This window comes from Ruditapes philippinarum, unplaced genomic scaffold (assembly GCF_026571515.1).
Source record: "Ruditapes philippinarum isolate M1 unplaced genomic scaffold, ASM2657151v2 ctg430_1_1_1_1, whole genome shotgun sequence".
Taxonomy (NCBI): domain Eukaryota; kingdom Metazoa; phylum Mollusca; class Bivalvia; order Venerida; family Veneridae; genus Ruditapes; species Ruditapes philippinarum.
In genome coordinates, this window is record NW_026856399.1 from 166,040 (window position 1) to 235,503 (window position 69,464).

Below are 69,464 nucleotides of genomic sequence, written 5' to 3' on the forward strand. Positions count from 1 at the left end.
ATAACGGTTCCCAATCAAATTGACAATCGTAACGCCACTATATTTATAGTGGTCAATGACCTATGAACATTTAGTTGTACTACACATAATATGTAAGGGAGTCGTCTCCCTTGTTTTTAGCTCTCCATTTGTATTTCATAAGAAAGACATTTTGTGCTCGTGTTAATAAACAGTTATATCAAGTCTATCCCGTATTCTTGTTTACTGGCGTGGTGGCAGCGGTGGGATAAAAACCCAGACTTCCAGTATACGTGATTAGTATCGTCATTAACGAACTGGTAACAAAAATATAGCCAAAAGCGGCCGGGACGTGACAAGTAACTGAAACACGACTTAATTCAAAATGGCTACGCATCGTGCTCCAAAACAAATCGAGAGCTAAAAACAAGGGAGACGACTCCCTTACATATTATGTGTAGTACAACTAAATGTTCATAGGTCATTGACCACTATAAATATAGTGGTCCGTATATTGTTCAATCTAAGCATAGGTCATGTATGTTGACGGATAGCAAGCCATGTGTTCAAGCTATTGAGAAACTTTACAGGGGAGAGTTTTCTGCTAGTCCCAGATTGACATCGTTTTTGTCATTAGTCAGCCGGTATAATCTTAACATACGGCATTTAGCTGGATCTGCAAACATACCATCAGACTTCGCTAGTCGCAATGCCCCAGACTGCACAGAACCGCACTGTCAGATCTGCTCTTTTATAATAGAAACTGAAGATTCTGTTGTCCGATCAGTCCAGGTGAATGACATTCTGAATAATTTGACTAATTTACCTTTCACAACCCGCTCCGCATGGTTAGATATACAATCTGACTGCCCTGACCTTCGCAGAACTCATGCTCATCTTAAACAAGGCACTCGCCCTTCAAAAAAACTTACTAATATTAAAGATGTTAAACGTTATCTTAATGTGGTCTCTATCGCTAAGGATAACCTATTAGTTGTACCGAAAAAATGATCCGCTTACACCTTACAATGAACTCATAGTTGTACCTCGCTCAGTCATAGACGGACTTGTGACAGCACTTCATCTGAAATTAAACCATCCGACAAAGCATCAAATGCAACTTGTAATGAAAAGACACTTTTATGCTTTAGACTTAAATAATGCTATTGACAGCGTCTGTGAATTATGTCATACTTGTACTTCTTTGCAGAAGTATCCAGATACTTTAAATGAACAAACAACGTGCCCTCCACCAGAGGTTGTGGGAATTTATTTTGCAACTGATGTTTTAAAACGAAATAAACAATTGATACTTGTGCTTCGTGAAACTGTAAGCTCATATACCTCAGCTTGTATAATTGAAAATGAAAAACATGATACACTACGTGTCGCTTTGTTGAAACTTATTCTCGGATTACACCCACTTGAGGGTCCAAGTGCTATCATCAGATGTGATGCAGCTCCAGGATTTGTAGCCTTGCGAGAAGACGAAAAAACTCAAGTCACTTGGGATTGTACTTGAAATTGGTTGCGCGAAAAATGTAAATAAGAACCCTGTTGCAGAAAAAGCAATTCTTGAGTTTTGAAAACGAACTACTTCGCCATGATCCCTCTGGCGGTCCAGTTTCAGAATTAGGACTGTCAGTTGTTATTGCAAGACTGAATTCACGTATTCGTAATTGTGGCTTATCATCACGAGAACTTTGGACCCAACGAAACCAGTTTACAAAATGAACAGTTACCTTTATCGGATAGAGCTCTCATTTTAAGTCAGCATGAAAACCGCCTACGTAATCACCCATACAGTGAAAAATCTAAAATCAAGGGACATAAGCCCTTGTCGTGTCAAGTTATCAGTTGGCGATATTGTTTATCTTGTTAATGAGAAAAGTAAGCTCAAGGCTCGTGACAGATATCTAATTATATCTATTGAAAGTCCATGGTGTTACATTAAGAAATTTTCTGGTTCACAGTTAAGAGCTACATCATACAAAATAAAACTTAGTGAGTGCTACAGAGTTCCAAGTCAATTTACTGAGTGTTTGCCAAATCAAGTGAAATATTATAGTGATAATGATCATGTTAGTGAGGACGAAGACGCGATACCAGAAGTTATTAACATTCCGGACACTTTGTCTCGTCCAGCATATGAACTGCCAAATCAACCAATTGAAAATAACTTATCTTTGGACCTTTCTCCAGAAGTAGTTGATGAGCATGATATAAACTCTAGTCATTCTAATGTTGAACCCCACACCATTAATACAAGTGAGCGACCACAAAGGGTTCGAAAGCCTCCAACTTACCTCAATGACTATGATTTGTCTTAATACTTGATTTCACATTATAACACCAGAACAGTTTTCTTAAGTCAATGTTATTCTAGTTCGTTTTATTCAACATTATTTTTAAATGTTTTAAATGATAAATTTGCTTAATACTAAGATGCTGTATGTTGCTTAAATTAACCATTAGTCAAACATGCTGCATAATTGTATCCGTACTTCCTAGGGAAAGGAAAAAGAAGTCACGCCACTATATTTATAGTGGTCAATGACCTATGAACATTTAGTTGTACTACACATAATATGTAAGGGAGTCGTCTCCCTTGTTTTTAGCTCTCCATTTGTATTTCATAAGAAAGACATTTTGTGCTCGTGTTAATAAACAGTTATATCAAGTCTATCCCGTATTCTTGTTTACTGGCGTAATGCTTTCTCGAAATGGAATTATTAATTCCGAAATTCAATTTTAAGTGAGTTAATGTTATCTTACGGGTGGAATAAATTTAATTTCTTTCAAATAACTCACTTTGAGGCTTTGCTTATTCATATTAATAATTCTAGGATATAGTTTAGCTTTTATTGACATTTTCTTCAAACAAACGCCTCTTCTTGCAATACTTATATCACAGAAAACTAATTGCTTTATATTTGTTTAGGGAGCATTTGGACAGGCCGCAGCTTTAGCCATTGGGATGTGTTTCCCGGACACGTGTAATTCTTCTGATGCAACGGCTTTGGCAAAAACACGTATGCACGTTTAATTGTTTTGTATAAAGCATGAATCGATTGACATATTGTATAAAGAATCACTTAAACGATTTCTTTCGAGGTCAGTTTCTTATGCCATAACAACGTCGATATGACGTAAAGCCAATAATCCCAAAAGATACCATATGCATTCAACCTTGATTTACTCATTCATAAAATTCGATTAATCTTTTTTTTTTACATCGCATTTTAGATATTTGTTGACACTAGCTATTCTTATCGATTTTCAGTGGTGACCTTGATAGATGTGAATGCAACGTCACGTGTACAGGTCACGTGTCAAGAAAAGTCTCAGGGGTGCGTTTCATAAAGAATCGTAAGTCTAAAACATAAGACTAAAGTTAGGACTGGAATAAGATTGCACTTAGGAGCGTTTCAAGAAACTGTCTTAACTCTTGTACTTAGGAATAGTCCTAAGTTTTTACTTAAGACAAAATCTTCCTAATGGAGATAAAAATATTCACTTGTTCCATATCCTGTAATATGTCATTGTCATGTGAAAAAGTGTAGAATGGCGGATGATTAAATATAAAAATGCTGTAAAATTGACATTGTGTAAAAATATACATTAATATTTCTTATGTATTAACTTACTTCTAATCTCCTTCATATCATTAATGTTATAATTGTAACCTTGAGCACGAACAATTTTTTACTTTCCTTTAAAATCATTCTTAAATTGCATACTTTCTTGAAAAAATATTCCATATTTTACTCAAATGTAAAATATCCTCTTAATATTTATGAGACATTTGAGTGAAGTATTGTAGAATAATGCTTCTAGTATAAATGTACTAACAAACGCCGATAACGGAGTTATTTATTACAAAGCATTTGAACGATTAACCGTATATTATTTTACTGTAACGTAAGAAAAGATAATATCTATTTCCATTCTAACATGGTAATAAAAAAGATAATCAATAAAAACATGTTGAACATTATTATGCATTGAAGTAATTTATCTTACGTCATTTGGTTTATATGACGTCATTTCTGACTTTATATTATGTGTTATCTTTCCTTTTCCATGCCATGCATAATTATTTATGACTAATGCACTTGACTGCTTTATCTGTTTATATAGGGGAATAATGTGAAGCGTGTTTGAATTTTATATATAATATGTAAGTATTAAAAATTACTGAATCTTGAAAATAAAACATACGCCAAACTAAGTCCGGCAAAGCCATATCAGTCACAATGTCAGTCATAGGCCTATATACTATGAGTAGTATAGATTTACTAATTAATAAAACATATCAACACACTGGTTAGCAAAAATGAACATGTTTATTTTAACAAAAGTTTTATTTACCTTAAAAATATTTAATTAAGTCATATACACGTAACCAATACTTATTATAATTCATATTGAATCAGTGTAAAATTTTTATAACAAAAAATTTTTTTAATATTACAGGTATTAAAATCCTTTTCTTCACTTATAAATGCCCTTATTTTAACATATTGAGAATAAAACAGGAGCTGCAATGTTTTTTTCAGCACTTGTTTTTGTTTTTATGACTTAAGATAAAAGTTAGGAGTGCCCTGAGGCACCTATAGGAATAGTCCTAAGTTTAGTCCTAAGATTGTACTTAGGACTTTTCTTGAAACGCAGTTTTATCACAGTTTTGCACTTACGACTAAAATCGGTCCTAAGATTCTTTATGAAACGCACCCCTGCAGGGGTATACTGGAAAAGCTATTGCAGTCATGTAAGAAGTGAATCTTAATATCATTTAAATTTTGGTGTGAAAAAATTGACGAAATGTAAAACTATGTTTTTAATGTATAAATGACGTCAGACTATTTTGACGTTGTGCTGACTCTTCCTTGTATAAATTTGCTTGTCGTAGTTTCTATGATAAGTATATAAGTATTTTGAAAACTACTGTTGTGAATAAATAATAAATAAAGACACGTTCTAGCATTTACTGTGATTTTTTCACATTTTTATTTATTAATTTTAAAATGTTGAAATCACACATCTATAGCTAGCCGAAATATTTATTCTTTTTCGAGAGAAAAGACCATTTCCCAGTAATTAACTTTGTACATCAACTGCCATTCGAAAACAATGGCTTATTATAAATGATTTCCAAAACATGTCAGACGTGCAGAAAATCGCCATTTTTGCTTAGTCGTTTTATATTTTAAGTAATATTTTACATAATTCTAAAACTAAAAGAAAATTGCACAACAAGCAAAGTCATGTCATTGTAATAAAATGTGTTGTTTGCCTTTCGGAGATTTTGTTAAATATACTATTAGCATTAACGTATATAAATGTGATATTGTTATATATTTTTTTCTTCAGCGTTATATGTTCACTATTCGCGGCAGTTATCGTTCTTGCAACAGCCTACGACATCTTCCTTAATCATTATATGGCGAGCAGAGATTCCGAATACATAGAGGATATTCAAGTTTTTTCTATAAATACATGATTTATTTTCATCGAGTGGTATGAAAATAAATATTTCATGAGTGGCGGTAGCCACGAGTGAAATATGGTAATTTTCATGCCACAAGATGAAAATAAATCATGTATTTATAGAAAAAACTTGAATTTTCTGTTTATTATATACATTTTTCTCTTTTTTGCGATAACATTTAAAAGACTTTCCCTTAAATTTTGTGTACTGGCAGAATTTAAAAGAAAGTAGTCCGGCAAGACACCAGTGAAAATACGGAAAATATGTTTCACTGCAGTGAAAAATAAATTTTTACAGTGAAAGTACGGAAAATGAAAATAGGCATTTTATTTCATCAATATTTCTCAATATTTCATTTAGAAGTATATAATAAAAACTAATAGTATAACATTTATCTATTGCATTAATTTATTATGAACATCTTACTCTTTATTGTAAGTCAGTTGTAATATACATGTACAAAGTTTGCTGTATAAAATTTGAGTCAACTTCTTTGCTTTAATGACCCTCAGATTTTCGAAAGAGACACGGTGCCTATACCACGCGACTTTTCGTGATTTGAATGGGGAAAATAACCAATAAACCAATACAAAAGACGGAAAAGATTTTATTTTCCGCTATAACCTTGGGATAAAATGTCAAGCCGTTTATTCTAGTAATCTATGGATCTAGTATATTTAGTCTGGTTTTACTAATATACGTAGAAAATATGACGTAAATTCTGACGATGTTCAATGTCACGTAAATAACAAAGAAATTGCTTATTCTTATACTATAATTGAGCCGCGTCACGACAAAACCAACATAGTGGGTTTGCGACCAGCATGGATCCAGACCAGCCGGCGCCTCCGCGCAGTCTGATCAGGATCCATGCTGTTCGCTATCGGTTTCTCTACTTGTTATAGGGTTTGTAAGCGAACATCATGGATCCTGATCAGACTGCGCGGATGCGCAGGCTGGTCTGGATCCATGCTGGTAGCAAACCCATTATGTTGGTTTTGTCATGACACGGCTCAATTATTACCAATAGTGAATGTTTGCGTGCTGATATTGACTTTGTCAGTAGACTGCCCAGCTAATGTCGATGAATAAACTCAGGTGATCGCATATTATTAAGGTACATATATATATCTGTAAGCTTGTAACATATTTAATATTCATGTACTGACCAAGGAAATCATATATTGTAGAATAATGGGACCGACTACGGTGCCTTTAATGACGTCACAAATGAACACGATGGAAACAGATACGTCATAGATACGTCTGAATCAACACCGCTATACGCTGACAAAGGTAACCAAGATTCCAGAAACTATGAAATATCCTATGCCGGGCAAAACACGTTATTGAAAGCCGGATCAAAGGCAGTGAATAATAATCAAACAGGTAAGGAAAAGTGATAAATAAATGAAAAAAAATAATACAAATAGAATTTAGGAAATTAATCAATCATTCTAGATCTTAACTTTTTGGAAATTTTAGGTAAATGGCGACAATACTGTTTCTGTTATTTAAAACAAATTTAACTCTAGTTACTTCCCCTGACGTTCCTATTCACAAGGCGTACGTATTAAGACGTGAGACATTATATGCTGACAAGTCTCTGAAGAGTTCGAACAACATCTTTATCCTACCATAAACTTCACTCTTACAATTAAACTGACATTCCAGAAATGTTAATCTATATCAAATTTAAAACAACAGGAACACGTTTTCAGTCGTTTGAAACTAAAGTGACTAAACAGATCAAGTGTGATGGCAAGAACCTGTGCATTGTACCGATATAGTAGCTCTGAAAACAATTTGAAGGCATATTCAAGTTGAGCTACATACTACTCCCCAACCTCCTTTTTTTTAAGAAATATTCACTAATTAAAACCTATCTTGATTGCTTTATTTACAGGAAAAATGGGCAACCTGCTATTATCATTCTCTGTGTACTCAAATGCGCCGAAGATATTTAGCACGGACCAACCATCTGGTACATTGACAAGCATAAATGGTATACGGTTTCTGAGCATGACGTGGGTCATGTTAGGACATACGTATGCCTTTGGATTTACTTTAACTGGTACGTTTTGTGTCATTTGATTTGAAAGACCATGAATTAATGAGTAAATGATATAATGACCAAGTTAATTACTCAAATTTACCATTAAATCGGTTATTATATCAAAATAAACTATTCTAAACTAATGGTTGATAATTTTGATTACATAAATTGTTTATGAAGTTGTTGAATACTGATAAAATGTATTCTTTCGCAGAACACGCATGCGCGAAATAACACTTCCGTTTATATGGAAATATTATATTGTAAATACTTCAAAAGGTCTGTTGTTTAAAATATTCGAATGAATCCCAGCAAAGGATTTTTTGTGTTGACAGCGCATACATTTTGTTATATGGAATGATATGTTAAAATGAAAACAATTACAGAAAAGATGATGTTTTACAAGATTTTATATGTATTATATATATATATATTATTTGACTTTATTTCAACGGGCTTTTGAAGCGGCAAGACCTAATATGCCCAAACTGGAAACTCTTGATCACTCGTAATGTCCATTAGGGTTGACCCATTCAGACAATTTTGCAGCCTTTAACCTATCAAAAAATGGTTCAATCTTATAAAATACAAAATTAAACAAATTCAGCACATATAATGGTAAAATATTGAAAGGTTTGAAAATTGAAGCTTAATTATTTAGTTGCATTATAGACACGGTTCATTTGAATAAATAGTAATATCTCTGATATACCAATTTCAAACAATGCTGCCACATTCTACCCCGAAATAATTAAGAGATTCACATTCCAGGCCATTTCTAATGCAACCGTTTCTGTGGACACGTTCTTCGTTCTCAGGTAAAACCCTTTACCCCTATAAGAGTAAAACACAAAGATAAGATAAGGAAACTGAAAAAACTATGTTGATAATAATTGTCTACAACAAATCATCTACTTGAACACCGTTTAAAATAAAATAGTGCACGTTTTGTCACGTCGCTTTTCAATGGATAATCGTCATGAATATATAATGTATTTATAATACTGCACGGTTGTAACGTCGTTTTTTATTGGATAATCGTGACGTTTATATTAATAGTTATAAAGATCGTTGACAGGTTACATGGCCCTATATAAACGGCTATTTGTAAATATAACTCGAGCGGGGCCTCCGTGGCCGAGTGGGTAAGGTCGCTGACTTGAGATCACAGGTCCCTCACCGCTGTAGGTTCGATCCTCACTCTGGTCGAAATCTTTCATGTGAGGAAGCCATCCAGCTGGCTTACGGAAGGTCTGTGGTTCTACCCAGGTGCCCGCTCGTGCCTGAAATAATGCCCGGAGGGGCACCTGGGGTCTTCCTCCACCAATTAAAGCTGGAAAAAATCGACGAAAAAATCTCGGCGGGACGCTCTAGGATGGCCCGACTTGAGTGTACGGTCGCCCATATGGGCTTTCCGGTTGCGACCTTAAATAAACGCATTAAAAAAAACTCGAGCCGTTAGGCGAGGGTTATATTGCAAACAACCGTTTATATACGGTCATATAACCTGTCATTTATAATATTTATAATACTGCAAACTATTTTTTTTAGAAATAAAAGTGAGATTAATTTATAAATTGACAGCAGTCGTGTATATAAAACTATTTATTTTATGCTTTTCAGTGGATTACTGATTTATCCGTGAAAATTATATTTGATAATTTCACAGTGAAAATTATCAAAATATAATTTCACTTTTTTCAATGACGAAACTACTTTTTTAAGATTTTCCCCATGTGGTACCTCAATTTTATTTTTACTGACAATTCTGACAATGTCAGGCTGTTAAAAGAAATAGCAAAGCTGAAATAGATAAATAACTTAAATGTCAAAAGTAACACAGAGAGAAAACTTACTTCTATTCCTTCAAATTCCAATCACCAAATTTTGTCTCTAAATTTTTTTTGTTTCGTTTTTACGAACTTATTTTTCAGCTCAAGACTTCTTGTTTTAAATGAGAAATTCCGTCTAAATGGGGCTCTCAATGGGGGAAACAGATTTTAATATTAACGTTAAAATTATGGAAATTTCGTTTTAACTTGTTTTTAAGCATAAAATAAAAAGAAAATTTGTCTGTTTGTTGTGTAAGATGTAATTTTATTTCATCTCGTGAACTTTAAAAACAGTATTCTCACTCGTGGCTACGCCACTCGTGAGAATACTGTTTTTAAAGCCCACTCGATGAAATAAAATTTCATCTTACACACAAACAAACAAATATCCTCTATATAAACGTCACGATTATCAAATGAAAAGTGACGTTACAAACGTGCAGTATCATAAAGATTTTTATAATACTGCACGTTTGTTACGTCGCTTTTCATTGAATAATCGTGACGTTTAATATAGTTTTATATACATGGCTGCGGTCGATTCATGAAGAAATCTATTTATTTCTCTTAAAAATGATGCTTGCTGTGTTATAAATTCGTTATAAAGTTTGTTGGCAGGTTATATGGCCGTATAAAATCGGCAGTTTGCAATATAACCCTCGCTTAGCGGCTGGGGTTATATTTACAAATAGCCGTTTATATAGGGCCATTTTACCTGTCCACAATTTTTATAACTAATAATATACACGACTGCTGACAATTTATGAAGAAATCTCACTTTTTTCTGTAAATAAGAAAGTTTGTGTAATTTCAAATTTGTAATCAATATTCCTGACATGATATATTCCTCACCTAGCGGCTTGGGTTATATATACATACAACCGTTTATATAGGGCTATATAACCTGTCGAAATTTTTTTATAATTAACGATACATGTATATACGGTTGCTGTCAATTTCTAAAGATATATCATCTATTCTCTAATAAAAGTCTGCTGCATAACAAATTCGTTATAAAGATTCATGACAGGTTATTTGGCGTTTTGAAAACGGTTGTTTGCAATATAACCTCGCCTAGCAGGTCCGTTTACAGTGTTTCGTTTGTGGTATTTTTAATTTTCACTTTTTGGCATTATCTAGTTGAGTGGTTCCAATATTCCTACTTGAATAACGTAGAATCACCATTAGGATATGCTGCCTAATTTTTAACTTTGTCTTTTGGTTCCATGATAACCGCCGTGTAAAACATCTGCGGATGTTTCTAAATTCAAAATTTTACAATTCCATGTTTAACATTGTCTTTTGACGTCTTATCTGTGGTATGCAGGCTTCATAACCTCTGATTTCCTTTTAAAATTCCATGTTTTTAGTTCCACCCATTGTGTTCTTGTTTAGAGCACGCGCTTTCTATTACTTGGGGACCATACGCCGCTTTTCATGGAATGGCAAACGTGTCACATTGAAGGTTCCATGATAACCGCCGTATAAACACATCTGCTGATGTTTCTAAATTCAAAATTTTACAATTCCATGTTTAAATGTTGAATTCCACTTAAGCCGGTAATAGGGGACGTGGATGGTAGTTTGCTCAATGAACAGGCTCAAAAAGCCTGCACAATTTTGAATTTTGCCGTTTTGGGTTCTCTTTAGGGATTTTTATTTTCTCTACCTTTACATATGCAACAAACCATTCATAATATCAGTTAAAATGCAGCCCTTTTTTAAAATATTCCCGACAGGTTATATGACCGTATATAAACAGTTGGTTGCAATATTACCCTCGCCTAGCGGCTCAACAAAACGTTTCTAAAGGGGCAAAATAACCTGTCAACATCTTTATAACTTATAATATATAAGGCTGCTGTTAAAAATCTTTATAACTAATTTATAAAGATTATTGTGACAAGTTTGGAATGATATATGGCCTTATATAAACGATTGTTGGCCTATATAACCCAAGTTGCTAGGCAATAAGGGACCAAATAAAAACAGTAGCCTTCACAATGATCACATTTTAGCCAATCTAACACACTATAATATTCTGACTCATTGAACGTACTCATATTAAAAATTATTAGTTTTATTTATTTCTTTAAACAGTTATAATTTTATTTAGAAGCTTTTATGGTAGAATCTATAAGAAAAATTCTCCTATGACTTAATGTCATTTGAGGTTTATTGCATTTAAAATTCTATTTCATTGATCATGCAGATGGAATTTTTGAATGTTTTTATCATATTATGTTTTAGTTTTGTATCTTCTACATTGTAATTCAGTTTTTAACAGTATATGTTCTATTTTCTTTAAGATTGACACCACCGTATATGTTGCTTCTAATGCCATACGTTCCAACATTTAAATACTGGGGCAATGGACCAGGCTGGCCACAAAATGGGGTTGATGTAGACTAATGTAAGGATACCTGGTGGACTAATTTACTGTATATCAACAACTTAGTTAGTTTAAACAATATTTTATTTATAAGTATTACATTTACATGATAATTGACAAATAATAAATAGTACGGATTGAGTAGTAAGCTTGAAAGCTTTTTTAGAAACTCTTTCCGTAATCACTATCTCAAACAGTATGTAAAATGGTAACAATTATATGCATTTTTGAGTTAAATATACATAACATTTTCACTATAAACTTGCTTCTTTACATGTACAGGAAAGTTAGCAATTTACACTCTGGTTTTCCTAATCGAAACGACCTTAATAATAGAATATTGACATAAAAATGTGAAAGAAAACCCTATAGCTCTATAGCATAAATACACGTAAGTGATAAATGCACAAATTAGCACGTTTAAACTTTTCAAGAAAAATAATAGAACTTTTAAGCATGTTTAAAAAAATTTAAAGAAAAATAAAGAAATGGAAACGTTAGTTAATTGTTGAAATTGTTGGGTAATAGATGGTACGAAATAAGAGACAGATTTGAGAGAAAGAAAAAGAAAGACAACAGGAATGGTCACTAAAATACTATGGAGTTGATGGAACGAGTTTACAATATACTTTTGAGAAGATATTATGCATCTAAATCTCTATTTCATATTAGTCGAAATAATAACTTTCTATTACATTTCAAAACGTTTTGTTCTGTGTAAATATGAGTGTATATGAAGGACTATTGCTTCATTTAAATCGTCAGCAATTGAATTATCACCATAGAGTAAAACGTTAAGTGTGACAGTTGTTATTTCACTTAAATTATTAAGGAGGGTATTTCGTTCATCTTGGTACCTTGGACACGAGAAGAAATAATGAGATGTGTTTTCTATGTCACCACCAGGCGCGTAGCTGCCTATACGCGAGTACGCAGCTGAATCCACATTATTTTGACAAAAAAAAATTTTTTTAGTAAAAAAAATGTGGTTTGAAATTCAGCCGCGTTCGCCAGATCTGATAATTACCACACTGAATACTTTATAAATCATATAGCCTAAATCGTATAGCCTAAATCGTACACCATACCGTAGTATTTTTTTTGAAAAGTTGTCGGCCTTTGCAGCTCTTCAAAGTCGGAAGTTTGCACGCGCCGTATTTTCGAAATGTAAACAAATGTTTACATCGAGTTCTTAAAGAAGTCATCAGCAGGCCAGCAAAGGCCGCAAGTTAGACTTGCTGTGAAATGTAGACTAGTTGAAATAAACAAAAGTAAAGCTATTCATCTCTATTTTTATGCTAAAATAAATGGATTTTCGTTGGTCAAGAAAGCTCTCCGGAGGCCCCAAAACGCACCAAATTGCACCATTTATTTCAAAATTTTCAGGGGGGCATGCCCCCCTGACCCTCCTAGATTATTTTGAATCCACATTCTTTATAGGCTAGCTACGCGCCTGACCACATTCACATAGGGGACTTTCTATTATGTTTTTTGAAAACAAATGTTCTTTGAGAGAACTACAATGTGTTCTAAGTCTTGTATATATGGACAGGCTCAATCAAACCGAGCCTGCAACATTTTCAATTTTGCCGTGTTGGGCTTTCTTTAGGGATTCTGTATTTATCTATTTTGTGTGTATAATCTGGTATTTTCTCTCACCTACATAATAATGAGAAGGCACACTTTGAACATCTTCATTAAGTTTTCTTTTGAAAATTGAAATGGATGGTGAATTTCTGTAATTAACAGGAAGATTGTTCCAGTCTTTAATTGATGATGGCAAAAATGAATGAGAATAAAGTTGTGTGTGACAAAATATATTTCTAGTGTTGTCTGCATTTCGTAAATTATAATCTGAAGATTCTCCTACTGTATCGGGAACTAATGAAGAGAGGTAATGAGGAGAAAGATTATTGAACATTTTATAAAGAAGAATTTGTTTGTGTTTGTAGCGTCTTACTTTAAGGGGTTGGATGCAAGTATCTTCATAAAGATTAGAGATAGAAACTAGTTTTGTTGTACCGGTTATTATATCTGCAGGCTTCAAGTTGTATTTTTTCAAGTTCAAATTCATCTTGTTGAGTTATGTTGTCCCAAACAACATCCGAGTATTCCAGAAGGGGCCGAATGAAAGAGAGATAATATAGTTTCAAATGACTTAAGATCAAGAATGAATTTCAAAGATCTCATAATATAAATTATTTGCCAGGCTTTTTTGTAATATTTTGTATGTGGGAATGCCAATTTCCATCATTAGAAAGTGTTACTCATAGATGTTTCTGTAAGGTCACTTCATTTATTTGAACTCCGTTCATTGTCAGTGGGGGATGAATTGGTTTGTTTACTTTACGAGAGATAATTACTGATTCCGTTTTACTTGGATTGAAGTCTACAAGCCAACCATTTGCCCATTCTGTAATTTTTTTCAGATCAGAATTAAGAGTCACCGCAGCATGAAGTGGATTATCAACAATGATATATAAACTTGTATCGTCTGCAAAGAGTCTGATATATGAGTTAATGTCAAGAACAATGTCATTTATATAGATTAAAAAGAGAAGAGGGCCTAGAATGGACCCTTGAGGAACTCCGGCTGAAATAAAAACGGTTTGAGAGGAACCGCCTGGAAGAACCACCTTTTGTTTTCTATCACTGAGATAGTCACTAAACCAGTTTAAAAGCCCACCATTTATTCCAGCAGACTGAAGCTTGAAAATGAGACCTTAATGCCAGACACGATCAAAGGCTTTTGAAATATCGCAAAAGACAGCTCTCACTTCTTTTCCATCATCAAGGGCTTTGCAAAATGTATTATATATAGAAACAAGTTGATTTGTTGTTGAGTCATTGGGAACAAACCCAGATTGTAATGAAGTTATTGTGTTATTAGCAACAAAGAAATTGAATATATGCTTATGTATAATTTTTTCTAAAGATTTGCTGATCGTGCTAAGAAGTGATATAGGTCTGTAATTAGAAACAATTGAGGGGTCACCTTTCTTGTAGACTGCACATACATTGGCAAGCTTCCATTGTGAAGGGACTTTACAAGCTGTTAATGATTTTCTGAAAAGATGACAGAGAGGTACAGAGAGTTCTTCTGACAATTCCTTTAGTATCCTGTTGTTGATATTATCAGGTCCTGATGCTTTACCAACATTGAGTGTTTGAAGAGTATCACGTACCTCATCATAAGTTATATTTATTGTGTCAAGTTTATTAATATTTTGATGTACATGAAAGTTTGGTAAAGACTTATTTTTATCATCAAGTGAGGATTGTGATTGGAAAAATTGGTTAAGTAAATTTGCTTTTTCAGTGTCAGAAGTCAATATGGTGCCATTATCATTCAAAATCTTAATTTTAGGTTTGGTAAAGACTTATTTTTATCATCAAGTGAGGATTGTGATTGGAAAAATGGGTTAAGTAAATTTGCTTTTTCAGTGTCAGAAGTCAATATGGTGCCATTATCATTCAAAATCTTAATTTTACTATTTACTGTTGGTTTAATGAATTGTTTGAGAATTTTCCAGTAATCTGTTGTTTTTAAATTTTCTCCTTTTATTTTTTCTGATAATTGTTTAGTATAATCTGTTTTTGCATTTCTAAGTAACTTAGTTTGATCTAATAAAATGGTATACAACGTTTATTTATATCTGACAATTCAATTAGAAATATTAAGATAATAAAATGGGCCAACAGGATGAAAAAAAAAACGTTGAAAAGGTAATGAGTTATATAAGTAAAAGAAAAATTAAGCGAAACTAATAATGTTACAAAAACATCGCCTGTGCTCACGGTAAACATTCCGTATATACTGCATTTTTTTACCGATAACGGTAAAAAATTTTGTCTACAGGAAAGTCGATTGAAAGACTGTGACCGTTTAGTAACGATCAATTGTAATGAGATATGATGAAGTATTGTGCCGTATAAATGGAAACAAAATTTAATTTGAATTTTATTGTATAGTAATTGCATATAATAACCGAACTAATGTAAACCGTTATCTATCAATATGAAATTGCATCATTACAAAATTTTTGTTTGACAGTGTATGGGATGGAGCTGGTACCTGGCTAATGATATGCAGTTTTATGTTCTGAGCCCTTTAATGCTGGTTCCCTTGTATTAGTAAGTATTCCACTCTACTTACCGTTCGTTTCTAAACGCCAAATAAACAAGGCTTGTACGGCCTTTAAACAAGGCTTAAAGGTCACTTTAACTAAGCTCAATCGTCCATTCAGCCAGACTTAAATTCCCATTTAGCCAGACTCAAACGCACAATTTACCATGTTGAAACTCCCAAACTTCCATTTAACCGAACCAAAATGTCCATCTAACCAAACCCAAACACCCAAACGTCAATTTAACCAGACTCTTACCAGTCTCATTCAACTAGAATCAATTGTTCATTCAACCAAACTCAAAGTCCCTGTTAACCGAGATAAGACGTTCAGTAACTAGGATCACACTTCCATTTGATCAGGCTCTAATGTGCATTTGACCAGTCTCATTCATTAAATCAGACTCAAACTCCCGTTTGTATCATAGTTGGGGGACCTTTGTGTTGAAAATGGGTCAGAAGTACATCGTATACATATACATGCACAACCAATTGACTGGAGTGCATGTTTTAGTTACCCGCACTGGGATTTGATATTGTGACATCAGAGGACGTGTTTTTATATTTTTGCTACTGATACAAAAGGACAGGAACATCAAAACACTCTATTCAGCAATCTGACTTATACTCGGGGGCAACGCCCCCTCAGATAGCCTCGTGATTCGATGTTTTTCCTATTTCTTGTATCATAGTTCACCTTTCTGTTGAATTGTGTCAAAGTTAAACCATATACATATACATGCACAGTGACTTAACTGGAGTGCAGGTAATAGTTAACCAAATTCAAAAGCATGTCAATTGATGATCTCAGTTTTCTTGGGTTTACTTATTGTGACGACAGAGAAAAGGACAGCGATAGAAATATCATATTCAGATGCTCGTTTATTGGTTACTGTTTTCTGGAGTTTCATATTGTGACAAAATGGAACGTATTTTATTTTTAACTAACTAAAGATACAAAAGAGAAGGAACATCAAAACACTAGGCAATCTGATTTACAATCGTCCCCTCGTACAAATCTGATAGCCTCGTGTTTCTATGTTCTTTCTATTACTTAATCAGGCTCAAACGCTCTTTATCCCTGCTTAAATGTCCATTTAACTGGGAACCTTAAAACGAAAGAGGCGCAGCCTGTTGAATTTATGCGAACTTTTATTATGTCACATTTTTATGCACAATGTTATGCACAAGACGCACCTATCTGTTGGACTCCTGTGAAAATTAACATGCAGTTAAACTGTAATATGTATGTGTTTTTTTTTTTTCAGTTCACCCCTCTGGGGCGCAGTCTCTTGTCTATGCTTGGTCCTGGTAAACTTCATCAGTGCTGGAGTTATTTCTAAACGTAACCATTTGAGTGCAAATTTACTGGAGGGAAAGTACGTATAGCTGACAAATAATCAAAACTTTAGATTTGTTTTTGTAATTGTTCAGTTATGTTTAATGATTTTATGATTAATTTGTACTATACGTTATTTAAAGACATTGGGGAAGCTTTTTCAGTTGTCTTAAAGAACGTCGGTAGCTCTACCCAGGTACCCGTACGTGTCTGAAATAACTCACGGAGGGGCAATTGGAGTCTTCCACCACCATTAAAATCTAGGAAGTTTCCTTTACATTGTCGCCTTGACTTAAAACAAAACAACATTGTAGTTTCGTTCATATAATATTTTTGAATATTTTTTTTAAATATTACGTTCATAATCACATACTTTATGTCAGCATTTTAAATTATTGGACTTTTTATGACAACTTTCATGACTGTCGGTTTTATTTGATAGTTAAGAATCATTCAATGATTGATTTAGTTTATTGTAGTATATTTTCAATGTCAAAACGGTGGTCAAAAAGATACACATTATGGTAATAAATTTCATTTAACCGGTTTTAGTTTGTTTTATATAGACATATTAAAAATGTGTACACTACAAGCAATTACATGTAAATATTATATAAATACTAACATATCAACATATAGAATATATAGATACATGAATAGCTTTCCTGTTGTAAATCATGTGTTAGTTGCCTTTGACTTGCCTTGAATTTCTTGGGATTTCATTTGTTTGGTTTTCTTACATATTAGTAATCACATGTTCTTGTAATTTTGTTTTAAACAGTGGAAAAGAAATGATGGAAGGTTTATATTTCAAACCTTGCACCAGTATAGTAATCACATGTTCTTGCATTTTGTATTTAACAGTGGAAATGAAATGATGTAAGGTTTATATTTCAAACCTTGCACCCGTATAGTAATTACATGTCCTTGCATTTTGTATTTAAAAGTGGAAATGAAATGATGGAAGGTTTATATTTCAAACCTTGCACCCGTAAAGTAATTACATGTCATTGCATTTTGTATTTAAAAGTGGAAATGAAATGATGGAAGATTTATATTTCAAACCTTGGACCCGTATAGGACCATATGTCGTCGGATTCTTCACTGGATATCTTCTACATATTACAAAGGGCAAAGTCAAAATGCCACAGGTTTGTGATTTCTTTTTTATCCTTTTTCTGACCCGAAGCGCTAGCATTATCATAAAGGACAATATAATTTGTCAGTGTTAGCAGTATTTATAACAATATTATAATATTGCAAAATACATTCCTTTGAGAAAGAATGAAACGAAATAACAACTGTTATACGAGTAAATATTTTAAACGTCACAAGATTGTGAATTATAGAATCAAGTCATCTTTGTCACTGTCCGTGACCAATCTACAAAAATCTAAAAATAAGGTCATACATTGTACAATGTACTGTTTATGTTTCGAGCACATTGTGCCTCAGGATTTTAACAAAATCATGTTTAATAAACGACAAACATTGTATTTACAACAATAAAATATGTAACGTGAAAAGGGCAAAGTAGTTGTTTGATTTCCAAGCGAAAAAATAATTCACTGTAACTTTACTCAACAGACAACAGCGGCAAAAGATGATTCAGATAATTGACCAATGAGTAACTTTATAAAAACTATTACAGGACACCAAAAATAAAACCTTTTCAGAAAAATCAGTTTCTGCGACATTAATGGTCTTTGATATAATTGTCACTATTAATATATTTTCTCATATTGTTATATATATATTAAATGTTGTCGTCTGGATTGTTGCTACAGTAATCGCTATGCTAGATTTATACGGCTTGTACTCGCCAGATGGTAAGAAAATTCTCAGCGATGATACGTCGGCATTCCATTCTATAATGCTACATCAAGAACTGCATGGGGACTGTGAGTTGCTTGGGTTATTTTCGCATGTGCCAGTGGATATGGAGGTATAAAAGATGAATCTCTATGTTAGAAACATATTTATAAATTAAGGGAATTTTTAATTTCAATTTTCTCTATTTAATGGAATTTAAATTATATTAAATTGCAGCACAAAACACTTGCGTTTATAATATTCATGGCCTTTCGTGGCCGAGTAGGTAATGTCGTTGACTTCAATACACTTGCCCCTCACGGTTGTGGCTTAAATACCGATGGGGACAGGGGTTCTTTCATGTGAGGATGCTATCAATTTGGCTTTCGGAACGTATATACCCGTTCGTGCCTGAAATAATGCATGAAAGGGCACATGAGGTCTTCCTCCACCAGAACATCTGTGTCGGTCTGACGAAAAACCAAATCAATCAAACAAACCAACAACATTTACTATAAATAGACTGAAATATTCTGTTATTTATTGTTTTTTTTTTCTTTTTTTTTTGCATTATCACTACTTATATTATTCGCCTGTATAGCACGGTTAGTAGTTTGATAATTTCTTCATTTTGAAATAATCAATGCTCTTGAAATGCAAGTACATTGAGACTATATCGAGATATCAAATTTATCACGTCTCGTAATAGATTAATTTCCAAGTTTAGAAATTATGACACCTGCAAAAAAAAATATTTTGATACAGCCCTACTATAACTAAATTTGGTATATTATCTATCGGAAGACTATCTTTTCTATTTCCAGGCCCTGTTAATAAGTTATTGTCATGGCGTGCAATTATTCCGCTGAGCCGTTTGACGTATTGCGCATATCTTGTACATCCGCTCGTGATGTATGCATATTATTCTAGCAAACGAACTTTGATGAGATGGTACGATTTTGAAATAGTAAGTTAAAATTAAAGTTTAAAGAAGAAAGTAAAAATTCTTTAACATCGTAAAAATCGTATACCAATTAATTGCTTGAAATATGCCATCTTCTGTGTTCAAACCTCAAGATACTGACTATTGTAGAAATATAACAAGCTTAAAGATTGTTTTAAAGATGGGATTACCATTAGTTTTGAAGTAGAACTTTTAATACATTTTATCACATCAGCCATGGCGCAGAAGTGTAATACACCTATTTAATATTAAAGATATAACACTATAGTCTGTTCCATTAAAAATGGAAAATGAACTTTTGCAATGTATGAATTAACAAAACGACCTAAAAATAAAAAAAAACTTTTGTCTAAACTAAAAAGAAAGTCACCCTCAAAATTTTTCAGGATTTTTCTCTAAAGTGTCTACTTTTGTTGTAAAAGCAAAGTTTAATTTCTCTACGGCAAGTTTCTGTTGTGTATTTTCCGTAGCCATTGCCGAAGTACTCTTCATATGAAGATAAACGCGAGAAAGCACGCGTCATGTTTTTAAAATGTAACCCGGGTCTCCCCGATACCGGTGTACATATTACATACAAGGTGTTTTTCATATAAAATTTTACTGACTTGAAAAAAAAAAGGAATAAACAACTTCATTAACATTTAATCCTCTTAAAATTACATTACAGAGATCTGTTATAATGAAGATCTCACTCATTGCGAATGTAAACAATGGTCGACCATTTTGTATGACGTAGTTAAACAGACTTCATGCTACCGGTGCACTGGTAAAAATGTTATTTATAATTATGGAAAGCCATTGCAGTTTTTATAGCAAATATATCATTTTAGCATATTTGTATTCATATCTTATAAAAAATACTTTAAAACAACATAAAAACGTGTGTTTCAATAATTTACTGTTCATCTTTTATGACTCCCAAGGGATCTCTGTTTCAGAACCTTTTCCACCCAATTACAGGTGTATATTATACCATGTGGCTAGATTCAAAAATTCCCTTCACTTAATTTTAGTGTTGTTGTGATTTTCTGGTCCTTTTATATCATTGAATCTATTTTATTTCTATATGATGATGATTAATCAATATGGCACTTTACACAGGCTCCCTTAAAAGACTGAATGAAACTGACTTTTTAATTTTCACAAACTATTTTATATGCACTAATGGCTTTACATAGATTAATTTTTTCCCGCCAAAAATGATGTCAATAGGTCAAGTGACATGTAATGGAGGTTGAATGACGTCAGCACCTGTCATTTTTCATTTTTTTTGGGAAAAAAGTGTTTTGTAGAGAGTCCAATTTATGCAATGGAGAAATAGGATAGTTAAATAAAAATAAGGTAGGATAAGTGAAATATTTCCTTCATAAACTCATGAAAATGTTTAAAAACTTTGAAATAGCCAATATTACTGGGCGGCAGCATGTCAATATAAACACTCGGTAGGTGGCGTTGACAATAATATCCCGAGATATGTGAATATACCGGTACCGTGAAGTCACCGGTATCATGGGGTTCGAATATACATGATGTTCTCGGGATCGTTTCATGATTATTTTAAAAAGCTGGATCTACAAGATGTAACAGTTTAGTTGCATTGTATGATGGAAAACTTTAAAAAATGAAAAGATAAGCAACAAGAACATAGTCACATGGAGTAGATCTAGAAATTGCACCTACTTTTAAGCTGAATAGAATCCCTATGAATTTCGAAGTAGTTCTTTATACAGTAAACGTCACGACATATTCCGCATTCTGAAGATTCCTTCATTGCCAGTTTCTATCCAATTCCGTAGATCCCATTTTTTACTTTGAAACTCCTGAATGGCAAGACTCCTACACTTATGATGATCCAGATTTTTTAAAACTGTTAATGATCCGTCTCATTATTAAAACATTGTTCCATTTGCGCAGTTATCTGGGTTAGCAAATGAAATATGTCAATGAAACACATCATAATTCAGTATGTTCCAAATCCAAAATTCAAAAAATGCCCATCGATTTTAGTTGTCAACATCACAATGTTTATAACTCTTGAAAATGGATTCCTGACAAAAAAAACAACATTGTAACGTCAACAACAATTTACGGAATATATGACGTAACAAAAATGTCTTGCGCTTTTAATGGATGATTCCAGTTGCGGCATTGACAGAATGCGGTTAGGCATATGTAATCTCATACAGATTTTTAAGCGTTGAGATGAGATAAATTTGTCTTGATGGCATTTAAAATAATTTTTTGTTACCCAGATTTTGCAGTAATTGTTAAAATTACACCTTCAATTCATATATTAACAATAAGTCTTTTGATAACATTTAAAAAAATTTAAATACACTTATAGACATGAATATATGACAGTACAATGCTTTTTCCATTAATTCACATATAACCTTTGTTTTGATTTTATGTTTTTTAAATGTTTTATATATTTCTCAAAAATGATTTCCCTACATATTGTCTCGTTATTCAATACTTCTGTAAATCCTACTCTTTTAGCTACAAAATATACAATATGCAGTATATTTTCTCCCGCGAAAAATATAGCCATTGTTTTTCACTGAATATTTTCAAATTTTAGGAAGACTAAAATTAGTATACGTCACTCAAACTAGAAAGCATGATATTAAATTCTTATAATTTATAATTTTCCTGTGTTCTCTCATTAGCGAGGGAGCTAGTTAAAGTAGACACTGTGGTAACAAGCAAACCAATGCTGAACATATAGTGAATCAGTTCCCCTTTCTATATATATCTTGTCAGATTTGCATGATAATGTAGTACTTTGACCCGGTCAATATTATTATTTTTAAATAGACGCGATACATACTAATGGACAGAATTTAGAAAACTACAGAAATAATGTAAATAAAACATTAGCGAAGAACCCTTTTTTAGTCTTCTAGCTAGTGTTCCCGTTCCCCTACGACGCGTTGAAAGATACACGCTTCATTGAAAAGCTATCTTATTAAAACACGTCATTGCTCTTTTTCTCTTTAAATAATATATAAAATACAACAGTATATCATGGTAATTATATGAATCTTTGTGTGTTAGAATTTATAGAGCGGATTCTGATTTTATTCACTACAATGATTTTGACTATTTTAAATAACGGTTTGCTAGTAAAATTGCATTTTTAACACAAACTTTGTTCTTACTTTTCATTTTAATGATAACATTTAGCTAGTGATCAGTTATTAAATAAGAATAATATATTTTTTATAACTACCGAGTACATTTCAGGCTAATTGTGAGACGAACCCTAAATGACGTCTGTATGGGCGCCCCATTTTAAATTGAACGTCAGGGTCAGGTTAGAACGTAATTTCCTTTGGGGAAAAAAAATAAAAATTTTTAATTTTTTTGACCCTTTATTCCTGCCCCTTTTATAAAAAAAAATAAAAACCAGGGCCTTAAAATTAAAGACAAACGGGGTTACCCATAAACTTTTAATTTTAAATGATTTTTAACAAATTTGTTTAATAAAAATAAAAATATAAAAAATTTGGTAGGACAAAACTAAAATTTGTTTTAAAACTTTTTGAAAAATTAAAAACCGTCATTTACGTTTTTGTTCAAAAAAAAGCTGTGGCGCTTTAAAACAAAAATGAAAAACTTTTCTTTTCAGATATGTGTTTGGAATGGATTTTTTACTTTTCGTGTATTTTCCCAATATTAAATTTTATTAAATTTTAAATTTGAAAAAAACAATTTTAATTCAATTTGTTCATTGAATAAAATACTTAATCTCCACTCATTCAATATACTCTATGTACATAATGAAACCTTTGTAAAACAGAAATATGTTTGACGTTAATGTGGCACCAAGATTTCTTTTCTTATTTTAGATATACATTTTCCTGGGCCATTTATGTGTAACGTATGCTGCAGCGTTTGTCATTTCTCTGGCGTTTGAATCTCCAATGATGGGAATAGAGAAAGTTTTGTTGGGAAGAAAGAAAAATAGTTGATCACCATGGCAACATAAATGAACAAATAAAAAGTGCAATATGAGTGAACTGTCCAATTCATTCACTTGCATGACGCTTCATAGTCAGACTATATTTGTTGTTTTAAAAGATTATAGTCCAAGAGATGGCGGGGTTTTATTGCAATTTACCGTATCACCAAAAGAAACATTGTCATTATAAAGCATATTGTTTGTAGTTTCTAAAAACCCATTTCTTAAGTTACGCAGCCCGGGCAAAAGTACAAAAATTCAAGATGGCCGCCAATATGGCCGCCATAAATTACAAAATACCATATAATGTTTGTTTCTTGATTTTTTACATACGGATTTTGTACAAAGTAGTTTTAATTGCACAATATCAGGTAAAATATGGCTACTTTATGATGTAATCAAGTAAAAATGACAATTATATGGCAAACATTAAAATTATCACTATCAATTTACGAAAAAAGTTGTAAAAAAAAATGCATTTTTTGACAATATGATGACTTTCGTTTTTCCGTATTTACACAATATAAACGAAAATGCATTTAAAGTGTGTGTACTTTATAACTTAAACATAGATATATAAGTTAAGCATAAAAAAATCATTTTCTGGGCATTTATGCCGTAAGAGTAGATTTTTAAAAGTGGGTGGGGTAATATTACCGAAAAAAAATTAAATTACAATGTTCCCATAACTTGCCTTTACTTTATAATTTCTGTTTAATGTATATGAAATTGTGTTTTTATTGTATGGTCTTTATTATTTGAACATGTTTTGGTAAGTTAAGCATAAAAACTCATTACCTGACGCATTTGTAACAGAAGAGTACAGCTTCAAAAGAAGGTGGGGTAAAATAACCCCCAAGAAAGCGCGTTAAAAATTAATAAGCTCCTTAAACTTGCCCTTGTTTTACAGTTTAAGTGCAATAATCATATATTAATTGAATTTTGTGGTAAGATATATAAATATGTATTACATTTAAGAAGAAAAGAAACATCATGTCATAGTAACCTTTAAGATTATCACAATTAACCAAAAATTTAATAGGTAAAAACACAGTTTTTGCATTTTGTTGCCTTTTAGGATATCTTTTTGACACAAAGTAGAAGAATTGTGCTGCAGTTGTTTTAGCTGATTATAGCTGTAATAGTTTGGCATAAAAATCATTACAAGAGAATGTATCACAGAGGGATAGAGTTAAAAAAATGAGTCCGACATAACACTTTAAAAATTAAAGTGCTAACAGAACATGCTTTTACTTTTTAATGTTTAATAGTCATGTTTTGCGATTTTCTGACAATTATTATCAATAAATTATGTTAACGATGTTCCTAGCACAGTAATATCTTGGTAGAACACTTTTATTGCAGATATTTTTGTGAAATCTACGAAATTCTTACTGAATATTTTTGAATAAAAAAGTTTTGAAAGCTGCACTCCCTATTGTTGGTCAAGTTAATATGATCCTTACTAAAAAACGCCAGTTATTATGACGTTATGTATTTATACTGTGTTTATCTATAGTGTATGGAGTAAAAACTTATCAAATCTTGTATATGTGTACTCAAAAATATGTTTTTTTATGGTAAAAAAGAGGCTGTATAGCAAATACAATTATTTTTCAAATTTCAGTAAGAAAAAACCATCATTTAAATGTTTTATTTATCATAATTAATTCACACAAAAATGTATAAAAACAACATACTAGTATTTTGGTAACTTTTGATTCATCTTTGTAACATAAAATAGATGTAAGTGTGTTTTAATTGAAATTGCCACGAGGCATGTGTCTCAAAAGAGAAGCACTAAAAAGTGTGTGGGATAAAATTGAACTTAGACCCGAAGACATCACGATGCTTATACAACATACTCTTACGGGCAGAAACAGTTTTTATTACGTTCTTTCTACAAAAAAAAATGTAATTTTATTAATTTTGATACATGTTTATAACACCTGTAATTGATAATGTTTTTCTTAAAGGCCCATTATGCCTCAGAAAAGCTTTTATCTTTCTTCCTCTAAAGCTTTTTTTTTAATTCTGGTATAGTTTTATGTTATCGGCATATCGTTACTTACTGGCTAATCACTTAAACTATTTTATCTGTTACATTTTGGCAATACGTATAGATGTTGTGAATTAGTAGTTTGTATGGAAGGAAGTTAAAGTACTACTTTGCTTACATTTTGCTACATTTACTACAAAGTATTTTAGATTTATTGCTATTTTATTCAGGTTACAAGCATATTACATTCTCTTAAACCATGATTTAATTTATTTGTTTTCTGAGGCATAATTTGCCTTTGATAAAGGTAAGAAATTTTGCATCATAATTACAATTAAGAAAGAGTGCATTAAAAACATCAAAAGGCACACCTATATATTAATCAAGAACCATGATGTCTGTGAAATGCATTTTGTGAGAGTGTAGTTGTGAAATATGATATAAACACATAATCATTTTTTAATTTGACAAAGGTAAGAAGAATTGTCTTTTATAAAATTAGCAATCATATATATGAATAAGTTAAGCAAAAATTGTGAATGTTACTGCACACAAAACATCAAAATAGTTAAAACATGTTTAAGCTATCAATACTTGTCACAGAAATACATACATCTTGAAACTATGCACTAATACATTCTGTACAAAAGTCGATTTAAAAGCAACAATTTTCACACAAAGCAACCGACCAGCATTTACATGTAGTTGTAATTTACATTTCTAAGTAGATAGTCGCTGTTTTCTTCAGATCAACTAGCTATGTTATGTGTTGTCTCACTATTCAGCAGAAATAAGATTTTAAATGTCAGTACTTAATGGGAGTGCTTGAAAATCACACTGAGCACTGACTGTAGATGGCAAAAATGATGCATCAGCTCCTGGCAGTTTGATCAATCTGGGATGTTATATTAATGATCCTTGAAAATCGTTCAGCACAATAACATTGCTGTGTTGCATAGTTTTAGTTTCTTCTTTTTGACTTTTTTTTCTAGTATTCCTTCGTGAATACTGAATATCACCCTTAAGGATGTGTTGCCTGACTTAAGATTTCTCCTTTGGTGGCTTTTATCTGATATTAAGACTTCATAACCTTAATTTAAAAATTTCAATTATTAAGTTCAACATAATTTTCATATTTAGGCTAAAGGCAATATGTTTACTTGGGTCGATATATACTGTTTTTGATGGAGTGGCGCAATTGTTACATTGAAGATCCCTTGATTACCGTCTTATGAACTTGTCTACGGATGTTTAAAATTTTAAGTTTCACTTTAATAATTTTACTACATTTATGTTTAAATACTGAATTTTGCTTGGAGGACGTTGTTAGAAGCTTGCATATATCACTGCTGTTCAAAAAATAAAGCATAATAGAACCGAGCGTAATTGTGCCATATTATGTATTCTTAAAGTTTTCCGTTTTTCATTCTATTTGCTTGAACGATTTTGAGCATATTTATTCTAAACAATGCTAGTCTGGCATAAGTTACAGGTGTGAATAGGGAAAAAATACAATTCCTAAAGAACTTCCAATAAACAGTAAAATTGAAAATGTTGCAAAATTGGTTTATTGAGCCTGTTCATGGATGGTACTGGATAGTGCAAACTACCGTCCACAACCCCAAGCACCTCCTCAAGGATAATTCAACCTTTAGCATGAAATAGTAAAATTTGAATTTTGAAACATTTGCAGATGTGTTAATACGGAGGTCATCATGGAAAGCTCAATTTGACTTTTTTCAGCCAGTACATCAAAAGTGGCGTATGATCTCACAATTATCAGGATGTGTTAATGAGAAAACGATGGGCGAAACATAAATTTGGTGTTCTATAACAAATGTTTTGGTCTTATCTCGGCTTTCGATCCAACTTACCGGATTTCCTGGATAATTATGTAGAAATATCTGAGCAAGTGACCCCTGTTTACCTCACATGATATTTGAATAAGCGATGAGAGATTTATTTTCAAAGAGAAATTTACTTTGTCGGAGGATGAAGCAAGTGACTCCTTGATTTCTTATCTAATGCTCTCTCATTGAGCTAGGCAGGCATACTACAGATGGACATAACGACTGACTTAATTATATGGCATTTAATAATTTAACCTTCTTTTGTTGTTGTTATCATGCCCTAAATCTATCTATGAAAACTGTACTTGCATATTACCTGCATAGCAAGAAACCTAAGCTCTCAGATTATATTGTATACATTTGGAAACATTGTCATATTTATAGTAAAGTTTACATCTCGTACAATATGAAATGAAGTGGTTGAAAAGGAAAATCAAATAATAACCTGACATGATGAATTTTTATTGATGAAGAATTTATACCCGGAAAATTTTGGAAGAAGAAGAAAAAAGATGATGATGATTTTATGGGGATCCATTTTTAAAAAGCAGCATTTTTTCGCCCTAAATTTTCCCTAAACTAAACAAAGAATTTTCAAATTTATGTACAAATTTATGAAAAATTTTACAATTTTGACTTAAACCCTTTTAGCCAAAGAAATTTTAAATTTTTTCTTGTTTTGACCTTAAAAAGCCCAACCCCATCTTTTTCAAATCAAAAATTGTTGACCCGAAAAAGGGATTAAAAGCATGAAATTTAAAAATTTTAAAAAGGGGAAATTTTAGCAAACCAAACTTGTTTTGGCGGTTTATTTCAAAATTTAGATCCCCAAAGTAAAAAAAAATTTTGCATAATTTTTAAAAAATTATCTATTTAATGACCCCGTGTCGTTTGGGGAAAAAACCCAAAGCCTCTATTAAAACAATATTTTGGGAAAATGGAAGTACAAGAGTGACTTGAATTTTGAATGTCATACATCGATATAATGCAAAAAACATTTTTATTATGCTCCCCGAAAAATTTCGGGGGAGCATATAGTCGGTGCCTTGTCCGTCTGTCCGCCCGTCCGTCTGTCCGTCCGTCCGTACGTACGTCCGTCCGTCCGTCTGTTGTCTTGTCCGGAGCATAACTTGAAAACCCTTGGAGATAATTTGTTGAAACTTCATATAGTGGTAGAGGGCATTGAGGGGGAGTGCAGTGTCAAAGAACCATAACTCTATTTTGCCTGGTGTTTGAATTATCTCTCCTTATAGAAAAATCTTGTCCAGGACATAGCTGTGAAAGAGATATCAACATGAAACTTTGTAAGTAGATACATCTCAATAGGTAGATGTGCAGTGCATAAGAAACATAACTCTGCCTTGCCTAATTCTGGAGTTATTGCCCTTTGTTTATTTTTACTTTTTGAAGTTGTCCGGGACATAACTCGGAAATCATAAGAGATATCATCAAGAAACTTTGTAGGTTTATAGATCACATTGATTAGAAGTGCAGTGCAAAGAACAGTAACTCTGCCTTGCCTAATTTTGGAATTATTGCTCTTTGAATTTTTTCCAGGGACATAACTCTGAAACTACAAGAGGTGTACTTTCCTGTGTCCAAAACCTATTCGGGGAGCATCACCCGGTTCCAACCGGGCTCTTGTTAATTTATTTCAAAAATCCATCCAGGAATGACATAATTATTGACTTGACATGACCATCAGTGCACAAGTTATGTATGCAAAATATGCAAAAGTATGGACCACACTCAAAGTAAGGAATATGGAAGAAGGGATGGCACTGTACAAATATTAATTCCTCTCAATTTTTTGTAGGGGGAAGGGCATTTAAAATGCCTGCTTTTTATTTTAAGTATTGAAATTGACTTTTTCTTTTGTGCAGAAATTGTGTTTTAAATTTAATTGATATGTCCATTAAGGCTTAACTACCTTTTGCTATCCACTATTGCAAATTTTCTATGACTGTGATTTTATTCAGTATGATATTTGCACAACATTCATTAATAAATGCTCCTTTCATCAATAACAATAACCATTTCTCTTTTCTTTCATGTTAGATAATATAGTGGTCAAAGTTAAAATGATTCTGATAATGTGTCAACCAAAACTAAAGTTTATATTAAAATGTAATGAGATCGAATATCCATTTTACAAATTTTGCTGAAAGAACATTATAAAAAATCTCTTCAAATAAGTATCTATCCATACAATATTTTTGTTTTCAAAACATATAAAATGCCATCACATAATTGTTGGACATATATTATAGAACAAAAGAAGCAAGTTTATTATATTTAATGGTTTAGGTGTTATTTTCCCCACCGAGTTTTAAAACTCTAAGATATATGATAAGTTAACTACTTTTAATGACTCAAGCTATGTCAAGCTATAATCAACTGATAAAAGATAGACAACTATGACATAATTTTATTCTACAATACATTGTATATCTTAACCCATTACTTCATGAGCATTTTGTGAAAAATGGCTGTTTTCATTGAAAAGTCTCCCGTTACAAGTTCAAATTGCTATAATACAATAAAATATGCTTCAACACTAATCAAACTTGGCACAAATGTTAACTGGACCATTGCCCTTGCAACAACATGCTCAGGCTTAAATTTTCTGTTACCATGGCAACGAGGGGACATCTCAAAATTGCCAAAAATCACTATTTTGCGTTGATTTTTTCCATCAAAATTGATTTCAAAGTGCTGTAACTTTTCAATGGATTTAGATAGAGTCAAATGCTTTTCAGCGTTGGTTACACGTTACCTTATGATCAATCTGGGGTCATTTACAGCCTCTCACAAGTCCAAAATTTTCTTGGCGATGAGGGGGACTCCGCCCCCCTTCAAACCCCCCAAACAGAAGGGGGCACATCCCCCTTCTGGCAACCCCCTGATGTATCTTTTGGTTGGGGGGCCGCGCCGAAAAAGAGGTCACTTTTTTTAACAACATTTCGCAAACAAAAACAAGTGTTTGGGGCCTAAATAAGGCATTTTTTCATCATTTGAGACAACAAAAAAGGGGGGGGTGATAAAGGCGTTAAAAGGCGTGTATATGAAGTAATGGGTTAAGGCAACAAAATCTCAAACATGTGTTTCGGTACCATTTTTGTGATAATTTTAAATTGTGATGACATGATGTTTCTTTCTTTTTTAATGTAATACAATCTTTCTATTTCTTATCACAAAATTCAATTACATGATAAATACACTAAAATTGTAAAGTAAAGGCAAGTTTTAGAAGCTTAATAATTTTGAACTTTTTTCCCCTCTTTCTTTCCCGGTTATTTTACCCCATCCACTTTTGAAGCTGTACTCATCTGTGATAAATGATCAGGTAATGAAGTTTTATGCTTTACTTAATAAATCAAGAAATGTTCAAATGACAAATAACATACAATTTAAACACAATATCCTTTACATTAAACTGAAATTATAATGTAAAGGCATGTTTTGGGAACATTGTAATTTTAAATATTTTTTCGGTAATTTTACCCCACCCACTTTTAAAGCTCTACTCTTACATGATTAAGACTCAGATAATGATTTTTTATGCTTAACTTGTCTAGTTGTGTTAAATTGATAAAGTACACACAATTTCAATGCAATTCCATTTATATTGTGTTAATACGGAAAAACGAAAGTCATCATATTATCAAAAAATGCTATTTTTTTACCACATTTTAGGTAAATTGATAGTGATATTTTTAAAGTTTGCCATATAATTGTCATTTTTGCTTGATTGAATCATAAAGTAGCCATATTTTACCTGATATTGTGCAATTAAAACTACATTGTACAAAATCCGTATGTAAAAAAATCAAGAAACAAAAGTTTTATGGTATTTTGTAATTTTTGGCGGCCATCTTGAATTTTCATATTTTTGCCCCGGCTGCGTAACTTAAGAAATGGGTTTTTAGAAGCTACAAACAATATACTTTATAATGGCAACGTTTCTTTTGGTGATACGGTAAATTGCAATAAAACCCCGCCATCTCTTGGACTATTATTATTTACTTACGTGTTTTGTGTGTTCCTTTTAGAACGCGTCTATTTTTGTTTACATGTCTTTAGTAGAAATTTTATAAATTTGTGACTATGAGTCTACATCGTAAACATGGAATATTGTCATGCTTTAAAAACAACAATTTGTGTCATAATTCAATGTTTATGGTCTGACCCAGAGCTCAACACTTTATTGTGTAAAATATCAACTCTTTTCAAACTGTAACCGAAAGTGGTTGGGTGAGGGAGGAACTTAAGTCAAAAGTCTTATTTAATTGATTACATGTGCATATTTAAATATTAGTTAAATTATTATTAGAAAAATGTTCATTTGAAATAAAACATTTTCATGGAAAGTGTTGAAATTCAACAGGTTATCACTTTGTACATTTCGATTTTTTTATATCGGTGCTGGAGGAAGTTATGCTGCTTCCTTAAAAAAAAGCTTAAAAGATGTTTACTGACCCTATAGATAATGCTATTCTATTCATACATTACTAACAAAATAGATTGTCTTAATGTCATTCAGATTCGTGTTGTGAACGACGGTTGCCTTAAATACATTTAGATGCGTGCAGTGAACGACGATTGTCTTAATGTCATTCAGATGCGTGTAGTGAACGACGGATATACATACCTGTGCCATATGTGGATGTATTTAGTGAAAAAGAAGTCTTTTCTTTTTCAACATTTTTTTTAATTCTTTCACTGATATAACTTCTACAGCATTTATTAAGGTCCTTAAAATGTTTTGTTTTAACAAATTATCAACAGATTAATACCATACAGGGAATTACTTTTTCCCCGGTAATAATTATATGTGTAATTAAAGAACTGTTACACAACTTATGACTTTAAACGTTTTCGTATCATACTTTTGTCGTTATATGGTTGAAATAATTTTTTTTTAAAATGTTTCTTGTATGTTTGTATTACCAAAGTCAGAGTAGATATGACAAAGTTAGAGTAGATATAACAACATAGTGCTCAAATAGACTTTATGATTTGGGTAAGAACATTTACAGACATCAATAAATGTTACTTCAAATGAAACATTTCTAAGTTTTATTTCAATTCACACGAATCTGCCCGGTTAAAAGTGAAAATTAAATCCTATTTGTACATCCCACGAAACAGACAATAAGCGGAATAAAAAACAATGAAATTAAATGATATATTCAAAGTACAGATTTATAAAACAATGGTACGAAACAAGCTTTGCCTCTTACTTTCTTTTCTTTTATTTGTATGTATAAACAAACACCCCATGACCCTTACGGGCATCCGCATGAACAAACAAACTTAATCATCTTGCATACTACAATGACTTTATACATCGTTTGTAAACATACATTCTTAAACTGGACGTCGGTGGTTCTACTCAGGTGCCCGTTCGTGCCTGAAATAATGCACGGAAGGACACCTGAGGTCTTCCTCCACCAGTAAAGATGGAACGTCGCCAAATGACCTATACTGTGTCGGTGTGACGTAAACCCCAATTAAAACAAACAAAATATATATTCTTAAACTATTTAGAGGCGTTTTTTTACACGCATTTGAATAGTAAAGGCTATATTACTGCAAAGTTGTTTCTTAAAATTGTGTTGTTCATTTATTGTTTGTTTGTTTTTGTGCCACAGAAGGTGCGATATTCATAAAGAATTACCAGCCTTTTAATCCGCCATTAAATACATTATTTATTTCATCAATTTACTTTCAGTGCAACGGGGTGTCTTAGCGCTATTAAGGTAAAACGATCCGATATAATGTACATGGATAGTGCACATTTTCTGCGTTTTGTTCTTGCCTTATCAAAGGGAAATAATTGCGCAGGATTATAAATTCGTTTTAAATTGATTTGTCCTTTCATTCAGAATATTATGTAGGATACTAGTATTCAAACGACCAATTTAATGATTTCTAATAGCTGTTCACTACAAGGTGACACTACGTGTCATTGTGGTATAGCATAAAGATAGAGCCAAGTTGTTTGTGTTATTTCACAAAATATGTTTGTATGTGTTAACCTGATGCATTTTCAAAATCAATTACAGGTGACTCTCGGTTTCTACCGGGCATTTAACGAAATAAACGAAATTCTAGTTGCTAGGTGCAACTGTCCTGATGTTATCCTCTTTAATAAGATTTTTTTGTCAGTATTGTTTAACCTGATAATCTTCTTACGTTAAGAGTACATGTACTTGGATTATACATTTCAAAATAATTTATGACAATATTTTCACATAAGAGGGTTCAAGTCATAAAGAATGATACTTTACCCGCAAAGATTACGACGTAAGTAACTTTCCATATTTTGCTGAAGATATTCCCTGCTTCCTATCTTTTTGTTATATTTCTTATTTGATTATACATACTAGAACATACATACCCATGGAAGGCATGGGATATATTGTCTTTTTGTAATTTTTTTAATCTGTTCATTACACAGTTTAACCTCTGATCTTTTTCTCAAGATTGCATTCTAATCAGTTCTGTCAATTGGTTTTCCCGATTAGGATCCATGCATTTTATGTAACTTGTGGATCTTACGCGGCCGGAATAGCAAGAAAATGTTAATTTGAATGATTCATGATCACAACCAAAGCCTGCAAAATAACTACATATACAAACATTTACGCCATAATCTATGTTACGTCTTACCATATTATTTGACTGTAACGTCACTTCCGACGTATGTTTTGTTTTTGTTTTGTTTATGGTTCCTTATGTGTTTTGTACACATTGGTAAAAATTGCCCCGCACTTCACTTCAGTGTTGTTATAATTTCGTGTCCTTCGATATCGATGACGGCAGCTCTTTTAAGTGTTGAGAATTTAGTACCGCTCAAGCTGGTGCTAGGGGCGTAAGGGATGTAGCACATGTTCATTATCCATCATGTACAGACTCAAATAACCGAATCTGCAATCATCATGCAATTTTGCTGTTTTTGATGCTTCAAATGGATCACTTTTTACTAGATATTTATTTTAGCTCGCTTAATGTTTCAATTTACGCATGCGAAGATAATCTTGCCTGATATTCAATTGTTTTAAATATTTACATGGTAACATATTTGCACATAAATGCCTCATGGGCTCATGTTAATGACAACGACTTGGTGACATTATTGGCAAACTATTGTTATGCCAATGGCCAGACAGGGGATATCTTCAAATAAAATAATGAATGTATTTTGGAATGGCGACCTAATGGTTAGCCTTACAGATATGTAAATAAAATCTAAATTTGAATATATACCAGTAGCCTATAAGTTATTTGATTTATGATCTTCATTTTCAGGCAATACTGTGTATTACTTTCTTTGAGAGATTCCAAATCCGTAGTGTAACTGGTAGAAAAACCCGTCCTATGGAGACAAAAAGATGGGAGTTGTCACTGCTTAATGTTTAGCACTGTGAATAAAATCTTATTCCGCTGTCTTAAGTACCAACAATCACCTGTTGCCTGCAATTTACTGTAATAGTGTTATGTGATATAAAAATCACTTGATTAGAATTTATGATTATGAAAATGCTCCCGTAATTTTGATTATTATGGAAGTTCCTATGTGACATTTATGTTTCTTGAGAATTCAAATTATATTATTGACAAAACATTACAATTCAAACTTCCAATCTTAAACTGTATTCAACGAGAAAGTATAAATAATCAACATGATCAAGGAAAGAAACATTTTATTCTCACCATCATATAGGAATGTCATCAGATGTACAGTCAGTCTAAAAAGAAAAAAACTGGGAAATACTTTTAATTTTGGTCGTACATACAATACTGGTAAGATTGGAATTATTGACATTTTGATATTCATTCCTACAAGAGAATGGCTATTTAAATCATTCCAAGTTTTAAGAAATCCATGTCAATAGATATCAGACATATAAGAGGCTTAATTTGTAGTAGGAGCTTACTGGTTCATATCATTCTCGGAAGACAAAGATTCTTGCCGAGATACATTTGTGACTGGTACATTGTCCTCCGCACTTACAATTCAAGCACATACAATTACACAAAGACAGTCATATGCCACCTGTACATATATATATATTTATTACCATTCAATAACGGTCTATTCATAATCGATGTAATTCACGTTCTTGTATCCTTCTTGGGGTCCAGTGTTTTTGAAAGGTATTTTGTAGATGCAAATATTTTTCACAAACCTATATGAATATATAAGTAAATTGTCTTAATCGTAAACATTCTGTTAAACGCTTACTTTTAGGAAAACTCTAACGGCCAAGTAATTGTTGAGAACGGATCAAAACACTTATCATGAGATAAAATTCGATCTGAAATTATTTATTAATCAAATTGGCACTTATAAAGAAGTCAACTTAATATATTGTCATGCACATTTTAATTGATAAAAGTCTTCCTTTGCATCAAGTAGGAATTATCCTTTCAAGTATAAAAAAATCATATTCATTCAATAAACGATTTTTAACAACCAGTTATTTAAAGACAAATGTTATCTAAATATTACAAAATAAATGCATGTTTAAAATACGGATAATGACTTGCAATTAGTGTTAGTGCATGTTAATCAATCTCTTCGGAAAGAAGTGCAAGTCTAAACACAATAAAAACTGTATTTAAACAAGTACTCATGGTTTTAGTTATAGACATCAACTGTAGTTTTGTTAAACTGCTTTCGTAAAAATGAATCTTTCTGCTTTATGCTTAGTAACCTAATTGTACTACTGTTCCAACAGCAAATTTTAATGAAGTATCATCAGTTTCCAACTCTAGACTCAAACACAAACTCATATCTAAATGTATTAACTTTCAACAAGTAACTATGTTTTAATTATCGATAGCAATAAATATGTACAGCACTGAGTTCGAAGTTTCACTTTTGTCCTTTTATAAAATATATATTTCTGATTTGTGCTTACAAACTTAAAAAAATCATTGATGTTACAGCAAGTCCACTCGATATAGCAACAGTTTCCCATTCGAGACAATCAATTTGGCGACGTTGAAGCTCATTCTTGTGTTGTAGATATTCAAGTTGTTGTCGGATGTCATCTCTTTTCTTGGAAATGTTTGTGACCTCTGACTTTTGTTTACGAAGCTGTCTTTCTAAGTTATTATTTTGATGTAATAGTTCAGTATTTGTGACTTTGATTTTTGAAATTTCGTCTTGAAGTTCACCATTTTCTTTTGTTAAGTCATTATACCTTACTTGTAAATCCAAAATTGTTGCATTTTTGTTTGCAATTTTTTCTTGCAATTCCCAATTTTCTTTTATTCGTTCATTTACCCTTTCTTCTAAATCTCGTATTTCGGCTTTGTTATTGGAAATTTCTTCTTGCAGTCTATCGTTTTGTATAATTATTTTATTTAATTTTTCTTCTAAATCTCGTATTTTGGCTTTGTTTTCGGTAATTTCCTCTTGCTTTTCTTCTTTTTCAATTATTTGTTTGTTAAGCCTGTCCTCTAATTCTCGAATTTTGGTATTGTTGTCGCCAATGATTGCTTGCAAATCACCATAATCTTTTGACTTTTCCTTTAACTGTTTTTCTAAATTTTCAAGTTCTACACCTTTTGCTTTGATATCGATTTCCATTTTCGTGATTTCGTCCTGTTGGCTATCCCTGATCGACGTCAATTGCTCAATTTTACAGCTTTTGTCATTTACTTGTTTCTCCAGTTCTTCGATTCGCAAATTTTGTGATTTAATGTCATCAAAATGGTTATTTATGAACTCAAGGTCCGATCCTAATTGTTCTGCAAGTTTTAATAATTCTTTCAGCTGTTCTGGATCATTGTCACAAAGACATTGTTCAAATTCATAATAGATAGCTGCCCTTTTAATTCTCATTGCTTTTTGTGCGTCTTCAAACAGGGTCATTGTCATTTCGCTTTCTTTTAACTGAAAAAAATTAAATTTAATAGAGACAAATGTCTTGGTATTTCACTCAAATTTTATAAGAACATTTCTAGACATTTGTCATTTCGAAAAAGGTCAGAGTGGAAATTACTTTCTTGAAATGACAACTGTAATTTTAACCTGAGAGACCCTAAATGGCTGAATAAAGACATATATAATGCGATATACTGTCAATATATGAGTGTTTTAAAAGAAGATTCTTTACGTTTTTACTACATACATAGAAGGAAAATCAATGACCCCGTGGGACGGGGCCAATTTAAAAATAAATAACAAAGCAAATGAAAATATTTTAGCGTCGAAAATTGATGATTCAAATAGCAGAATATGGATTCCGAATAATTCCTTCTATTAATATGTCATCTCCATTTCAAACGCATTTAGTCGTTAATTGATATGTTCTTGATATATAGAAACTCATATTTCAGAAATTATGTACATATGCTTTAGGTCAGCATCATGAACCATAAAAAATGTTGCTGACATGCTTTTGATGAAGTGTACATTCCTAGTTCAATGTCATAGATCTGGGTTTGTTTTATGCAACTATCATAGATTCTTCCGAAAAGGGCGCAAGGACCGAGAAGATGGACTAGCATGAAATCACGGATGGTACAATAAAGACTGGAGAGGTATTAAAGGGAAAAGGGAAGAAAGAACATGTCCTGTAACACATTTTTTATAGTTTTAAATCATAAATATGATGCTCAAATTAAAATTTATCAATAGTGTAGGTTCCAAGAAGAATTATTTATAAATATATCACCGAATTTATAACATTTCATGTAATTAAAGGAAAGTAATAAAATATCTTTTTTTTCTATTATTTTGACGTCAAATTTTACAATAATGAATGCACATATTTTAATTATTACATATAATATGCACAAATATTTGCAGTACATATTTTACTTATTGTTCGCTGTTTGCAAATTGTTTTATTTTGCATAATTATGTACATATATATAATTTCACTTTGTGTGGATTACCACATTGATCAAAACATACATAATCACATTGATCAAAACATACATAATCTTCATTTTTATTAAATAACGCATTTTTCTGTTCTTTATATCAATGGTTACATGATCAAGAATTAAGACCATCTCGGTTATCCACTTTTAAACCACCAGATTTAGTCCAAATTCATTGTTATATTTTTCCCCACTATTAAGATCACTGATTAAAGTCAACACCTGCCTACAAGGCGTCAAAAAACTATTGTTAATGGTGTTATTGTATGAAATAAGGTGACATTTTTAGTGGTTTAATGTTGCTTTCAGCACATTTATTTTGTGAAGAATTTTTTAGTTGATAGGTGAACTCTTTTTTTATAAAATTTTACTATTTCATGTTTGAATGTTGAATTCTGCTTAAGCCGGTGCTAGGGGGCGTGGACGGTAACTTGCACTTTCCAGTACCGTCCATGAACAGGCTCAATCAAACCGAGCCTGCAACATTTTCAATTTTGCCGTGTTGGGCTTTCTTTAGGGATTCTGTATTTATCTATTCTATACATCATATAATTATTAATATTGAAATCAGACCAAAGACAATTCAATATCAAATTTCTTCTGAAAAATATTAACCTCTCATCATATTAAATATTATAACCAACTTTTATATTGCTAAGATACATATTGTTTGTTCATACAAATTGACTAAAATAGACCATGGTCTGTAAGTATGTAAGCAGTAAGAATATTCACATTTAAGACCACCCCGCAATTAAGACCACTTTGGGACCAGTCCTGATGGTGGTCTTTATTGGGGGTTTTCACTTTAAATACTTATATATTTGATATTTTATATATTTTGCGTATATATGAAACATTACCTTAACAATTTTTCCATGACAATCAATGATACTTCGTTTTAAGTCTACATCAATATCCGTGTCATTTAAAGCATCAGAGATAAGGTTCTCCATAGATGTAAAATAGTTTTCCAGGACGTCATTTTCTACCAAATTGTCAGATGAGTGGAAAAGCGCGTTTCTAGCATCTATAACCTGAAATCATTAAGAAAGATGTTAAATCTAAACCGTAGAAAGTAAGTTTAAATTTGTAGCTACATTGCATTGAATTTTATACAGTCATGTTAAATAATATTTTTATAATACTGCATTTCCTAACCAAAAAAGGATATTTTTTCTAGAATTTCTCAAGCCTAGCAAAGCTATAAACATTTGTGTATTTATTATGTTTTACTGAGAATGTAATGTGGGCATTGCATGTTTGTTATATATGTGAAATTTCTGTTACTAACCCCGTCAATGTTTCTTTCTCTAATTGGGTTCATGAATAAATCACACATCTTCATCAATTTAAAAATTGCACTAGGGTCAGTATCATCTTGCCCCTTGTTTTTCTCATTGCCCATTGGCATAAAGATTTTTGCGATGGCCCATTCAGGCGAAAGTGTTTTGGTGTTGTCACTATTTTTCCAATGAATGTCTTTCTGACTTTTGTGTAAGCATATTAGTTTGTCCAATGTGCCCTGACATTCTTTACAATTTCCTTTCCAGTACCATTTTCCATTTTTTAACCCGACAAATTTTGTCAGATTATATCGAAATTCTGATTTTATTTCATCTCGAAAATGTGAAAATTCGTCCGCGGTCAAGTAGGATTGTATGGCGGGATTGTTAAGTGTAGCTGTACCTTGTAAATACATTGAAAATTTTCGGTTGACGTATTTACATACTGCCTTGCTCGTTTGCTCTATTCCCAAAGTACCTTTTACCCAGTTTCTGTATCTCTCCTCTTTGATCAAATCTTTACAGTTTTTCATTGTTAAACTGAAACACGATAACACAGTACAGTAAGGAGATATATTTATTTATTTTACACAACTCAACCATTGGGATATGAAAAAATTTAATTTTGCCATTCATAAGTTGTCCTCAAAATAGATGTATTGTCTGTTTACACTCGTATCAATTAGACTAGGAAATGAATACATTTTGTGTTCAAAACAAACTAGCACTAGATAATAACTTTAAAAAATGCGATATCTTGAAATAGATTGTCAGAAAAGTAGACAAAAATGTTAAGAAAGTGACTTCCATGCATAACATTAAATCAATTAAATGCTTAAATGCAAAAGAAACAAAAGATGTTGTCCTGCCGGGCTCTTTGCCTGTGGTCCTGTGTTGCTGCGTCGTGTGGGATTGTTTTCATTGAGCGACGGCCTTCTGTTTTTTTATATTTGAACTATATAAACAATGAACTTTTTAGAAAATGTAACAGGACACCAAAAAATATCTGAACACCATCTGTTACAGGCCAATAAATCCCAAACAATTGTATTTCTTAGAGCAATCAAGCAAATAACTATTGCTTGTGCAAAGTTTCTATATCAGAGTACAATTTTAACTTATTGAATAAAAATAATAAACAGCGGATGAAAAACTGGAAGCAAATTTTAGAAACTGATCGGAATTAGTTATTTTTTTCAATAATTCTAAAATCTATATACAATACACAGCACAGCACCAGTAACAGATTTGGACAATTTGTCCATTTTCTTTTTATAAAAATAAATGTATGAAGTGAAAAGAATGTAGAAAAGAAAAGACCAGTCGATATTGGTACTTCCAGGACACCTCGTAAGATAGGAACATATATGACAATGCAGGACCTCTGGTGAGAATGTTTGTACAAACAAAATGAATAGATAAAGGCTGATAATGAAGTCAATGATAAGCAGCCGAAGCCAAAACAAAGTGGAAAATGATAGATGCATGACGTTGCAGACAGACATATTTGTACTGGAACATAATCCAGGGATACTTTGATTATATATACAAACATGTGAATGACTGAGCACTTGTGATCTGATATATAGACACAACAAATTAACTAGATTTACAAAATATTATAATAACGATGAAGAACAGTCAAGGCAAAGGCAAAATGGAAAGTAATATACATTCTGTAAAATGATAGTAAACAAAACAAGAATGAAGTAAAACAACTTCAATGATATTTATATTTAAACATTGAATTAACATATTTGCATTAAGTTTGATTTAGTGTAAACAAAAGTTACAAATGTATGTAAATTACTGTGTCCCGTCAAGGCCATCGCGAGACTTTCATAACTCGAAACATCGGAAACACAAAATACCAATGGTGAGGAATCGAAACAACAAAATCCCGATTGTGAAAATTCGATTCATGTATTTCGTGTTTTCCCCTTCGATTTTAGCCATCGAATTCGTTGTTTAGTTAGATCACATTCTTACTTTCGACTTTACACAATATTTTCGACTTTTATCCATCGTCGAAGGTACGGTGATGAAACGTCGAAATAACGAAACCAATAACTATAAAAGGTGAAACGTGAAACATTGTAGGTAGATTAATCTGATTGATTAGAAGTGCAGAAATCTCACTTGGAAAGACGCATGTCCCTTAAAAGAAGTCATGACTCTGCAAATCCAAATTTTAATTAATCTCATTGAATCTTAAGGAATTATTTACAGATTGAACTACAAATATGTCATTAGGACAATGATGACTACACACTTCACAGTTTTGTGAGTCAACTGACAAAATCAGGATAGTATGCCAGAAGGACAGTCAAGTAAAATTTTACATGATCCCCCACTATCGCTAAGGAGTTGGGGGATGAACAACGACATCCATTTTTCTAAAACTGATGTCTAAATTTTCTCAGTAACTAGAATTTGAAACCACAATTTTATACCCTAAAATATTCTTAAAAATTAATAAAAAACAAGCAACATGCACAACAATACCTCTATATACTAAATGAATGCACAAGCAGACCCAAGATGCACAGCAACACAGGCTGAGAAACGTTTTTGCAAATTTGACTCTATATGAAAAACATTTTACACAACACGCGACATATGATGAATTTGCAAATCTTAACTTTGTCAAAGTTACGAATACTGAATAAATACAAAAGAGAACTCCATAGTTTTAGATGCTGATCAAAAGTTTTGTAAAGTTTCATGACTCCAAGTCAAACAATTTTTGGGCTACGCTCGACACAAGTATGCTATTTTTAATTTAACTAAGTCAATGACAATGATTCTACAAATACTGATTACATTCTTAAGCAAAGCTCCAGGTGCACAACTACACATGCTGTCCAACATTCCTGTAAATGTAATTAGCTACCCGGCACAAATAAAAAAATGCAAATCAACAAAATGAAAAGATCAATGCTGATAATATCAATAATACACTGACATAGCAAAAACAATATATGGACATACAGATTTGTACTGGTACATAATCCAGGAATTCGATATACACATACATGTAGAGGACAATAAAGCCCAAATCAACAAACTACATCTAAATATTATGATACTTGAGAGGATGAATAGTCAAAGCGGAAGTAAAATTGAGAGCAAAATACATTCTGAAGTAAAACAACTAAAATGGTATTCTAAGTATTATATTGAACTTACTGAAGAAAATATTTGCATTAAGTTTGAATTAGTGTGAAAACAACAAAAGATTGTCATTACACGTTACAAATATACGTAAACTACGGTGTCCCGTTAGGACCATCGCGATAAACATATAACTTAAAACAACGGAAACAGAAACAAACCGAAGCCGAAAAACACAAAATCCCGTTGATGAAAACTTCATTTAATTTCGTGATTTCCCCATTGATTTTCAACCTTTATCATTATGGTTTCTTTATTTCGTTATATCGAACTTTCACTATCGTACTTCACCTTACTTTTTTACTTTATGCACCGTGGCTTAGTTATTTCGAGTTACCATCATCGTAGTTTCGACATTTTATCATCGTGGTTTCGAATGTTCATTACATAGATTCCTATCTTTTATCTTTACATAAATTATCTTTATATGAATTATTTTGGTGCGCATGTTTAATATGAAGGTGAAAAAACGATGGTGAAAACCCAGAGGAACGCTGGTGAAAACAGGAAATACCGATGACGAATGTCGGAACCACGATTATAAAAAGTCGAATGTACAATGAGGACGACGATGAAAAGTCGATATAACGAAACCAATATGGATTCAAGTCGAAAATGCGGTGATAGAAAGTCAAAAGTACATATGTAAAGATTTGAAATATCGAATCTCGATGGTGAAAGGTTAAAAATTAGATGGGAGAAATTACTAAATTATACTGATGTTAACACCATCACGGTTTCGTTAATCTGACTGTTCACTATCGTGGTTTCGATTTTCATCATTGTTGGGCTCGACTTTTCACCATCGTAGTTTTCATTTTCCTCGTCGTGTTCGACTTTTCACAGTGTGTTTTCGACTTTTCATCATCGTGGTTTTGATTTTAATTATTGTACCTTCAACTTTTCACCATCGTTATTTCGACTTTTCATAATGATCATTAATATATCGTCTTTTTATTGTTTCGAGCACATACAAAGAACACGAAGAAAAGTTAAAAAGTGCTTCGGATATTCGACTGTAATTGAGCACAATGTTGATTTCGTACATTACACACCTCCTCTATTGTTTGTGACAGGTTTTTATTTTGGGGATAGACCTGTTTAAACAAAAGAAAGTGCGTTATGAGGTAAATCTTTTGCACGTGGACAGGTCTGTTCTAGTCAGTCATGAAATACACGTGAAAAATAGACATGCCAATGCCCAGACAAAGACAACATGAAATGCAACTAAAACAAAAAAAAAACATTAAAAGTTGAAATAGCATGTAAATGATTGTCATAATGTTCCTGTCTTACAAAATCGGGATACATTATTTAAACAAGACAATCAATGTTAATTGACTGCACTAAGCAATTCTTCCAGTATCCCATTTCATTCTTTAATATACCTTCCATTACAGACCTATTCACTTTATTATTGACAAATTGCACATTTAGCTTTGTGATTATTATTTTAAAGGGAAAAGCAAATTTAATTGCAAAATACATGTATATATTGTATTTAAGGAGAACGTTGATAAAAGCTTACCTGTATATGCGTTGTGTTAAAAATGATATTTGTGTATTACATCAAATGCTTCGGATCAGCAATTGCTCAAGCCAATTAGGTTTTACGGTGTGTAAGTTGGATATCGACGTCGTACATCGTCCTGTCTGTTTAGGAAAGACCTAGTCACGAATTTCATGAAACACTTCGAGCGCTACGCGCCCTCGGTATCACATGAAATTCGTGACCAGGTCTTTCCTAAACAGGAAGATTTCGTACTCGGTCGATATCCTATACTTATCTGTGACTGTCACACCATTTTACGGCGTCTTTGATGTGCAACATCAACATTCAACTTTTTTCATCGTGTTGTCAATGTTTCGAGTAACGTGTGTCTCGCGATGGCCCTTACAGGACACCGTAGTAGTCTAACATAAAACCCATTTGTAAAACTACCAAAATTTGTTTTTTTTTAAACAAGTTTTCTTTAAACCTATCTCAAAAACGAAACAAAAGTGTGACTTACGTTATCCTTTGCGTTGTTCTACTTTTTTGTTTAGCAATAATACTTTGAAGAAATAAAAAGAAATATTAATGTCCTGGCAATATCATATAGTAGGAATTAAGAATGTTATGTGAAATATCAAGAGTTAAATTGATTTTAAAGAACACGATGAATCATATCATACAGCAAACTCCTCGCAGCGGTTACTTCCCCTGATCAGTACAGTAACCACTGCCACCACAAGTAAATTCGGTCGAATATAGCCGGATATATTTTTTTCACTTTTAATTTTAAAATAGAATACTTTATATCATTTTAGTTTTCTTTCGTAAAATAGTTATGCTTAATGTACAAGAAAGTAAAAAATTATACGTTTAAAAATTATTTTGTAAACATAACGAAAGATATTTTCACTGTGACACCGTATGCATAGTAACAACCAGTAAACAATGGCAGAATATAAACAGTTATTGAACGATTGCACAAAAAGATTTGATCCGGCACTTGTTTTAAAGTGATAACAAATTGAGTGTCTTGAACTTATTTTGTCCGGTAAGGATGTAATTTTATAAATCTGCCAGTTTGATATGGGATCCTTGGCGTTCTGAAACTGGCCGCCATGTTTTTGTCACATGATACAACTATCATCACGTGATTTCAGTGGTGGCAGTGGTTAAAGTAGCAAAGCGTGACGTAACCGCTTTGAGGAGTTTGATCATACAGTTGTTTATGAAAAGAAATACCTCTACGATCAATATCAATGTTTGTTTAGTGACGGTGTATTACACGCCTTTATAATTTTGTTAAAAGATATGTTTAAGCGATGAAAAAAACGAGGATTATTTAAGAAAGTGTATTTATTTTGTGCAGTAGAGAACAGTGGATGTATAATAATAAAAAGCTAAGATTATAGGAAATTGTACACGTTACATAAAAAACAAGAGCATTAACATGTTCTGAATAAGGCACCATTAAATCAGGAAACGTACTAGATCCCTAATTTGAATGTGAAATTGCCGTTGGCAGTATTTATTAGTTTATTGAAACCAACGCGTATAAATGAGTGAAGCTCTATATTTGCGATCAACATACCTCTTAAATATTGATATTATAGAGTGATTATTTAAGAAAATTATGTTTTAAAAACAACAATGGATGGCAACAGGTAAGAAAATATTTACTGCATATTCAATTTAAAACTTGCTACTTCTACTCACAATTTATCATAATGCACGTTACTTTCTCGATTTGTTTTATAAATTTTGTTGAAACAACTTGTATTGCAATCCGTTGCTAGATTCTGTTTTAGTATTTTTTTTTCAAGTTATGTTATCAGCCATTTGGAATACGTGTTATAACAAGTGATTACAATATTACAATGTATCGTCTCAGTACAACTCCTCTAACCTTTTATTCAAGAGCTGTTAATTTTTCACTAGATGTGCCTATGGTGTCATTAACCTGTGTGCAAGTGCTGTAAATAAACCATCAACAAAATTTAATGTGAAAATGAATATTTTAATTTATACGAAAAAATCATAAAGTAGTTCTTAGCATCCTGTAGTGTGCTAAGATGTCATATTATAGTCAGGTGGCAAATTCTTCATTAGCTAAACAGTAACAATGTGGAGATACTTGAGATACTTGAAGAGGTTGAGATTAGGTCCTTTATTTTCAGATACTATTACGCAAAAGCGGTTGCGTATTTATCTGTTTAATTCAAGCCAAATTTGACCGAAATGCAAAATAAGAATCAAAGTGTATTTATGAATTTGTATAAAAAATAGTTGTCTATAGATACTGAAGGGCCTTTGCAATGCTTACGAGGTTTGAGAAATGTTTTGTCAACGATAATTGATGACTTTTTTCTTCTTTTTTCTGTTGTTTATTGTAAAAGAAAACTTAAACAAGAACACGGAAATTCGATTCATTCACCCAGGCGTAGGCAAGTAACAAAGTAACACAAAGATAAACGATACACCTTGTAAAAACACGCTTCAAAACGTTTAAGTAAAACTCACCAGGAAATAAATGCATTATTATTGAAGGATTTTTTCAATATCTCCTTATCGATTATATCTTTAAATGTTTATTTGAAATATTAATAGAAAATGAATTTGGATGCTATAAATGTGTTTTATTGGTTGCTAACGCGACATACTCGATATGCTGGCCTTCAGGTATGTATGCAATTATCATTTAGTGCATTGATTATAACAATTCTCCATTCAACCTCTCCTAAGTTTAAAAAAAAAGCAAACGTCCAAACGATAATTTCCAAATCTTTTCCACGAATTCAAAAAAATATCTTCTATGTTAATTTTAATCGGATTCTGAATATTTTTTTAACTACAGAGAAAAAAACATATTAATATGTATTCTTTCTTTTTATATTCTAGATGTAAGTCTTTAAACGAGTTCTTGTATGAGCCAGGTTTTCAGAACTTAGTGCACGGAGTTCATGCTCTAAATACAGCAAGGAAATCATTTCGCGACTTGATAGAAAAACAGTGGAAACATTTCATTGTTAGACTCCCGGATACAGAGAAAGATCAACTTGGCAGATTTATCCAATGTATAAATCACCATGGCACGAAACTAGACTTTGCAAGCACTCTTGGTTGTGGTCACGAAACGTGTGATTTGCTATACACCAGGTTAAGAAAACTTTCTTATGTCACGGGAGATATACCTGTTGAGCAAGATGTGGAAAGTTCATTACAAGAGACGCCAGAGAATTTTTCTAACACTGACAACGGCTTTAATTTTATCTGGGATTTGGCTAATTGTTTCATTTGTGTAAAAATGCAGGACTTAAAACTACATGGCCCAGAACTGGATGCAAAAACATTAATTAAACTTATGAAAAATTGCAGGATGTTTGCATTCAAAGATTCTGAGAGAATTTATAGTCAGGTAAGAGTCTTACAGTCTTAAGAGTCCGGTCCTTCGGGATTATTGGTACAAGCATCATTAAGTTTTGAGAATTGAGTACCGATCAAGCCGGTACTACCGGGCGTGAGGGATGTTGCACTTATTCATTATCCCTCGTGTACAGACGCAATCAAACCGAGTCTGCAATTTTCATGTTATTTTGTTACGATTTATGTTTCCGAAGGATTACTTTGTTTCCAGATCTTTTTCTGACGATTGAGAAAATGTCTTTATTGACAATATATGAAATAACTGAATTTGATAGAAATCTAATCGTCAAAAAGTATAACATGTAAACTTATCGCAATATAAAAAATCCACAGGGCAGGGACACATGTGATTTTAGATCTTTTATAGATAATTTTAATGGTTCGTTAGTTTCACTGAATCGATAAGTTATTTGAAATATATTAACATTATGTACATTATGTCACAAACACATATAAATACATATTGTATGTTACATTAAACCCGTTGATATCTTGCATTTGGTAAAACAGTTTATAGATTTCTTTTCAAAGAGCGGCAAATTTTAATAGTTTGAAGTTTGCATTAAAGGCTTATTGTTGAATAATTCAGTATTTTTAAAGGTTTTGGAAAACATCGATAAATTTGTATATGCAAAAGACCTGCTCATTTCAAAAGAAGGCCTGGAAGTGTTGATTGATCAATTGTTGGTTCTTTTGCGCCATTGGCAAAATAATTGCCAGTCGTGTTCATACGGATTGGAGGATATAGAAAAGGTACATTTATTGTTTTATCTAATTGAAATAAAATATTAAAAAAGTTTGAAATAACATTTCTCATCATTTGAAATTGAATTGCTTATCAATGTTCATAAAAGGTAAACAGCTAAAGGTTATTGGTTATTTTCAATTTAATTTCAATGTAATTAACAGCTTTATAATGCAGATCGACAATTGCTAAACAAGACTTAGATATTGGGCAAGCAAAGAACTTTTGATTAATCTTTTATAGCTGAACAAGTCTTTAATATAAGAATTCATAACTAATTTTGTTGTAGATGCAGCATGATAATGCCGACTATGAAAACTTCGAATATAAGCTTCTTGTGAAAAACGTTCTGGAAATTATAAAATGTATGTTGAATAACAGCGAAAAGGACATTGATCTGCCTACAAACATCAAAAGCATGGACGTCTCATCTTCAAAGGAACTAATCTCTTCATTGCTCTCACAGGTGGAGGTTAGCACTGTTTTATCTACATTATATTTCAAATTGAATAGTAAAATCACATCTATATTTTTGTTGGACAATCTTACAACTGTCATATTTATAGTTTACTGTTAACGTTTTTACGCAACGATAAATATCAGGCAGCCAAGATTAGACGAAAACAGCTGGACATGATTATCGTCTTTTGCTTCTGATTTCCTAAAAAAATGTCAAATATATTTTCCTTTATAGGAAATGATATCCACACTAGAGCCTAATGAGCTATTAGAATTAAAGCAGAAAATAGAATCTTTGGAGGCAGAGAACAAAATATTGCAAATTGAGATAGCTGATGAAGTAAGCATATGTGTTCTTTCATTTAGTAAATAATGTTGATAATCATTTCCTTTAAATTTGCATATATGAATTTTTTTAAAATTATTTGTATTCAATGAATGTCACAGTATGTAACGAATAATAAAATGTTCGACTTAACTTTCGATACAAATATTTAAAAACTACATTTTCGTTCATGTTATTTTTCATTTTGTAAAATGTTTACTTAATAGTTTCAAATAAGTATTACCAATTAAAATAATTTATTCAGAAATCCAAGAAAGAAACCAAAATGAAGGAAAACAAAGAAATACAGGATAAAATGAAACAACTCGAAGCGGAACTTGAAAGACAAGTACGTTTTAGTGGTATTTTGCATATATTTCTACATGACGCATGGACAAACATGCATTTAAACAAGTAAAATAAAAAACTTTTAAATACAACCATACACGGCAAAATATGAAAGTGACTGTCATGTAATGCTTAAGTTCAATGAAACACATCTCTTTAATTGTAGTCAACCCGCTCAAACATAGTCAATGTTATATATTAACAACTATGTCGTATTGTATTCCGTTTTGCTACCTTCTTTTAATGGCAGGATACACATTTGCTTTCTGTTTTTCTATATACACTAATCACGCGATAACAAACCTTGCATTAGTTGTTAATGCTTAGATTCCTGGCCTGTCTTATTTTAATGATCAGATATGTGGATACAATAAGAATTTCATTATAACCTATTTGGTAACAGAAGAGCACATGCCAATAATTGTGGTTAAAGTTTTTGTTAATCAAAAAAGAGGTCAGAGTAGGGATCTATCCATTCAATGATCAATTAATGTAAATAATTGCAACCAACCATCGTTACATGAACAAACTCTTTCCATACACAACCAAAATATTTGAAATGAAACGAAATGTTTTAAGTTTTAAACGAGATTTGCATTCTACTTACACAATCATAGTTAGGCAGGTCAAAACTGAAGCCGGGGAAAATTGGCGCAAATATTTCCTTTGGTCTTGTATTTATAGTTATACTGTAGTTATGTAAAACACTTGCCTAGTGCTAAACTAGTGTCGGAATATATTTGCGTTTTCAAGTAACAAAAAGCTTTTTATCAACATGTCTCGCAGCTTGAAAACCTACAGCAAGTAAAATGCACGTAATATAATTTGGAAAAATAAACGGTATTGCACTTGCCCATAAGAAGCAACTGTAAAGCACAATAATGGGGTTGCCTATCATCAACGTAAATAATATGTCTTTAAATCATAATATTGGTTCGATCGCAGTTTGAAAGACAAGACTGAAAAGGAAAAAAAAACGAGACGAAAATATGTAAATATTGAATATAAACTTTTTTTCTAGAACTTTTTATCAACACAAGCGAAGACAGAATTATCAGACACTAAACAAGAAAACGAACGATTAAAAAAGGACAATTTTAATTTTAAAATGGAGATGGAAAAAATGGTATGTATAATTTGATGTCTATTTTTATTCCTTATAATAACTGGTATTGTAATTTATGCAGAGAATGAATATTTATAATACAGATCATATGAATAATCCTTTTAGCGGCCTACAGCTTTTCCGTTTTTTATTATAATCAAATCATATCATTAAAATGGAAAATGAAATTTGCTATCGATAAATTACATTAACAAGTAGAAATTACTCTACCGGTCCGCTCTCTATATGTTAATAAGTAAAGCGGACAATTCCTTTCCCGATCTTCTATTTTTAAAAACGAACGTCATTGACGCGCTTTAAATATTTTTCGAAACGCTCTTTTGAAGACAACTTGACGATGATATGATGCTCTTTTCAAGATAAAATTATTTAAATACTTAGTTGAAGCAATGCACAATTATTTTTTCAACAAAAAAATAATAAAAAGGGTGAAGGCCGCTATGTAGAAACATCATTTCTGACCTTTTTTAAAGTGAAAAATTGATCATAAACATGGGAAACCAGTAAAGAGTCATTGGCACAATGGACGGCATTTTAATCAAAATGTTGCATATTTTATGATACTTAGATTGCTCATTTTTTGTAAAAACAACTTCCAGAAAATATAAGAGTACCGTTGTAGAAGAATCAAATGACATGATTTTGGAAATGTTTTGCATTTTTCTTAATGTTGAACAATTCCAACTTTGACTATGACAAATCATAAAACAATGACTTGCATTGCATCTATTATTTTAGAGGTCTTCTGTAGATGAAGAAATATCAAAAAACAAAGAATTACAACTGAAGCTGAAAAATCTTGAAACAGATCTTGAAAGACAAGTAAGTAACGTTAACTTGTTCTTTGTAAAGATATGCGTTAATTTTATGCTACCATAATACATTAAAACATTTGAGAGTAAGGTTAAATCTTGAACAATAATACTGTAAACCCTTAGAGGAGGTTCAGATCAAAACTTGAACCATAATACTGTTAAAACTTGGAGTCAGAAAAAATGTGACGATAGCTTATCAGTTGGTCAAAATACAGGAAAATCTTATTTAAGAATACCATAAATAACCTTGAAAGTAAAAGTGCAAAGTAGTTATAAACAGAACGAGTACCTTAAATCTCAAGTTAATTTCATTTTAATCATTAATATAGCTTTTAAGAAACACATTTTTAGATTTTTGTAAAGAATGGACGCTTGTTATGATTTTTGTTGTAATTAATCATGCAGAATGATAAAATATACTTACGTTGTTATTAGCTTAGTTGTATATATTTTCCTAGTGTACGTATATATATTGTATACTTGCTTGAAATGATTAGAAACAACCGTTGAAAGGTGTTCGTTGGGATTTTCACGAACCCCGATGTCAATATAAAACTGTTACATAATGTTATATTTGATAATAAAAGATAAACTGAATCAAACGCCATTATTACTTAATTTAAAACTTCTTTTGGAAAATTTTAAACAATTGACAAATGGTTTTGATTGATTATATTTTTTTTACAAAATATGAGCAAATTCACACAAAACATTATATTTTATCAAGTTTTAACACTGCACGTTTGAAACGTCGTTGTTGTATTGGATAATTGTGAAGTATGTATAAATACAAACGGCTGATGTCAATTTATCGAGTTTTTTTTCTTGTTATAATGTATGTTGCTGTTTTTCTTATAAAGAAAGTTTGCTGTATTATCAACTCGTTATAAGGATTCTTGTCGTGTTAAATGTTCGTGTATATATAGGGCCTGGTTCAAATATGTAAAAAAAACGTTACTCAGGGCCAAATAACCTTCATAAATCTTAATATCTAAAAATATACACGGATATTACGTTTGTTGATACTGAACTTGTATTATTTTTCATTTCACGTTTTAGGCGTTATTTTATGACTTTTAACAATAAGTGCTATTCATAACATAATTATAAATTCAGATTTCGGTTTTGCAGGTATACTTTTCTTACCTATTTATATAATCATATATAATAAACTGTTGGTTTTAAAATGAAAAAGAAAAATCTAAGACATTTTCACACAATACATTTAAATCTTAAAAGGTAATATTCTCTTTTTAAACATTTTTAAAGTTAATAAACATTTAATAAATTAAAATAGGGAAGTTTTTACAGTGTATACACAGTAACAGTACTTAAATTGGGAAGGTTTTCTGTTTTTCATACATGTTAAAATATATATTTACTATACTATACTACACTACACTATACTCTGCTGTACTGTACTTTACTGTAATATACTAAAGCATACCATGCCACACCATGTCATGCCATGCCATTCTAATCTATACTTTAAAAAGTTATCAGAAGTATTTCTCTTTTTCGAACCTGTTCAAAGTGTTTACACAGTACGGTAACTATACTATAGATAGGAAAGTTTATTTATTTTCTGAACCGGTTTAAATTGTATATACAGTAACTAAAGTAACCGTACTTAAATTGACAAGTCTCTTTTCGAAACTGTTTAAAGGTTAAACTTCCTGTTTAACCGTATATATTTCATGATTATCCAATTGCTATAAATAGAAATATGGCAGAGATTCTGAGATAAACGGAAACAGAGAACTGCGAGAAAAAGTGTCTCTGCTCGAAAGACACAGATGCTTGGAAAGACTACACGTAAGTGTTTGCATGCAATTCGGTGAAACAGAATCTTACACTGATGAGTTTATAAGACTGTAAGCCCCTCAAATGATGTCATTTTGTATTACTTCAAACTTTTCTTTTGAAAATCATATATCAAATATATAGTTGAACCATCTTTTCCTTCTTTTGTTCTTTGGGAATTCGCATAATTATAGTGATTAAGTATTTTGTATTTAAGTCATAATACTACTTTATTTCGTTGAGCTACCTTTATTACACATTACTGCACATCCAGTGCTACTTTCAACAGTCTGGTTCATAGTGTGCATTTGAAACAAAATAAAATAGTTAACTTGCGTTTTAGCTCACCTGTCACAAAGTGACAGGGTGAGCATTTGTGATCACTTTTCGTCCGTCCGTCGTCCGTCCGTCTTCGTCCGTCCGTCGTCCGTAAACTTTTACTTTAATGACATCGCCTCATAAACCACTTAGCCAATTTCATCCAAACTTCACAGAAATGTTCCTTTGGTGGTACCTTTAAAATTGTTCAAAGAATTTAATTCCATGCAGACCTCTGGTACCGAAAGAAAAAACTTAAAATATCTTCTTTTAAAAAAACCCAAAGAGGTAGAGCTTAGATATTTGGCATGAAACATCTTCTAGTGAGTGTATACCAAGTTTGTTCAAATAAAAGCCCTTGGGTCAAAGTTGGCCCAGCCCCAGGGGGTTATTGATTTTCTCTATATGCATATAGTAAAAAAATCTTCTTTTAAAGAACCCAAAGAGCAAGTGCTTAGCTATTAAGCATGAAACATCTTCTAGTGGGTGTCAACCAGGTTTGTTCAAATAAAAGCCCTGGGGTCAAAATTGGCCCCGCCCCAGGGGGTCATTGATTTTCCCTATATGTATTTAGAAAAAAACTTTAAAATCTTCTTTTAAAGAATCCAAAAACCTAGAGCTTAGCTATAAAGCATGAAACCTCTTCTAGTGGGTGTCTTCCAAGTTTGTTCAAATGAAAGCCCTGGGGTCAAAATTAATCCCGCCCCAGGGGGTCATTGTTTTTCCTTTTATGTATATTGTTAAAACTTAAAAAATCTTCTTTAAACAAAATCTTAAGACCTAGAGCTAAGATATTTAGCATGAAACATCTTTTAATGGGTGTCTACCATTATTGTTAAATTAAGGGCCCTGAGGTTAAAATTGGCTCCGCCCGGGGATCATTGATTTTCCTTATAACATGAAGATTAATGATAAACGCATTGCCCGCACACATCTTTAACTGAGATTGAGGTGTATTTTCACTGGAAAACATTTCATAATGTCTGTAAATTCTAGTTCTAGTGTAACACAATACGTAGAGAGCATATCGGATAAAGTTTGATTAAAAAACTTTGATGGTTTTATTAAGTTTTGATATATTTAATTACTACTAATAACTATGCAGTTATCATAAGCATTTCAATATCTTCAATTTTGGTCGCCTATGTACAATGAATATATCAAATCTTTTGTAACCATTCGACAGTTTTGAAAATATTGGTTATTGAAACGGCATGTCGTATGTTATGCCCATGTTCCATACACAACAGATCAACTTCTCAAGCGAATGTCTATAACGTAAATGAAGTTTGTTCCAACTAGGTCTTATAAGTTAAGCACGATAAGCCTAACACCAGAGTTTGGTTCCCTTACATATAAATAATATTATGTTACAATACATAATACCTTTATTTTTACGATATTGTCGATGATCTGAGATATGCTGGTGTTTGTAAACGAACATAAAGTTAAATATAATACATGTGTTATCCACTGAACAGGTATGAAGTGGTTTTTATAATTTTGTTATGAATATGAAAATCATCAAAATCATTCAGAGAACTTTTTTTCAATTTTGAAATATTTGTTTGCTTAAAACCCAGTTCTTAAGACTGACATATTCAGACGTAAATGAAAAATAAGCTAACAAAAAATAGGTCAAATAGCAAATGTAATGATAATTAATTATTGTTATTTTATGCATATGTCATGTATGTTAGTTTGATATTATCACGCAAATAAACATTAAATCAATACAATTTTTACATTTTCCTTGTAGAAATGAAATAATGTTTTATGTTTTGTTAAAGCTGCATAACTTATGGAAATTGTGGTACTACTATGACAATCTCTCCCGCCTAAGAGAACGTCTCTCTTCCAGCAGAAACCAAGTTGTAAGTTTTGGATCATTCCAAGATGTCGTTCTCAAGATTGATGGATTGATCATCCTATTTGACCCTTTTGACACAGAAGTGATGGCAGATAAACATCTAAGAGAATTAAACCGGAGTATTATAGATAACAATCCCAATTTCGAAGTTGATGTTGTAGCGTTGAGTATGTGCGCGTACAGTTTCTCAGATTTATTGGTCAGGAAAGTAGTCCAGAGGAACAGGAACGTGAAATGGATTATTCCGCTAGAAAGAAAAGACTGGCTTATTCGTCAAGGAGTTGATATTACAAGTATTACATTGTTCAAATTTTGGGATGAGAAAATTTTTAACATTCGGCACCAGAATGTTTCTTTTGTATGCACACCCACACATAGAAATAGTGTATCATCTGGCAGTAAAATGGTAATTATAATATTTATTTATATTCAAATTCATTATCTTAATTATCGATAACGTTACAAATCTCAAATGCATATTATTGACACTAAATCATTAACTGGATGTATCTAGCAAGTAAATATGCAAATATTGCTATATGTTCTAATACACAATTCAAAGTTTCTGTATTAATGTATTCAAATTAAGTTTTGAGAAGATAAATGGTTAGCGTTTGTAATTATTGATTCATTTTAAGTGACCTTTATTTTCTATTGAACGGTAAGTGTAATACATGTGGTTGGATAGTGAAAGGATCGACAAGGACGTTTTATTCGGCTGGGTTTACGAACTACAACGGTACAAACTTCTCCAGGGTGAAAGAACGACACGGTCCTATTCATTTGGCTTTACTGCCAATATCAAATGAATCCGAGTAGGTATTTCATTTAGTTTTACCAAACAGAATTGTTCAATATTGTTCAATATTAGTGAATCTACATAGCCGAAAAATGTGCATAATGCGATTATAAGCAATTGATAATCAATTCCTTTATGCAGTTAAACCCTTGAATTCAAATTTTATCGGTCTAAACAATTACAAAATGGGATGATTTTTAGAGTTTTTAACCCTTAACCCCATGAGCATATTGTGAAAAATGGCCGTTTTCACTGAAAAGCCTCCTGTAACAAGTTCAAACTGCTATGAAACTATGAAAAATGCTCCAATACTAATCAAACTTAGCACAAATGTTGACTGGACGATTGCCTTTGTAACGACATGCTCAGTCTTAAATTTCCTGTTACCATGGCAACGAGGGGACATCTCAAAATTGCCAAAAATCACTATTTTGCCTCGATTTTTTCCATCAAAATTTATTTCAAAGTGCTGCAACTTCTCAAGGGATTGAGATAGAGTCAAAAGCTTTTCAGCGTTGGTTAAACTTACATTATGATCGACCTGGGGTCATTTTTAGCCTCTCACAAGTCCAAAATTTTCTTGGCGATGAGGGGGACTCCGCCCCCCTTCAAACCCCTCTAACAGAAGGGGGCACATCCCCCTTCTGGCAACCCCCTGATGTATCTTTTGCATGGGGGGCGGCGCCGAAAAAGTGCTTAATTTTTTTAGCAACATTTCTCAAACGAAAACTTATGTTTGGGGCCCAAATAGGACATTTTTTTACTATTTGAGGCCCAAAAAAGAGGGGGGGGGTCGAAAGTGCGTTGTTTCGCGTATATATGTGGTAGAGGGTAAATGAGTGGGATGATTTAAAATTAGGACACCGTTTACTTCTTACAAGGGCGGTCAAAAACTCACGTGACAAATTTCATGGACGGTTCACAATAAAGCCAGAATTTTTAAAATATAGTTTAAATATGAGATTCATAATTTATTTTGTTTCGCTATATGCATTCTTTAACTTTTGAAATATGAACATTAAGAACTTTCAAATTCTTATTATTAAAGACATAGACCTGAATTCCAGGCATACGTAAAATTGTCTGCAATTTGTTATGTACAGAACATATATTCCAAGTATCTGACGTTTTGTTCGCAAAATATCACATCTATCATATCATATCTATTCCTTCTTTGGATATTATAAAAATCATAATAATGATAATAAAATCTTTATTTCAAGAAGGTAACAGATAAGTTTACAGAGTTAATAAATACTACAATTAACCTAACTTTCAGTTTGTCTTACATATAAAGAAAAAAGTAACTTATAAGTATAATAAATAACTACAAGAAAAATAAAGTAAAAAGGAGGAAAAGGCAACAAAAACAACAGTACAAATTACCACAAAAGTTAAATACTAGCATATCTATTCATTAATATATTGCTTAAATAAATAATCGATATGATTTTTGTTTACAAAACATTCTACGACAGACACGCATGATTTATATAGTTGTAAAAATACGAGGTTTGTCCCAAAAGTCCGTAACAAATTTTGTAGACGGTTCATTTTAACCCCAATAGATAATAATACACATATAACCGTTAAGTTTATTATTTAACATTAATATCCATTAGAAAGTGTTTAAATTCATATTTGAAAGATTGCTTTGAAGTACTTCATTTCATTCTATGTGGAATATGTTTTCATATTTTCATAGTGTAGTAAGATAATGTATTTTAATATAATTGGAACGCGGTTTGTTGTATAGTTGAACGAAGAATATAGAAAAAAAGTTACAATCAAAATCATGTATGCCCTAGCTTAATGGATACAAGTATAGCGCTATGATATTTGCATCGGCCAAAGCTTTTAAACTTACCAACCTTTGTTGAACGTAATGATTTTAATATTAAGTTTGCAATTCGATTTTCTTACATGTGTAACTTTTAAATGTAGATTTCGATATCTTTACCCCAAAGAGAGCAATTATAGTCAAATATTGGAACAATTTATTTATAGTAACAACAGTATTTGTTGCGTTTTAAAGGTAAATTGTAAGTGTTAATCGTTTTGCATGCGAATCAATATGAGAGTGCCAATTTAATGTATTTTCAATACTGACTCCTTATATCATCTGCACTATATCGTTTCCTCAGAAGTGTTGGTTTAAATAACTAACAAAAGGAAAGAGAAAGTGATAAACGGGATAAAATATGATAGAAAATAAGAACGTTATAATGACGACGTTCACAAACACTTTATACAATTATTGACTAGTGAGCCATTGAATATGATGTGATATTCACCGGCAGATGACATATTGACCGAGGCGACTAGTCAATAATTGTTTTATTATATGAATAGGCTAAGAAATAAAAAAAAATCACGAAAAGTACAACCTTATATACATGATATACATGTACAAATTTTGCCTCGTTGAAGCGCGGGAAAAAAGACGCACGTGTTAGGCGTGCAACGACTTCGCGAACGCTGCGCATACAAAAGTAATTCAAGTTTATACTCATCATTGCGGTGTAGCCTTTAAGTAAAATGGTAATGTATTGATATTTTAATCGAGAAATATGCCATAAAGAACAAAAAGCAACAATAATGTTTTAAGTAACACGCGTATTTAACAGTCTACGGTGTATGAATATGAGTCCAAATCTATTTTTAAACTGGGGAAAATCCAATTCAGCCAGTGAATATGATACTACACCCAGTAAATATGATTTTATAAAAAGTTCTGTTCACTACTGTTTGGACCAATGAGATTGCAGCTATATTTAGATCATATAATAAATATTTTTAAACTATGAAGAGGCGTTATTTTATGTGTATTTGAAGCGTTATGGAAACTGAAACAACAAAATTGCTGCTCAAAATGCATTGTGTTTTGTGCCACAAAAGGTTGTAAATCAGTGTCATGTTTTTATTTAAATCCGTTAATAAATATGTTATTGATTTTCTCATTTTACTTTCAATTAAACGGAATGTTTTTGGGTCCTTTTCTAAGTGTAAAAGATCTAATACTATGATAACTTTAGTCTAACTTGTGTTTATCTTACAAGAAATGTCGGGTTATGAAGATTTAACATTTTTACGACAGCTCGTAATATATAACTATTACCGGAAGGTCCTAAGTACTAAATGTTACTTGTACATTAATTAAATGCTCCCTTATAATGACATTCAGTTTTGTAGTTGAGACACTAGCCTCAGTTAATAGCACCAGTTAAGTAATTTATTACTTTTTATAAACGGTAAGAGAATTTATCATTAACAATCACAAACATCAACCTTAACTATCAAACTTCGTTACACATTTTGTTCGAATTAATATGGTGAAACATATGGGGAATCTTTTAATGTTTTTTTTTGCAATGGAATAATTACATATCAGTGTTTTATAATTATAGTTTTGGTGACTGTCTGAATGCTAGATGTTTAATTTATTTTTTATAGTTCTTTAGTCAATAAAACGCTGGTGTTCAAGTAAAAAAACAGTTATAAAGGATTTCATTTTATCAAGAGAATTGATTGTTTTGGCATGTTTCCGTTTAACTAGCATCATAAAATGCTTTCTATTATCCTTAATTAACTCTTCTTTCATTGTTTCAGCAACATGTCATGTTCACCTGAGTTTAGTGTCGAAATTGATGAAATTTTAGAAATGCACAAAATACTTCAACCATGTACATCATTTGGTATAGTAACATGGCACTACTGGGACTATCGTCATGAGGTAAACATACTTGAACAGAACAGTGTTAAAATGAAAAGAAACTCTTCCTAAGTAAATTCATTATAATGTAAAGAAAATTGAGTACTACGACTGTCATCTGTATCGAAAGTAGTTGGTTTTAACACATTGTATCGGCTAATTTGGTGAAATTATTGGTACACACATCCTACAGCATTTTTATCTGTCTGGTCCTTTCCGAAGCAGTTATGTATAATATAACCAAGGTAATGAGACAGGTTATTTTCATTAATTGAAACTACATTGATTTTTTGAATGCATTGTGAAAAATATATAGCTTTCTGTTTAGCTCACATTGACTTTGCGAATCATACGATCATGACCTTGTAAAACTTTATAGAACATATTACACATGACTTATCAAGCAACTTTGATAGCAACTATATAACAATATGAAAGTTATCTTTAAGGGTTCAGTTGATGTTCAGTGAGTTCATTTATTTTATTTTATTATAGCGCAACAAAGAGATATTGAAAGAGAAAATGAAAACTCTGCATTTAGATCCTCAACGATTTCATTTTTTAGTGATTGGCAACCCATATGAAATTGATTAGAGTTAAATTGAAGTAACAATAAGAAAGACTACAGACATTGTTTGGAACATGGTCATTATTCAAGCTACCGGAAGAACTTAAATAATTAAACAGGTGAAATTGAACTATGAAAGGCTGTACTAATAAAATGCAAGACACCGCTTCTGTAATTTCCAGCATCGTGTTATGAATATCAATTCAAACAATTTTATCAAAATCATTACTTGGGGTACCAATAAAGTGCATTATAACCATTGCTGCTATCACTGGATAAATGCCGTCTGTGTCGACATGTTCTGTGCAGCTGGGATACCCAGCTCCTTGTAGAGTGGATTTGCTGTTTCAGCTTCATATTAACGTTTAATATTATCTTAATCTTTTTTATAACATTTTTTTGCGTTAATACAAGAACATCTGTAGAAGCAGGACTTGCCCACAGCATTGTTGCACAGATCATTAATTATTTTTGATGAACAAATTTTATTATATAAGTAGTTTGTACAGTTGTACAGTACAGTTTTACATTGTAAATGTTTTTAGCTCGTGCTAATATTTTTCATATGAACTACTTAAATAGAACAATGTTAATTAAACCTCTTTATGATATGCTGTATATATTGTATAAATTTTGGTGATTTCTAATTTATTAGCTCCCTTTTTACAATTTGAAATTGTAGTTAAGACAAGTATTTTTAGAAATTCTAAACTTTCACATATTTAGTAGCTGTTATTTTCACACTTGTTGAATCAATTTATTAGCCTAGTTTCTCTGTGAAAATGTATGTATCTTTTGATCCTTTTTTCCATGTCAATATTTTCGAAAAAATATATGTGCTATTTAAATTATTACGTCTACATATACACGTGTACATGATTTATTGTATAAAATAGCAAAATACGATTTATTTTATTATATACTGATTTTTAACGCGCCAATTGTGATGTCTATTAATGTAGACATCCTTTCGGTACGTTTACGTCATTTCTTTTGTTATTTATCATATCAACTGATGAAGCTCATTAAAGCAAATTATAGCATAAAATCGGCTACTTTTCCCTCTTTTGCCCATGTAATAACGGGACTAAAACCATGTGTTAACATAGTCACGCGCTCATGTTATAGCCCAGTTTTACCTATGCGCAATACATACAGGGCCCAGTAAACAAAAAAATGACGATTTGGCCTTGTTTGCCAAAGAGTCATGCGCTTTTGTTATATTGAAATTATTGATTCGAGGGCATCAATCGCATAAGTAACGGCGAGCAGCATTCAAGTAACTATGCCGGAAATACGGCGTATGGACATCGCAGCTAATCTTAGTTGTCGCCCTTTCTAAGAAAAGGACCGTTGTCAATGTAAATAAACCCTCCGAGTAACTTACAAAACAAGATAACACAAAATGAATATGAGAAAATGTTGTTTTATTGATTTTTATATTGTTCAATGCTCTTTATATTTATTTGAGAGAATAATGTTTAGTGTCTGATTTTTTTTAAAAACGTGTGTGCTTGAAAAAAAAACGATTTTGATGTCATTGATCTTTTTTCTACCATCAGTCAGAAATAATTATAGGAATTTCTGACGGTCATTTTTTGTCTTGTGTAGAGCAATTCAATGTGTATCTTTTCTTAAGTTAATAAATCTCCAATGTTTAGCTTTGTTAAATCAATTAAAATTCGAAATTTCGTTCGGTTCTGGGCAATTGTATTTCCAAAGATGTTGGCCCCGGAAAAATAAAACGCATACGTAAAACATGTAGATAAATACCGTCCAAGCACAAGGATTTAATGTATGTGTTTTGTTTTAAATCGACTTCATGAATCTGTTTTAAAATTTTATGCTATAATAGCGTCAACGCACGTTTATTTCGTGTTATAAAGTCTGCAGAGTCCCTCGAAACTATTGGAGCCCTCGCCCTACCGGGCTCGGGCACCAACCGTTCCTCGGGACTCTGCAGACGTTATAACACGGAAAAACGTGCGTTAACCCTATAACATAGTTTGATGAATTGCGCCGTTTTTTTTTATCTATTTATCTAATTGTTTATTTTGTATAACATTCATAAGACTATATTTAAGAAAAAAGTAAATAAATGTATATCTTTTTCAATCAATAATATTCGTTTGTTATTTGTTTTAAACATATGGTTATAATTTTAGATTGTTGACTCTAATACAATAATGCCAGTGTTAATGAAAATAATATGTTGTACATGTATGTTTAAAGTAACCGTTCCATATATTTGTAAATATCTTGAAATTATTATATTCTATTATTTTTAATATAACATCATCCGTATAATAATGAAGAAGAATACTTAAATTGGAATTAAAAAAATATATTTATTATGAAATACATAAATAGAACAAGGTAATTCAAAAATTACAATCTCTTTATGATATGTTTTACATGTTGTAAATAAAGACATTTTCTGATAATGTCTTTTAAATAAATAGCACACAAATGCTTGTAAAATGTTTTGAAAAAAAAACATCCACAAATATATCTTGTTTTTATTAATATAATCGCCGATCTTCAAATACATATGTCATTATATGTTATAATGATAAAATATGTGCTTAAAATAGCTTGACGATAACATATTACATTAGAGAAAACAAATTTATATCAGTGACTAATTTACTACGTATGTACTTTATACAATTACTTATATATACGAGTAGTTAAGATTGAATAAAGTTTTAAACAGTTTTATATTTCAGCATATATTTTCATTGATATTACACTAGAAAATTTTTAATGGCTCAAGAGCTCTCTCTCTCTCTCTCTCATTAGTTTAGCGAAAACAAAGTCAGTCAGTCACATATTTTGAATTAAAAACATGCAAAGTTTTTGAATAAAATGCCCCTTTTTCTAAGACATTACAGTGCAGGAAAAGCCTGTAATTCCATTACCTTTGTCACCATGTCAACGTAAAACAAAAAGAAACATTACAAAGTATAAAATCTCAGCAACGCAACATAATTATCATATTTCTTCTTCTTTGCTTTTTATGAATCATAAAACAAATATAATAAATTTAAAACATAATATATTTATAATTTTACTACGACGAAAGAAATTCCAAAATCTGTAATAGGAACTTAACTGCTTCTGATATTGTATTGGAAAAAACAAATTTATTGGATAGCAACTATATATAACTTATAAATGTCCAAAAAAGGAGAAAATAGTGCCACCCGTTTGTCTATGAATTTGTTACTAAACCCTGAGCATAAAGCTATATGAATATCGTACAGAAAAAATAACGCAAAAAAAAATCGAAAGTAAAGAAAATTGTTCTATAATTGACCACACGGTGATGGTCACAGTGTATAAAAAGTCAAATGTTACGAAATTTAAAAATGCCTAATCGTGTACATTGTTTCCTATTGTTGTGTGCATCTTACACATTTTCTTTCCTTTTTTGTATTTTGCATATCATTCACTCAGTGTGTCATGCACATACATCGGGCGCATGATACGTAATATGAGCAAAACAGATCGAAAAACAACTATGCATAATTTTTAAGTATATAAAAATATAAAAAAGCTAAATAATTATTGCTTATAATGTAATATCATGGATTATCATGTTATACAATAATATGCTTTAAGTATAACATTCAAACAACGGAAAGTGTTTCATTATGTTTATTTGCACACGCATATTGCCCATAAATAAATCTGATGATATTTCATTTGAAAAAGAGGTATACATTATACATGTACCAATGCTCTAACGTGTTTATCAAGCGGACTGTTAATACTTTGTGTGTGGATGGTGGATAAGGAGTGGATATATCTTCTCTAGTTAAATCAATTTCCTATCTTGACATTTTATACATTCATGTATAAAAGCATTGCAGAAGTAAAATGTACTCATGAGCAATGGGTACTGAAGGTCCAGGACTTGAATCAGTACAAGTACAGATATTTTTTTCTGAGTACTGGGTACAGTACTAGCGAATATTGGTAAAATAGTACTTGTACTTAAAATACTGGAGAATAAATACAAATATGAAACATACCAATAAAAGAAGATTCTAATATCTAAAAATAATTTAAACATCTCTAGATACCTACTGTTTTGTAAATTTAAGAAATAATGTAGGCTTCTAATTAAAGCTTCTAATATTCGTTAATGAAAATAAAAAGCAGTGACCCATGTGTTACAATTTTCTTAATTAATAGAATTATGGCTATAAATCAGACAAATTCTGACTTTAAGAAGTTGTATTTCGAAAGGTTTGTGCTTACATTTCTATGTAAAAATATTTTTAGTAACTAATAGGAAAAATAATAAAAAAAAGATTGCATAAATCATTAAATGAATTCAAATTCAATTACATGAAGGTCTGAGGAAAAATTACTAAAATTAAACTGTCATTTCCATTTATACAGCTAATCTTTTGTATTGGTAATTACTGAAAAACAGCAATATTTGATAATTGCTAAATTATTTCTAAGAAGTAAATAAAATCACTGTTTGGAGGTCGGATGCGAGGAATTATATCACGAGGGTGTAGCCAGAGTCATATAATGATGCTCATTCGAACGACAAACAGTGATTTTATCAAGCGATAAAATCACTGATTTGGATATATTATTTCGTTTCTAACACGACGTCAACAAATAAATGCTGCCGCAGCTGATATCAAGCTAAATTGCACCTGATCTGTTTCAATACTTATTTTTAGCGCGTCGCATTTTTAATTGTCACATCACATGTATAATGGTTAGGTCACATTTCTAAATAAAGAACGTCAACAGTGATTTGTCGCATATTCTAACACGACCCGCATTTTACCCTATTGAACATAGAAGAACAAAAAGTGGGGGTTATTATGCAACAGATGCACAGTTTGACGTTCTATATTTAGACATGAGACGTAATCATTATACACGTGATGTAACCACTAATAATCCGACGCGCTGAAAATAAATTCGGAAACAAATCAGGCGCAGTTTTGCTTAACTATCAAGTACCGCAACATTTATTTGTTAATGTCGTGTTAGAATCGAAATAATATATCCAAATCAGTGATTTTATCGCTTGATAACATCACTGTTTGTCGTTTGGATGTGCATCATTATATCACTCGGGCTACGCCCTCGTGATATAATACCTTGCATCCGAACTCCAAACAGTGATGTTATTGAGCGATAAAATCACTGTTTGGGATATATTATTTCTTAAATAACACACACTTTCGGTTCTTGTATGTTCAATAGAGAAAACTGTGGGTCGTGTTAGAATTGCTAGTAATTTCTATCGACTGATGTAGTGATTCGGAGATGGATCCTCAAATATTCTTTTGAAAATTAAGCATTTTATTAAAATAAGAAAGAAGTAGAATATAGATAGGACATTCAATCGCAAAAAAAGAAAATTATTGCAAATAATTACCTGAATATAAAATGATCGAAATGTTACAGGTCAACAGCTCTAAACGTGTTTATTTGAAATTATATTTCATCGGTTTTCCTTCAGTCTGCAATACATAATGCTAGTTTCTATTTACGAAACTATGCTATCCTATCTTGACTAGATTTACCAAGTGTTTCATAAGTGGTGAAGGAATATATGGTATGCAGTTACGAATATTTACATCAATACGTAATTTGATATAATCACTTTATTATCTGGATGATTCATTTAACCATTTAATTTGTGTGCAACCTTCTATTATCCTATAAAACATGTATAAGACATTTCAATGAATACTATATTAATATATAGTTTCATGTAATGCCCGTTCTTATTTTTATAATTGTATATATATGTTTTTGCTATAAACTTGGTACATAATTGCAATTAAGTTATTTGTATTGTATTGTTATGTATCGTATTGTTTTGCATAGAATAATATATACTGCATTTGTATTGTATTGCATTTTGTTTTAGTTTGATCAAATCGAGAGAAGAAAAAAACCCAGAAAAAACAACAAACACGACAAAATTGAGTCTGCTGTTTTTGTTTAATTGTTCTTAATTGATTTCTCCCTTCCCAGCATTAACTTATAAGTGGTAAATGTAGCTTCTGTTCACAAATAGATATAATTAAGCCAATAACTTACTTCATGACGTAGACATGCGTGAAATATTTCTGTAATTTCAGTACACCAACATTTATTTACATAGGTATCTTTAATTATCTTTCTCATTAGCGATCGAGAGCGACGATGAGTGGAAGTAAATAATAAAAAAAATGTTTGGCAACATATAAACATAAGCTGATGGTAGCAAATATATCTTTATATTTCTAGCTGGACATTAGTTGATGTTAAATCAATGCATTTATGTAGAACAAATAAAAACGAGAGTGAAAATATCAAATTGGCGTGCAAAGAGTTGATTAGGCGTTCGTTCTGTAAATATAGGGCGTTGAAATGATTAATAGGCAACAGTTATCATTTTAGTGTCTGACAGGTTATGATTCATTTTGTGAGATCTTGGTATTTACTGATCTGGGATAATCATTATACAAGGTAATATTCAAATATTTGTGATTCAAACTTTGAAAGTACATTATTGGCAAAACCCAAGAAGGTGCAGATTTGTTTAGCGAAAACAGAGTCGTCAGTCACATATTTTGAATTGAAAACATGCAAAGTGCTTGAATAAAACGCCAATTTTCTAAGACAATACTGTTCAAACATAGCCAATAATTCCATTAGATTGTGTTTGTACACATATTAATGCTGATCAAAGGGAAGCAAATACAAAGTATAAAGTTTCGGTAATATAATTATCATATTTCTACTTCTGGAAGAGTAGAATGCTTGTTATGAATCATATAATAAATTCAAATAGAGAAAAACAGAATCCCTAAAGAAAGCTCAACACGGCAAAATTAAAAATGATGCAGGCTCGGTTTGATTGAGCCTGTTCATGGACGGTAATGTCAAGTGCAAACTACCGTCCACGCCCCCTAGCACCGACTTAAGCAGAATTCAACATTTAAACACAAAAAGGTGACATTTTGAATTTAAAATCATCGCAGATGCGTTCATACGGCGGTTATCATGGAACACACAGTAGTGTCATTTCATGAAAACATAATATATTTATAATAATACTGAGACGATATGAAATTCGAAAAACTGTAATAGAAACCAAACTGTATCTGATATTGGAAATAGGGAATTTCTTGGATGCCAACTATTGATAATCTAAAAATGTCCAAAAAAAAGAATGAGAAAACAATGCAACCCATTTGTGTATGTATTTGCTATTAAACCGTTTCCATGATAATATGTAAATATCGTTTACAAAAAGGTAGCCTGAAAGGTAGAGAAGAATGTTCAACAATTGGCCACTTGGCGAGGGACTCAGTGTATAAAAGCCATATGTTACGAAAAAAAGATGCCAAATCGTGTACATTGTTTCCCATTGTGGTTAACATCTTATATATTTTGTATTCTTTTGTTTAATGCATATTATACACTCAGTGTGTCAAGCTCCCTTATTGGTCGCATAATACGAATTATAAGCATCATCATATTTTAACTGCTTTATATATCATATGACACCGTTTGGCTTTTCTTATTTCCACGCAGTTATTACAGAAATATGATATGAAACATAGCAATTCTAAATAAAGAAGGAATGTCATTGTCTATATTTTATCTTTGTTATATTAAGAAGTCTGCTAAAAGTCATGTTTTGTCTGATAAAGTACTAAGTTTATTATACCTTAAGTGATAAAAGTATAACATATGTTATATTATTTATATGTAGGCTGAAATGCTTAAGAAAAGTGCATGTGTACTTGGTACAATGGGATGAGCAAAGGAATAGTGTAAATTTTATATGGTTTATCGACTTTGTACTGTTACCAGAGATTTCACCATTCTAATTTCATTTGCAAATAATATCAGCAGTTATCAAAAACGAATTATGTTTGTTTTACCTTAATTTAACTTATTCAAGAAGTAAATTTAAATTATTCAAGAAGTAATGTCTTTATACTTTTTGAGCAGGTAATTTTAACAAATAGATCTTACTATGAAAATAACCAGGTATCATTTATAAACATGTAGTTTACCTGACAAATGAATATAAAATGACAACGTTATCTTTGAAAACCAAAATCGTACTGAAATAGCAATAGTGAACCGCTTTTTATTAGACTACTAGATCATCGTTAACACCTTTCAATCCATAGTTTAAACACGTGTAGTATCTTATTTTGAACACATGCAGTTTTATTTTTAAACCGTGAAGTTTCATATTTTAAACGCTTGTAGATTCATAATTAAAACACATGTAGGTTCATATTTTAAACACGTGTAGTTTCATATTTAAAACGCGTGCAGGTTCATATTTTAAACACGTGTAGTTTCATAATATAAACACGTGTAGGTTCATATTTTAAACACGTGTTACTTCATATTCTAAACACGTATAGTTTCATTTCTTGAATACCGGCAACTTAATGTATGTAATATTTCCTGTTGTAAATTGTGTACCTATTTGGTACAGGATACAATAAATGATTATT

At 31.7% G+C, this 69,464-nt stretch overlaps 4 protein-coding genes and 1 long non-coding RNA gene across 5 annotated transcripts; 4 read left to right on the forward strand and 1 right to left on the reverse strand.

The window, feature by feature from the left end:
- The first annotated feature begins 6,505 nt into the window (after window positions 1-6,505).
- LOC132746384 (nose resistant to fluoxetine protein 6-like) lies at window positions 6,506-24,047 on the forward strand. The gene is given in 11 exon segments (XM_060735504.1): window positions 6,506-6,838; window positions 7,356-7,537; window positions 8,247-8,323; window positions 11,647-11,794; window positions 15,784-15,863; window positions 17,124-17,234; window positions 18,225-18,346; window positions 18,949-19,055; window positions 19,058-19,139; window positions 19,831-19,973; window positions 23,822-24,047. Coding segments are annotated over 10 exon segments (1,170 nt in total). The 5' UTR covers window positions 6,506-6,838; window positions 7,356-7,360; the 3' UTR covers window positions 23,945-24,047.
- A 12,111-nt stretch (window positions 24,048-36,158) lies between these two features.
- LOC132746378 (uncharacterized protein MCAP_0864-like) lies at window positions 36,159-45,326 on the reverse strand. Its single transcript, XM_060735499.1, has 4 exons — window positions 45,161-45,326; window positions 39,983-40,514; window positions 39,552-39,725; window positions 36,159-37,693 (listed from the first exon to the last, which is right to left on the reverse strand). Exons 2-4 carry the CDS (start codon window positions 40,505-40,507, stop codon window positions 36,710-36,712), a joined length of 1,683 nt encoding a protein of 560 aa, XP_060591482.1. The 5' UTR covers window positions 40,508-40,514; window positions 45,161-45,326; the 3' UTR covers window positions 36,159-36,709.
- Window positions 45,327-45,889: 563 nt separating this feature from the next.
- Window positions 45,890-50,010, forward strand: LOC132746385 (uncharacterized). Its single transcript, XM_060735505.1, has 6 exons — window positions 45,890-46,304; window positions 47,539-48,055; window positions 48,664-48,816; window positions 49,098-49,280; window positions 49,503-49,607; window positions 49,858-50,010. Exons 1-6 carry the CDS (start codon window positions 46,291-46,293, stop codon window positions 50,008-50,010), a joined length of 1,125 nt encoding a protein of 374 aa, XP_060591488.1. The 5' UTR covers window positions 45,890-46,290.
- Window positions 50,011-50,961: 951 nt separating this feature from the next.
- Window positions 50,962-51,888, forward strand: LOC132746376 (uncharacterized). Its single transcript, XR_009627978.1, has 2 exons — window positions 50,962-51,066; window positions 51,805-51,888. It is a non-coding gene; the product is annotated as an uncharacterized LOC132746376 (long non-coding RNA).
- Window positions 51,889-53,619: 1,731 nt separating this feature from the next.
- LOC132746379 (N-acyl-phosphatidylethanolamine-hydrolyzing phospholipase D 1-like) lies at window positions 53,620-60,541 on the forward strand. The gene is made up of 4 exons (XM_060735500.1): window positions 53,620-53,696; window positions 55,793-56,278; window positions 56,539-56,687; window positions 60,281-60,541. The coding sequence occupies exons 2-4, from the start codon at window positions 55,958-55,960 to the stop codon at window positions 60,453-60,455; spliced, it is 645 nt and encodes a 214-aa protein (XP_060591483.1). The 5' UTR covers window positions 53,620-53,696; window positions 55,793-55,957; the 3' UTR covers window positions 60,456-60,541.
- The last annotated feature ends 8,923 nt before the right edge of the window (window positions 60,542-69,464 follow it).

What these genes read in the sequence shown, in the direction of transcription:
- LOC132746378 (XM_060735499.1), bottom strand. Translation starts at nt 40,507, where the DNA reads ATGAAAAACTGTAAAGATTTGATCAAAGAGGAGAGATACAGAAACTGG. An exon ending in GAGAAAGAAACATTGACGGG is followed by an intron (nt 39,726 to 39,982) that starts GTTAGTAACAGA and finishes TAATGATTTCAG; the next exon opens with GTTATAGATGCTAGAAACGC. An exon ending in GTCATGGAAAAATTGTTAAG is followed by an intron (nt 37,694 to 39,551) that starts GTAATGTTTCAT and finishes AATTTTTTTCAG; the next exon opens with TTAAAAGAAAGCGAAATGAC.
- LOC132746385 (XM_060735505.1), top strand. An exon ending in CATTGCTCTCACAGGTGGAG is followed by an intron (nt 49,281 to 49,502) that starts GTTAGCACTGTT and finishes TTTCCTTTATAG; the next exon opens with GAAATGATATCCACACTAGA. An exon ending in AAATTGAGATAGCTGATGAA is followed by an intron (nt 49,608 to 49,857) that starts GTAAGCATATGT and finishes TAATTTATTCAG; the next exon opens with AAATCCAAGAAAGAAACCAA.
- LOC132746379 (XM_060735500.1), top strand. Translation starts at nt 55,958, where the DNA reads ATGGCAGATAAACATCTAAGAGAATTAAACCGGAGTATTATAGATAAC. An exon ending in TATCATCTGGCAGTAAAATG is followed by an intron (nt 56,279 to 56,538) that starts GTAATTATAATA and finishes TTGAACGGTAAG; the next exon opens with TGTAATACATGTGGTTGGAT. An exon ending in CCAATATCAAATGAATCCGA is followed by an intron (nt 56,688 to 60,280) that starts GTAGGTATTTCA and finishes TCATTGTTTCAG; the next exon opens with CAACATGTCATGTTCACCTG.